Source organism: Lemur catta, chromosome 13 (assembly GCF_020740605.2).
Source record: "Lemur catta isolate mLemCat1 chromosome 13, mLemCat1.pri, whole genome shotgun sequence".
NCBI lineage: Eukaryota > Metazoa > Chordata > Mammalia > Primates > Lemuridae > Lemur > Lemur catta.
Window position 1 is genome coordinate 82015177 of NC_059140.1, and position 70215 is coordinate 82085391.

The window sequence follows — 70215 nt, forward strand, 5'->3', positions numbered from 1 at the left end:
GTGGGAAGATCCCTTGAGACCAGGAGTTTGAGACCAGCCTGGGCAACATAGTGAGACCCTGCCTCTACAAAAATTTTAAAAAATTAGCCAGGCGTGGTGGCTGCACCTGTAGTCCCAGCTACTCAGGAAAGCTGAGGCGGGAGGATCACTTGAGCCCAGGATTTGGAGGCTGCAGTGAGCTGTGATTGTGCTGCTACACTCCAGCCTGGGCAACAGAGTTAGACCCTGTCCCCCCAAAAAATAAATAAAAAGGGAAAAAGAAATGCACAGAGAAGTACCTGAAAGGAGGTGTGCCCTGCCCAGATCAGCAAGACCATGGGGAAAAAGAGGGAGGAAAGGAAAGAACGTCATTGTCCCTCAGGTGGCCACGCGGGGTGGCTGGCAGAAGCCCGGCGCTGACTCACTGCTGGTGGGCCGTGGGCCAGGCCCAGGTGGGGAGACCCCAGGCCCGGGACAGGCGAGGGTGGGGCGTGGAAGGGCTGCGCCACCGAGGAGCGTCCCAGACACACGTGCCCTCCCGCTCCCTGTTTGTCCTCTCGGATCTGGGGCCGCGCGGTCCTGTGAGTCGTGTTTGTGTGCCAGACCTTTGGCATGAGAGTAGCACGTGACGCAGTGCTGCAGTTGGCAAGCAGCGGGACAGGCCTCTACGGGTCCCTGCCCTGCTTGGGGCTGAGGCTTTGTCCCGATGCCACGGACCATGCAAACGCCGTTTCTGACGTGCAGGTGTCCGCCCGGCCTGTGACTCTGCCGCATCCTGTGACGCCCCAGGGAGGCCTCTGGGTTTTGTGCGCGGGCCCCACTCGGGCCCACAGATCGGCCGATGTCCGCCCCCCGCCCCTCCTGGGCAGCGCCCGTGCACTCCAAAGGCGTCTCCCGGGGAGTGACACGTCACCCTCTTCCTCCAGATTCACTGGCCCAGCAAGTGCCGAGGCTGCCACGCCCTGCCGCGGGCAGGCCCGGGGACAGCCGCCGCCTGTGGGCAGAGGGTCAGCGACCACCGTCGGCACCGCTGCCAGGGCGCGGAGTCCGCATCCGCCACGCTGCCCTGGGGAACCTGCCCGCCCGCCCCGCACGCGTGGTGGCGCCTGGGCACCTCCCCGTCGGCTGTGCGGGGTGGCGCCCTCAGCCCGCTGTGTTTACGCAGAAAGACACCTGCGGGATCCCAGGGCTGCGGTCCGGGGCGTCCTCATCTGTAACTCACAACTCACCGTGTCCCCCGGCCGCTCGTCAGGAGCCTCCCTACCGCCAGGGGCTTTTCCCCGACGCCCAGGAGCGGACGAGCGGCCCGGGGTCTGCGTGCGCGCGCGGGCCTCTCCGCGGAACCCCCGGCCGGCGGGGCGTGCGGGGTGCGGCCCACCTGGCGTGAAGCCCCGCCGGGACGCGGGCGGCACCTGGGCTGGGGACCCAGGGGTTCTCCGGCATCATCTGGATCCAGCACGGGAAGGCCCCCCAGCCGCGGCTTCCGGCGGGAGCAGCCGCGTGCGCAGGTCGCGGCTTTGCAACCGGGGCGGCGGCGCTGCGCGTGCCGTGCGGGGGAGCCTGTGTCGGGGGCTGCAGAGGGGCGGAGAGTGGCCCGGAGCCGCTTCCCGCACCAGCGCGCTCTGCCAGGATCCAGCCCCTGCCAGCTCTCGATGGGCGACTGGCCACGAACTCGGGTGGACCGTGGTGCCCGGTGCTGGGGGGGAGGGCCGCCCCCTCCCGATCCGCCGCAAACTCGGCTCTCTTTTTCCAGGCGCACTCTGGGACGCTGGGCTGTCACGTGACCGCAGCTGGGTGCAACTTGGACACATGAGCCGGGGACCACGAGGCTGCGGTCTTCCTGGGGTCCCAAGTGCTCAGACTGGTGTCTCTTACTGCACGGAATCCACCCATTTCGTATTACTACGCGTCTCGTTTCCTCCCCAGGATGCCCCAGCGGGCCACCCTTGCTCTCCTCACCCGTCAGTGCCTGGAGGTCCCTGTGTTTCTCATGACACAGACGGGTTACACACACACACGCTCGCGCGCGCACACACACACACACACACACACACGGCCGCCCGGGACTGCCCATCCTCGGGCCGTGCGTGCCCACGTCACTTCACCTTCTGCCGCTTTTGCACCCGCCACGGCCGTCAGCACCCTGCCCTAAGTTGTGAAATGTCCTCTCCTGAAATGCGCAGGAAGGTGCAGAGTCTACAACATTCTTCCAAGCAACTGTAGAAGGATAGAACAGATAGGACGGTGGGGAGGGAAAATCCGAAGATATCATGGCCAATAATTTTCTGTTAATGAAGAGAGGGTATAGGTCTTTGGCTTGGTAAGTCCCACTAAGACACAGATGCATATTTTTTAAAAGCTTACTTAGATACATCTTAGTAAAACTTAGAAACACCAAAAATAGAAAAACTTTAAATGCTCAAAATAGACAGGAAGGAGGAGATTCCAACTGAAATCAGACTTCTAAAAAGGAATATACTAGACACCAGAAGACTATAGAGTCATATCTTCAAAGACGAAGGGAAAATAATTTCGAACCTACGTTTTTAACCCAGTCAAACCAACATACCTGTGTAGGAAGGAGATGAAAATATATTTTCAGATACAAAAGGACTCAGAATATTGACCACACCGTGAACCCCACTGGAAGTTGCTATAGAATGTGCTGCAGTGAGAGGAAAAATGAGCTCTGAAGTATGTTCTCTGATGACGATGAAATTGACTGGAAATCAATAACAATAGGATATCTAGGAGACCCCCATGTGTTTCAAAATTAAGAAATGTACTTCTAAATAACCCGAGTCACAGAGGATATTTAAAAAAGTAGTTCAAACTAAATAAAAACAAAAATAAAAAGTATCAAAACCTGTCCTAAAAGAACTACCCTATAAGAAATGCTAAGGAGGCCGGGCGTGGTGGCTCTCGCCTGTGATCCTAGCACTCTGGGAGGCCGAGGCGGGAGGATAGCTCAAGGTCAGGAGTTCGAGACCAGCCTGAGCAAGAGCGAGATCCATCTCTACTAAAAATAGAAAGAAATTATATGGACAGCTAAAATATATATATAGAAAAAATTAGCCGGGCATGGTGGTACATGCCTGTAGTCCCAGCTACTCGGGAAGCTGAGGCAGTAGGATCGCTTAAGCCCAGGAGTTTGAGGTTGCTGTGAGCTAGGCTGATGCCACAGCCGGGCAACAGAGTGAGACTCTGTCTCCAAAGAAAATAAAAAATAATAATAATGCATAGCCATATGAAGAAATAAAGGATGCTGGCACAGGTACCTATATTGGTAGATATGAAGGCCAGTGGAATTATGTATTTTGGGCCAGTATGTATTTTTGTTTTATAACTCTTCTTTCCCTATATGATTTAAAAGACGAATACATAAGCCAATAATTATAAATATATGTTAACAGGAATACAATGTATAAAGATGTAATTTGTGACAATAACATAAAGAGGAATAGAACTGCATAGATTCAGGGTTTTTGTATACTATTGAAGTTGGTATTATTTAAAACTAGATCATTATAAGTTTAATGTGTTAATTGTAATCCTCAAGGAAACCACTAATAAAATAACTAAAAAATACACAAAAATGTAAATGAGAAGGAAACCAAAATGGCACTAAAAAATCTCAGACTAAACAAAAGGCAGTAGTGGAGGGATTGAGGGCCAAATAAAGATGTATAAAACATATTTAAAGATAGCAAAATGGAAGAAGTCTTTTCCTTTTTAGTAACTATTTTAAATGTAAAGTGCTTAAGCTGTCCAATTAAAAAGCAGAGATGGCAGAATGGATACAAACAACAACAAAACCCCCAAAACAAACAAAGAAACTTCCAATGATGCATCTATATGGTGTCTAGAAGAGGTTTTCTTCATATCCAAAGACACAAATAAATTGAAAGTAAAAGAAAGGAAAAAGATATTCCATGCAAATCATACCAAAAGAGAGCTAGAGTGCCTATGCAGACAAATTAGCCTTTTAAGTCAAAAATTGTTACAAGAGACAAGGACATTATATATCAAAGGAAGTTTCAATCCATCAAGAAGACATAATAATTATAAACATATATGCACCTAAAAACAAAGACCTAAAATATATGAAGCAAAAATTGATAGAATTGAAGGGAGAGATAGAGTTTTACAAAACTAGTTGAAGACTTTAATACTCCACTTTCTTTTTATTATTATTATTTTTTTATTTCAGCTTATTATGGGGGTACAAAAGTTCAGGTTATATATATTGGCCATGTCCTGCACATCCCCCAGAGTCAGAGCTTCAAGCGTGTCCATTGCCCAGACAGTGCGCAACTCACTCATCATGTAGGTATACACCCATGCCCTCCCCCCACCCCCTTCCACTTTCAATAAATAATAGAATAATCAGACAGACAATGAATATGGAAGTAGAGGATTTCAACCAGATACACTTAGGGTAGAATCAGACACGATGTGAGGCATCTGACATGTCCCAACAGGAAGTGGGCAGGGGGATACTCCCTTGTGCCACTGTTCCACATGCTGTTCCTGGCATGCCACCAGAGCCTGGTAGAAAAGGAGCATATAGCCAATTGGCCAAGTGACCTTGTGGCCAGAGCTGTCCATGGCGAGCTGGGTACTGTTGGACCCACTGAGTGGTAAAGTTGGGTGGGCCCAGCTGCTAACCCAGGGATTGCATCCAGACAGGTCAAGAGGTCCACAGCCAGTTGCACGAAGAGGTGGCCAAGTCCTCCATGCCACCTGCCACTCTTGCATGGATGCCTTTCCTCAATTCACCCCTGGCCCTATGGGGTCCCTCAGACCAGGTGACGGAGAAGGGGAAAGCCTAAGCGTGGTTCACACGTGGCTGCCTCAGGACACAGACTGCTGCTGCATCAGCCAGACTCAGGGGAAGCCCTGAAATCAGAGGTGCAGGAAGCCTCCCGATTGGTGGAGCTGCCAGCAGGGCATTGGGTCATCCACCTTGTCCAAGGGAGAGGTGGCCCAAGGTAAAGCTGCAGAGTATACGTCTAGCCTAGGAAGAGCATCAGATGGCTCAGCTGGTGGGTCAGGGGCCAGGAAGGGGCAACTTTGGAAGAGCAGGAACGAGAAGGTTGAGGGAAGAGGCATTTGGTAGTACTTACGGGAATGGACACAAGGTGTGAGACCTTTTCATTGCATGCCAGGGCTCACCTGAGAACATTCGCTGCAGAAGAGGCACCAGACCACTAAGTGGATGGGATGACAGCCTCTGTCCTCAGTCACCTCTGTGAGCCACCATTAGGTCATGGAACAGCCTCAAAGTTGGAGAGGGGGCCAAGCGTGAGCTCCCCAGGGTGGGCTCCCACCCTCTCCCCGAGGCTAATCTCACTGATGCTGCAGCCTGAGTCCCCACTTGCCAGCAAGAGAGACCAAAGCCAACAAGAGAGACCCTGTGCAGTACGATCCCTTGAGGAGACCAACCAACCAATCTGTGGACAAGTTGATCACTCTGGACAAAGTTTCATTCTGACCAAGACTGGGTTTACTTCTCCTACCTGCGGTGTTTCGGCAACACCGAGCTCTGAGAGGTCACGGAGGGCAGATTGACCTACACGGGATGCGGCAGAACCTCACCTTTGAAGCCAGTGGCAGAGCACACGTGACCATGGGCTCCACCGGCCCTTCTAGACGCTGCACCATTGGAAAGTGCCGGCCGATGAAGTGATGGATGGATGGACTGGCCTCTCACAGGCGCGGCTGAGGCTCCAGTGTGGCGGTGTGGCCTGATGAGGACAGGGTGCTGTCTTTCACGATGTCCTTCATAGACCGCCAACCCATGGCCCTGTTTGCGGTTCTCTCCCCAGAGGGCAGAACACCCAGCTCCGAGAACCAGTGGGTGGACACAGGAGCGGCCTCACTCACCATCTCTCCCACTTGGGAATGTGGGCTCCCCGTCCCTGCGACCCCAAGTTCTGTGCTGCCAGAGATCTTGTTCCTGATATGGTTTGGATGTTTGTCCCCTCCGAATCTCATGTTGACATCTGATCCCCAGTGTTGGAGCTGGGCCTGGTGGGAGGTGTTCGGGTGACGGGGGTGGATCCCTCACGAATGGCTTGGCGCCCTCCTGGCGGTGATGAGTTCTCACTCCACTGGGTCCTGGAAAGCTACTTGTTAAAAAGAGCCTCGCACCTTTCCCGCCTCCTGCTGCCTGTGTCACCGTGTGACCTCTGCGCATCGGGCTCCCGTCCACCTGGCACCACGAGTGGGAGCAGCCTGATGCTGGTGCCGGGAGTCTTGCCGAGCTTGAGGCAGATACGCCCCTTGTCCTTACACATTACGGGGCCTCGAGCATTTCCTCTATGGCAACACAGACAGGCTGAGACAGTTCCCGCGGGGAGGCAGGGAGACCCCAGCAGACCACAGCGGCCGCTTCCCCGTCACTGGACGAAGGTGTGGGGGTGATGGCAGGGCTCGTGGACCCTGGGCCACGTGAGGACCGGGGCTGTGCCGCGTCGCACAGGCAAGGGTGGGAGTGAACACACCTGGAGCCCAGGCAACATGCCCCGCCATGGCCCGCCACGGCCAAGCGGGGGCCCCCGACTCTGCAGAGGTGTGGGCCGGGGCTGTCCCGGCGAGCCGTCCCCGTCAGCGCAGGGGGGCAGGCGGGCTCGGGTGGTGGAGGGGAGAGACGAGAACCCCACTGCAGCAGCCGGCTGTCACTGATTATGGCGCTGCCTCTCTGCTTGAGCGTTTTCTCAGAAATTGTGACCAACCCGAATCCTGAGGAAGCTGGGCCAGATGGAGCGAATTCGGGAAGGGAAGCAAGGATGTGGTGGCTGCTGCTGGTTTCCCGCCCAGCTCCTCGCCAGCGACCGTGCCCGCTGTGCCAGCTGCGGTGAGGGCTGGCTGTGGCATGCTCTCAGCTGTCCTCAGGTGCCAGCGGTGTCCTGGCCCGGGTGGGGTGTCCGGCCTGGGGGGCTCCACGCCGTGGCCGCTGCAGGGCCAGACCCTGCTCATGCGTGGCCTGGCAGGAGGTGACGGGGCTGGCTGCCGGGCCTCCAGGTGTCGACAACTCTGCCAGCAGCTCTTGGGCAAGAGGTTTCCTGTGGGCTCCAGCCGAGACCACATCCTGGCTGAGCTTTCCTCTGCGTCCTGCTGACGCTCCCCTGCGCCCTCCCCCCGCAAACCTGCTTTACCGCACTCGATAAACCCAAGCTAGGATAGGTTGCCATTTACAATAAATTTTTTTTAAAAACCTATTATCTACTTAGGAATAAGTCAAGCAAAATATGTGTGCAAGATCTCTACTCTGAAAGGCTGCAAACAGTATGGACAGAAATCAAAGAATCCCTAAATAAACAGAGAGTGATGTCATGGTGCTGTGGTTTAAAAGTGTCCCCTCTGAAATTCATGTGTTGCATACTTTTTATCTACCATTTTATTTTTTTTATTTTTAATTTATTTTATTTATTTTTTTTGAGACAGAGTCTCGCTTTGTTGCCCGGGCTAGAGTGCTGTGGCATCAGCCTAGCTCACAGCAACCTCAGACTCCTGGGCTCAAGTGATCCTCCTGCCTCAGCCTCCTGAGTAGCTGGGACCATAGGCACTCGCCACAACACCCAGCTAATTTTCTTCTATTTTTAGTACAGACAGGGTCTAGCTCTTCCTCAGTCTGGTCTTGAACTCCTGACTTCAAGCAATCCTTCTGTCCCGGCCTCCCAGAGTGCTAGGATTACAGGTGTGAGCCACTGTGCCCAGCCCACGTGTTGGATACTTCATCCCAATGCAACAGTGCCGGGAGGTGCGGGGCTCTGCCCTCATGAGTGGATTGATGCTGCTGTTAAAAAGGGCTTTGGAGCATGAGTTTGCTCACCTGTGCGCTTCTGCCAGGTGAAAACAGCTTCTCTCTCGCCCTTCCACCTTCCGCCACATGAGGACGCAGCAAGAAGGCCCCCAGTGGATACCGGCACCTTGGTCTTGGACTTCCCACCTTTAAAATTGTGAGAGAATAAATTTCTGTTCTTTCCAAACTACCAGCGCTTAGTATTCTGCGCCAGCAGGACAAACGGACTGAGACAACCCACGCTCGTGGGTTGGAACACTCGGTATTGCAAGGCGCCAACTCTTCCCAAGCCAGTCTATAAATTCAGAATGATTGCAGTAAAGATTCCACTGTCTTTGTGTAAACTGACAGGCCAATTCTAAAACTTACACAGAAATACCAAGGTACGAGTAGTCAAGACACACTTGAGGAAGCAGGACCAGGTGGGGTGACCTCCTCTGCCGGATACTAGCAATGCCACGGTGGTAAGACAGAGGGTGCTGGTGTGCGGATAAACAAACAGGCCCGTGGGATGGGACGGAGGGCTGAAAAACAGTCACATCACCGTATGGACATTCGATGCAAGAGAAAAAATGATTCTGCAGGGTAATGGAGAAAGAGAGGCGTTTTAAATACCTATATGGAAAAATAACGAAACAACCTCTTATCTCCCACCTTGCCAGTTCCGGGTACAGAAGGTCCAACTGTGAAGACAAGACAAAGCTCGTAGAAGAGAATATAAAGTATCGTCACAACCTTGTCACGGGCAAGTATTTCTTTAGAAAGATGCACGTACACAGCAAGGATTAAGCATGAAGGAAAATATTAAAGGTTTTACTACATTATAATTAAATTGTTTTTGTTTATCAGAACACACTATTAAGAGAGCGAAAAGCCACAGAATCTAAGAAAATATCTGTAACTCATAAAACCGACAAATATAAAGAATTCAAAAACATCAAGAGAAAGAAAACCCAACCGAGAAATGGATAAGAGATTCAAATGGACACTTCACAAAAAAGGGTATTGAAGTGAGCAACACCATTACCCATCATGGAAATGCAAATTAAAACCATAATGAAATACAACTACACACCCACCAAAATACCTAATATTAAAAAAACAACAAAAAAGCAACCAGACAACACCAAGTATGGGCTAGGGTGTGTACAACTGAAAATCTCACGTGCTGCTGGTAAAAGTTTAAAAACTGGGTCCATTGGTGTGAAACACGGTTCAGCATTATCTAGTAAAGTTGAATATGGATCTATCCTTTAACATAGGAATTTCATTTTTTGCTATATACCCCCAAAAGTGTGCATTTGTACACCAAGAAATATGGAAAAGTTATATTCATAGCCTCATTATTCACAATTGTCCCCAAAAGGAAAATACCCAAGTATAGAGCAACAGAAGATGGTATTAAAAAATAGTGCTGCATTCAGAGAGTGGAGTATTACACAGTAGTGAAAACAGATGACAGCAAAAAGCAACAATATGCCTGACTCTCACAACTTTAATATTGAGCAAAAGAAGTTAGACACAACAGAATATATATTACATGATTTCATTTATATAAAGTTCAAAATACAAGCAAAACTAGACTGTGGTATTTATGAACACAGGTATAAAGAAAAGTAAGGAAACTATCACTGTCAAGTTCAGGGTAGTGGCCGCTGAGAGGAAGTTACAGGATGAGGGAAGGGGGCGTTCTTAGCAGGGCACAGGATGGGCAGGGCTCACAGACGGGCAGGCGCGGATCATGACTTGAGCCAGCCGCTGTCCCACTGTCAAGGTGTTTCCTTTATAATCACTCTTTCAGCGCCACACTCTGTGTTGTGAAATTTTCTGTACAGACATTATTTCTCAAAATGAAAACATCTTTTAAAATGAGAAATAAAGAATGAGATTATCAAAACAGCATATAAAAGCAAACCTTCAGGAATTAACAGAGTTGGTTTTTATAATGTAAGGTCTAAAAACGTAAAATATCAACACTTAAATTTAAAACACACACACAACAGTGGATGGGTTCGGCAGCTACACACAGTTGAGGAGAGAAATAGTGGAGCAGAAGAATATCCATGGAATTTAATCCATAATGCAGCAGCGAAGACGGTAGGTATGAAATAGAGATTGACAGACATGCAAGGAATCGATGAGGGTCTAATATGTGTCTGGAATCTCTGGAGAAGAAAATGGCAAGGATTTACTGAGGAATGGCTACATGAGAATAATGTATTAGATATTAAGAGAATTTTCTGGAACTGATGAAAAATATAAAGCCACAGATCAAGGAAACACATTATCCTACATCTAGACGTGGTACGGTGAAATTGAAGAATACTACCACCAAGGAAAATATCTTGCAGAGACCCAGAGAGAAGACATGTAGACTTCTGAACAATAGCAATATGGCCGCCCCCTCCAGGATGGCCTCCAATGACCCTCACATCCTGGCACCTGAGCCCTTGTGTAGTCCCTCCTGCACTGCACTGGATCAGCCCTGTGTGACCGAGAGTACTGGGAGAGTGACAATGTGTGACTTCCAAGGCTAGATCAGAAAAGGCATTGAAGCTTCCACCTTGGTCTCTTGGACTGCAAATTCTGGAGGAAGTCGGCCACCATGCCATGATAACACTCAAGCAGCCCTGCGGAGAAGTCCTTTCAGAGGGGGACGATGGCCTCCAGCCAACAGCCGTGTGAGGGAGCCATGCTGGAAGCAGCTCTTCCTCGCCAACCTCTAGACGGCTGCAGCCCCAGCCAACATCTGACTGCAACCTCATGATAGATCACAAGACGGAGCAGACCAGCCAAGCCACTCCTGAATTCCTGATCCACAGAAACCATGGAGAAAAACAAGTCATTATTGTTGTGTTAAGCCGTCAGTTTTGCCACAGTTTGTCATGCAGCAATAGATAATCAATTCATTAGGACAATAGCTACAAAGCATTGAGAGGAAATAAATGTCCACCTAGAATTGTGTGCTGAGCAAATCTACTTCTTCAGGACAAAGGCAAAATAAAATCATTTCAAGATAAACTTAAATGGAAGGGATTTAACAGCAGAAGTCTGCTCTCAAGGAATTCCTTAAGTATGTGCTTCAAAGGCCTGGCGCGGTGGCTCACGCCTGTAGTCCTAGCACTCTGGGAGGCCGAGGCGGGCGGATTGTTTGAGCTCAGGAGTTCGAGACCAGCCTAAGCAAGAGCAAGATCCCATCTCTACTAAAAAAATAGAAGTTAGCTGGACAACTAAAAATATATAGAAAAAAATTAGCTGGGCATGGTGGCACATGCCTGTAGTCCCAGCTACTTGGGAGGCTGAGGCAGGAGGATTGCTGGAGCCCAGGAGTTTGAGGTTGCTGTGAGCTAGGCTGACGCCAAGGCACTCTAGCCTGAGCAACAGAGTGAGACTCTGTCTCAAAAAAAATAAAAGTATGTGCTTCAAGAAGAAGTCAAATGATGCCAGAGGGACAGCCTAGTGTGTGAGAAGAAATGGTGAACAAATAGGACGGTAAATATGTGGACAAATCAAAACAAACATTGTCCATAAAATAATAAAATACCATCTCGTTTGTGAGGTTAAAGGGATCTAAAATAATAATATTAAGTTGGAAAGGGATGATTGGAATTAAAGTGCTCTAAAGTCTTTTTATGGCCTTGGAAATGGTCAGATACTGTTTAATTTTTTATTAAAGTGAATATGCAGCTAACAGCTCAAGGGGCAGTATTAGTAAAAGAACAGATTGGGCATATTTAGGCCAGGTGTGGTGGTGCATGCCTGTAGTCCCAGCACTCTGAGAGGCCGAGGCAGGAGGTTGGCTTGAGCCCAGGAGTTGGAGGTTGCTGTGAGCTATGATGACACCACAGCACTCTAGTCTGGGGGACGAGTGAGACTCTGTCTCTAAAAAAAAAAAAAAAAGTATGTTTTCTAATGGTTTGTTGTTTAAGTGTAAAATCCAAATGACTTTTTAGTATTGAATATCTTATATCCAGCCACCTTGCAAACTTTCTTAGCAACTCTCTTTCCAAAGATATGGGGATTTTTGAAAATTATCTTTTATATATTAATTTCCAATTGAATCGTTTTGTGGTCAGAGATGTTGGTCTATACGGTCTATACTGTTGGAATGTGTTGAATTTTGTTTTTCAGCTGTTGCAGGCACACCTGGGGCAGACTGTGTCCCCGTTCCTGCTGCGGCAGAATTCCGCCTGCACCCATTAGTGGGAGGCTCTGTGGGGACAGCCTTTCTCAGACGGTACTGACCTCGGCAGCGACTTCTCTCTCGCAGGCTGGCAGGTCAGGTTCATGTAGCTACACCAGTTTTCTTTTAGCTAATATTTGTCTGAAATATTTTCCCCAGATTTTTGCTTTAAACTTTTCGATTAATGCAATCTATTATATTGATGCATTTCCTGAAAACAAGATATAGCTGGGGGTTGTGAACTTAAAAAAAAAATCTACAGCTTGACATGCTCTTTGAGGGGTAAGAATAGCCCATTTGCGTTTACTGTGATGATGGATAACTTTGGACTTGTTTTTAACGTTGCTTTATTTCCATTTGTACCAAATTTTCTGTTTCTTTTTTCTACTTTCTAGCCTTATTTTTTAAATGGAGATTTTTGTTTTAATATCCTTTTTCTTCCTTACTGATTTTTCCATCCATACTGATTTGAAACTTATAAATGTCCATTCTTTTTCTTTTTTTTTCTTTTTTTGAGACAGAGTCTCACTCTGTCACCCGGCTGGAGTGCAGTGGTGTCATCATAGCTTACTGCAGCCTCAGACTCCTGGGCTCGAGTTGTCCTCCTGCCTCAGCTACAGGCAAGCGCCACAACACCCAGCTAATTTTTTAAATTATCTTTTAAAGATAGAGATGAGGTCTTCCTGTATTGCCCAGGCTGGTCTCGAACTCCTGTCCTCAAGCGATCCTCCCACCTCGGCCTCCCAAAGCACTGAGATTACAGGCGTGAGCCACCACACCTGGCCACGGAACATACATCTTTAAAAATACATCATTTACAATAGTAACAACTACCACCACAACCAAAAATAATGATAATAAAATAAAATACACCTGTGAATCAGTACAGAAAATGTGCAAAACCCACATCATGAAATTATAAATCATGAAACCATGCACGCAACCAAAGAGAGCCATGCCACGGCCCGCTGGCCACATCCCCGTGAGAACAGAAGCGGGAGGGCGAGGGGAGCGGCAGGGAGAGGGAAGAGGGCGGGGCACGCAGCCCTCTGAAGACTGGGGGTCCAGGGAGGAAATGAGGGGAGACTGAGATTTCAGATTTTTTCAGGTGGAACTTCATGAATGCTGCATGCTGATGAAGGACGTCCCCTGTGTTCCCCTGCCCCCAGCATGCAGACGTGCCCCACAGACACAAGGTTGTGGTGGCGGGAATGCACCACCAGGCAGGGGCTCTGGCCGCTCAGCCTGCAGCACCTGGGCCACCCCACCTGCCACCTGCAGGGCCGCCATCTGCAGCCAGCGCTGGGTGCTCCCCACAGCCCGCTGCTTCTCCAAGCCAGCAGGCAGGGCTGGGTAGGGGCGCACCCTCTAAGACACCCGTCACTCCTGATGGGGAAGTGAGGCCACCCCTTCCCCACAGACCCACCAACACCAAGAATTGGAGCCCTCATACGACACCTCAACTTTAGAAACAGAAGCTAGAAGAGCCAGGGACCAGACTAGACTAAAGCGGCTTGTCCCGCGCCACCTGACTCACTGAGGCTGGCACTCCAGGGACATTGCCTGGTGCCACCCCCGGTGGGGAGGAGGTCCGGCGCCTGGGAGAGCCTTGGGAGCCAGTGGTTGGGGAGCAGCGCCCCTACCCGCGCGACAGCCTGCGGACAGCAGAGAACGGGACATGGGGTGGGGGTGAGGCTGGCGGCGGGCAGAGGGAAGTGGCCCCAGGCTGTGCTCACAAGGAAGCCCAGGGACCGGGTGGGCCCCCGTGGCAGGGCTGGCAGGAGCCAGGCTGGGGCTCAAAGCCCCCACGCGCCACCCTGGGCCAGCGTTTCTGAGTTTCATAGCCTGGCAGCGGCCCTGTGGGTGCCACTCCGGGTCTGCACAGCTGTCCTCTCTGGCTCTCAGATGGCCCCCTGGCATCTCGAGGCCACCCTGCCCTGCTCGTCCTCCCGGCCCTCTGTCCGCCTCGGCTGGGCACATGGCCCCCGAGCCTCGGCTGAACACGCATGTGTGGGACCCACTTGGCGTCACCAGCGTCTCCATGGACTCGCACGGCAGCGTCTGGTGTCTGCCCTTCCTCCTGGGCGCGAGTCCAGTCCAGGCGCAGCATGGCGGGAGGTGGGCAGCCGAATCTGAGCACAGCTGTGCCCCTCGGCTGGGTGTCACCAAGCTGTTTTAACCTCTCTGAGGGTCATTTCCCCTCCTGTGAGATGGGACTGTAACATGCCGGCCTTGTGAGGTCATCCCCACTGGGATGGCACTCGGAGGCCGTGGTGACAGGCCCACTTCTGCTGGGCGAGGGCCGTGGCCAGGGGTTGGCAGGACCCCAACGGGCCAGGAGGGCGTGTGCACAGGGTCCACCCTGGCGTCCCGGTGGACAGGAGGGTGTGGGCACCCCCACACCAGCGCAGCACAGCTCCCTCCCACACACCAGCGAGGGGAGACCCCGTGAGAGGCCCAGGCGTTCATGCTCCAGGAGGGGGGAGAGGCGTGGTGGGGTGGAGGAACCAGGAGACCTGGGCTGGCAGAGCACGCCAGTCTGTCCCCTGGGCTGGGTCACTCCACTGGGGCCCCTGGCCAGTCACTCCCTCAGAGGGGAAGTCTCAGCCTCCCCTACCCACACCATGCTGGAATTCCCTTGGGGAGGGGCTGGCCGGAGCCCCCACCACACAGGGCAGTGGAGGTGCACACCCCCATTCTCCTGCATTAACCAGGACATTTGGGTGTTGGGGGTCACTAGGCCAGAGATCTGCCCCAGCACGCAGGATGGACCCCCTCTCTGGGAGCCCCCCTCCTTGCCCCGCCCCTCCCTGCCTCTCCCAGCCCAGGCTCCCCAGACAGGGCAGCAGAGTGCCGCGGGGTGGGGGCAGGGCAGAGGGTGCGGCCCCTGCAAGTGGGCAGGCCAGTGGCTGAGTCTGCATTGCCCATTGCGAACTGAAATACACGCCTGTGTGCAAACCACAGGCCGGCTGTCCCACTGGGTCTCCCTCTGAGACCCCCAAGCCAGGTGCCTGCTCCTCTTTGCAGGGGAGCGACCTGCGGCTGGGGGTGGGGGGGCAAGTCTGCATGCAGGTCAGGCCGAGGCTCCAACCCGCCCCCCACGGACCCTCCCCTCAGGACTCTGTTCCTCCTTCACCAGGGCTTTGCATACTGCCAGTGCTTAGCAAGTGCTGGGCACCTAGGATGGAGGATGTCCCATCCTGGCTGTCCCTGCCCCAGGGACATGGATAAAGAGAGTGTGACAGGGTCCCTTCACCACCCTGCTGTGGCCTGGACACCCCCTCATGCCCCTGTGGGGGCTGCAAAACAGAGGCTCAGTCCCTGTGCAAAACAGACCCTCACCCACCAGCCTCGCAGCCCGGCAGGTCTCAAATCCCCACCTCTCCCCAGTAGCTTAATGACCAAAACAGACCCTCCGGGTAAAAACTGTGGCCAAGAGTGGATCACACAGTGTTCCCGCCCATCTCAGAGGCAGATGAGTCAGCCGGGGTGGCCCGGGGCCGGGACAGCCAGATAAGGAGGGGGCCCATCCCGCACAGCAAGGTGGGAACGTGTCAGGGTGGCCACAGCAGCCACCTGAGTTCTGCAGGGGCGGGACTGGGTGGTCTCTGACGGAATGCAGGGCCCAGGTGGGGACAGGACCCCTGTCTGTGTACAGGGGAGAGAGGAAGGGGTGGTGCCCGTGCCCGGACCCAGGAGGTGAGCCCAGTGCTGAGGGGGGGCAAGGGGGCCCCTGTTCTCACGCCCCGCCCTCCCCCCAGCCTGGCCCAGAGTTGGCATAAGTGTGCATGTGCACCTGTAAACCAGCATGTCCGCTAGGGATTACAGCGCAGCTATCAGCCCACCCCAGGACAGCTGTGGGCCACAGCCCCACAGGGACCACTCCTTGCCCCCTCCCTTGTCCAACAGCCCTGCTGGGCTCCTGGACTGGCCCTGAGGCAGGCGTCGGAGGCCAGGGGCCTGTGGGGGCTGCAGGGTCCTGCAGAGAGAGGCCCCCTGGGCTCCAGGTCTGAGGGTCCCACCCACCCAGCTCAGTGGGGGAGGCAGGAGTTACCTGGGGATGCCAGCAGATGCCCAGGACTCCTCCCTCCCCCAGGGTTCTCCTCTCTAGGACTCTCTTCTCTCCAGACTCCTTTCTCCCCAGGACTCCTCCCCCCATCCTCCCCCACCTCCAGATTTCCCCCATCCCTCATCTCTTGGACTCCCCCTCTGCTAAACTCCTCCTCCCGAGGACTCCTCCCCCCACCCCTCCCCAGGACTCCCTCCTCCCTGGGCTCCTCCTCCTCCCCTGGACTCCTCCAGCCCAGGACTCCCTCCTCTCCTGGACTCCTCCACCCCTGAATTCCCTCCTCCCCTGGACTATTCCTCCCCAAGACTCCCTCCTCCCCTGGACTCCTCCCCCACTTCCCAGAACCCCTCCCTAGGACACCCTCCCCCAAGCCTCTCCCCCAGGCCTCCCCTCCCCCAGGCACAGGCCTCCTGCCCACCCCACTCCTAGCCTGAGCTGCCAGCCAAGCTTCTCAGCTCCTAAGTGGGGCTCTTGGTTCTTTACGAGTCTCCCACCCCATAAAAGAGAGAGATCACCGCTGAGCTGTCCAGAAGCTCTGCCCGGGTGGTGGGAGGGGGGCCTGATCCGAGCATGGGACAACCCCCACCCCACCCTCACTCCGGGCGCTCCAACCACCCTGGTCGGGACAGCAGGGGTGGGGGTGTCGCAGCCCTGCCCCCTCCCCCCTCCCCTCCCCCCCCACCTCCCGCTAGCCCCCTTCTGCGGTCGCAGGGGCGCGGCCCCCTCCCAGGACATCCAGAGGGCTCGGGCGGGGGTTGACAACAAATGCCTCCTGATTAATAAAAAGTTTGATGGAAATTTCATATGTTGACTCGGATCCTAAACATTTTCCAGGAACATCTGGCAGAGGCCGGAGCCGCCTGTTTATGTTCACAATGAGAACATTTTTTCCGAGGCCGTCCGTCCGCAGTCCGCAGCGATTGTCTCCTCGGGAAGCGCCGGGGACTCGCCGTCCCGGCCCGGGCTGGGCGGGGTGGGGAGGGGGCTCGGGGCCGCGCCCACCCGGCCGCAGGGCCGTCTCCGCGCTGCGGGGGGGAAGCCCGCCCCGCGGGGGGCAGCAGCCAGGCCCTCGCGGCGCCCGAGGGGGGGCCCTGGGCGAGCTCTGCACCCCGCCCCCCCAGCCCTTCTGCCGCTGGAGGGTTCCCAACCCGCCCCCCGCCCCCCGCCCCACCGAGGCCTCCCAGGCTTCTGACGCGCCGCGGGTGGGTGGGCGCGCAGCCCTGGGGCGGGGGCCGGGGGACGCCCAGCGGAGGCTCTCAGCCTCGTCACCACGGGGGCGGGGACACCTTGGCCCTCCCCGCTGTGGCGGGGTCCAGCCTCCCCCTCCCGCGCCCTGAGCCTGGGGCCTCCAGCGCTCCCTTTGGGCGCGCCCGGGTGGCGACGCGGGCACAGCGCGGGGACGCGGGCCCTGCAGCCAGGGACAGTGTAAATAACCCCAAGTCGAGCTCCTGGGCAGAGGCCAGCGGACCCACGTGAGCCAGGTGAGCCACCCCCGGCCGCCCGCGGGGGTCAGGGTTTCCAGGCAGCGGGTGCCAGCTGGGGCCGGCCCTGCCCCGAGGCTGCACCGTGCCACTGTGTGTGGTCCTTGTGGGAGCTGCTCAGTTATTTTTCTTTCTTTTTCCCTCCTCTTCCTTTTTAATAAAATGCATCGGAGCGGAAGGCAGACACCACCTCCGATGTCCTTATAAAAATGTGTGCGCGCACACGTGCGCATGCGTGCGCAGCTGCGGGCGGCGGGCCGAGGCTCTGCGCCCCCATCCCCCTGCAAGCGGAGGGGGCGCCCAGCCCGATGCATCTCAGGCTGGGCCTTGGAGACCCTTGCCAGACACTTTTCTCTTGGAAAGGGAAGCCATGGGGGGCGGTGGCCCCCATGGCGGTGGGAGCTAGCCTCGGAGGGACAGGTGGTGGGCTTCCCCAGGCCTCCCTCCGCAGCCTCCGCAGAAGCAGGGTGGGGTGCACCATCCTGGGACCCTGGGCCAGGGGTCTTGGCTGTAGCTCTTGCCCTCGGGGCCACGCTGGGCTCAGGGATGAATCCTGTGTCCTGCTGGACAGTGGCTCTGTAGGAGAAGGGCCTGTGCTCCCGCGGGCAGGGGCCCCACTGCTAGGCTTAGGCCAGTGGGAGGGATAGGACCCCCACTCCACAGGGGCTCACTGTCACCACCGGGGTGTGTGTGCCGGAGGGACACGAACTGGAAGCACCTGGACACTTGCTCTGAAATACAGCCTTGTGTTTATGGTATTCATGCTTTTCCTGCAGAGTTGAGCCCCACTGCCCAACCACCACCACAGGGCAGCTTCAGCCAATCCCTGTGGGCAGGCCCGAGCCCCGGAGACCCTCCACCCTCACCCACCCGAGGCAGCGCCTGGACTAGCCAGACACCCAGGCAGTTGTCCCAGGCTTCAGGTGCCCGTGGCCCAGCTATCCAAGGCCCCAGTGTCCACAGCCCAGGTATCCAAGGCCCAGGTGTCCAAGGCCCAGGTGTCCACAGCCCAGGTGTGCATGGCCCAGAGAGCGGGGCTCCAGCAGGGGAGGGTCCTGGGCTGGCGGTACAGTGGGGCCTGTTATCAGGTGTCGCTGCCAGCCACCGGCCGTTATCTCCCCAAGGAGCCCTGTCCTTCCGCCAGCACCGATAGGGCCTCTTCTTCTCACCCAGCCACAGATAGTGTTATCCACTGGCCCCGTGCCCTCGCCCGACCGCATGACCCCACATGCCCAGGGGCCTGGGAAGGCTCACACGGGAGGGCCCTGGGCCTGAGATGTCCCCACACCACTCTCCTCCTTCCCTCAGGTCCCTGCTGCACATGGGAGGGAGCTCAGGGACTTAGGTCTGGGAGGGGGCGGGGGTGGAGCAGGGAGAGCCGGGTGCCAGGTCCTGACCAGAGCTGCCATGCAGCCTGTCTCCGTCCGGCTGAGCCAGGGGCCGGCTTCTCTCTTAGGGGTCACTTTCCTCCCAGCCACAGACCCTCAATCACTCAGGGCCAGCCACGTGCTGGAGAGGCCCCTCCCCAGGACCCCCACTCAGAAACAGCCCCTGCCAGCCAGAACCTCCAGCCCCTCTTCCCGATCACGGCCCCTGCAGTCCCGCCAGGCTAGACTCCACTGGAGGGGCTGGTGGGCCAGGAGGAAGGCTCACAGGATGTCCCCGGGACCCAGCCCCTTCCCAATTCCCAGGCCGTATCCCCCAGGGGCCAGGACTCTCTCCAAATACTCGAGAATCCCTCCCTCAGCCCCTGGCCTCGCAGCACCCACACATGTGTCCAGAGCTCCCCAGCCGCCCCGGCAGGACTTGAAGACATGAGGCTTTCTCTAGGAGACTTCAACTTGCTGGGGGGTCAGGGGTGGCCTGTGGGACCCACAGAGGGAGACAGAAGGGAAGCATGAGGCCTCTGAGGCTGGCTCACAGAGGCGTCACGGCTCTGGCCGTCATCCGTGGACCACCAGCCGCCATGCTGTTAGGACACTCAAGCAGCCTTGTGGAGAGACCCACATGTGGAGAAACTGAGGCCCCAGCCCACAACTGGCCCCAACCCACAGTCACATGCACGAGAGCCCCGAGCCAGACCTCGTGCCGTCCCCAAATCCTGACCCACAGTGACCACAGAGGCAGCAAATGATTATTCATCATTGGTGAGCGACTGTTGATGACCGTGTTCAGTCGCTTGGCTTCCGGGTGGCTCGTTATGCAGCCAGAACTCATACCCACAAAGCCCTGCAACCGGTGATTTTCCGGGTGCCAGTGGGTGTGACCTGCCACCCTGGCAGGGGGTTGTCCCAGGCCCACTGAGGCACACAGGCACAACTCAGAAAACATTTCAGAGTTCAGGGCCACATGTCATGCCATGTGCCTTCTGGGGCAGCCATAGGGACTGGCCATCCACTCACATGCCCGTGGGGGTGGGGGGCCCCCTGCTTCCATGGCAGACAGAAGATGGTGGGGCGCAGACCCATCCCTACGGCGGGGGCAAGGAGGGACCCACGGAGGCAGGAGGCTGGGCTCTGTGCCCCATGGTACACAGGCTGCCCTGACTGGGGGTCCTTGGGCCAAAGAAGTAGGGTCCAGGGCCCACCTGCAAAGTCTTTCTGCAGGCGGGGGAAGGTCCGGAAAACTGGAGTCCTGGGCCCACCATGTCCCTCCATCCCTGTCCAGAGTGAGGCCACCCAAGGGAGAAAATTGCTCTCTCCTCGGCCCCCTCAGCCTTATGGCTTAGCGTCGGAGGGTGTGCAGATGGGGAAACTGAGGCTCAGAAATTGCTGGTGAGAGCTGTCTCCATACAGCGCCCTCAGCCACCGGATTGAGCCAGAGGTGCTCCTGGAGTTCTGGAAACGTGACATCCTGTCTGTCCAGGGTACAGCCTGTGGCCCTGACTCCAGCCTCCCGGGAGACTGAGAAGCCAGGCCCAGCTGGGCCAGGTGGGGACACTCCTCCCGCCCAGCCAGGCAGAGGCTTCTGCCTGAGTGACGTTCACACACGCACACACTCGCCACATCGGCAGGGGCTTTGACCCTGAAGTCTCTGGCCGGGGGCTCCGGCCCAGCCTCCCTGCTTTTCCCAGGGGGGCGCTGTGTGGGAGGTGAGGAGACACAGCCGGCAGCTGCACCCACACCAGCCCCGAGGGCACGAGCACATGTGCAAGAGGCCGGGAGACCCCCTGCGTGGGCGCGCGGGCGGACCCCGGGCCTGATTTACGACGGGGCTCCCGCACATGTGTCAAAGACGCCGTGTTAAGCACCAGCATAAAAATAATATATAGGTTACCGCAACGTTTTTACAACCTTCCTCGGCCCTGCCCTGGAATGCCAGGAGCCAGCAGGTGAAATAACACAGGTTTCGGTGGCGGCCCAGAGCAGCAGAGAGCCAGGCCGGGGCGGCTGCATCTGGGCCCGAGCCCCGGGGGACCCTGCATCGGGCGTGCAGGGTCAGACCAGGGAGGCAGAGCCCCACCTACCTGGTGTCAGGAGAGCTCCTGACCCCGGAGGACCCACAGCTTTGCAGGGGATGGCCTGGGGGTGTCCTGTGGGAGGGACACCCGACAAGGTCTCCGTGCAGGATCCCTCAGGCTGCAGCCGCTCTGGGGGGCCCCGGGCCAGGTGCTTCGTCGCAGGGGAGCACCGCCCTTGAATTGGGAATGACCTTGGGCTACAGCAGGGCAGGTGGGCGGCCGGGGACGTCCCATGCGAGCAGTGCTGGGGGTGCAGCAGACAGCGATTGCTGTGTGACAAAAATCCCCGTCACACCATCTCCTCTGGGGGGTGCAGCATGCCCTTGATTCTGCCTTCAAGTTGGAAAAACTTCAATTAGGGTTGGAGGATCGAGCCCCTTTTCCTCTTTACAGACGGGGCTACTGAGGCTGGGAACAGAGGCCACACCTTCTGCAAAACGGAGGCGCCTGCCGGGTGGGCGTGTCCTGGCCCAAAGCAGCTGGACACCAGCCCTGCCCCGCTGTGTGCTGGGTGACAGTCCCGGCCGGAGCGCCACGGGCCCACCAACAATCCACGGGACAATCCACCGGAACACCGAGGTGGCCCCCGGCCGTGCGGTGACCTGCTGGGATCACCACTCTCTGAGGGTCTGCAGGGGCTGGAGCCTTGGTCCCATGGGGGAAGGGCGTCCCCAACCCCAGCACCTGGGCCGCTGACTTCCGTGGAACACTGCCCCGTGCGGCCAGCTGCAAAGGAGAACCCAGGTGAGGATTCTCGGCCACGAGCGACCGGCCAGGGACGAGACTCTGCAGGCCCCCCAGCGAAACCGAGGCCTCGCTGGGCCCCGCCACCTGGACCTGCCGGGGTGTGGCCACATCACATGGAGGGGTGAGGCCATCCCCACAGTCAGGAGCTGTTTCCATGGTGACAGGCTGCCAGCCTATGCCCTGGGGTGAAGGGCCCTGTCAGCAGTGTAGGTGAGCGAGGACGGGCTTTTGGCATAGAGAGATTCTGAGGGGCACAGGGCTGCCCCACGACAGGGTGGCCCTCGACGGGGTGATCCTCGGTGTGCATGGAAGGGCAGGCTGGAGGCGTGCGTCACGGGTCCCTCCTGGGTTGGGTTGGGGCGTCCGTGGGTGGAGGCCCCACCCCGGCAGTGCACGGGCAGGACCCAGACCCCCTAACCCGGGAGCCCTCTCTTCTGCGCTTCCAGCTGCAGCTGGCTGCACTGCCCTTGCCCCGGGGAAGTGGCCTGGAGCCCACTGCCCGCTGCGCTCCTCTGCAGCCTGGAGGACCCTCCTCTGAAGCCCTCCTGGACCATCCCGAGAAAAGCCAGGCACCAACTTCCGCAAAGCCTCAGCCCCGGCCGGCCCCGCTGCCCCGGCTCCCGCAGGCTGCCGCCGGCCAGTGGAGCTGGAGGTGCTGCCCGTGGGGTCCTCGCGGGCACGGGTGCCCACACATCAGAGGGTCTCCTGCCAGGCCTCAGCGTGGGCAGGCGCCCTGGACAGGAGGAGGCTGCCCGGCTGCCCCACTCCGGGCCACACCCAGGATGACGCCAGGTGCAAATGGCCTGCAGGGCCTCCGGCCACACTCCGTGTCACAGCACCACCTTGACACCCACAGCCGGAATGTTCCACCCTCCCAGGGCCATGTTTATGCCTTTCAGCGTCCCCCTGGATATAAGGTGACCTGGGCCCACACGTCCTCCACCATCCTATTTCTGTCCCTCTCGCATCTCTCCGACCGGCTCCTTCTGCCTGGGCCTCAGGTCCCCCGCAGTGTGTCCCCACCATCCCCCCCCCCACCCTGTCCTCGGTGCCTTCCCTGCTTTTGTGTCTGCAACTTTCCATTTCTCGGCCCCGCCCCAGCCAGAGGGCTGCCTGGAGCAGCCAGGGAGCCACCGTGTCCTGCGCAGTTATGTTGTGCCAACAGTGTCCTTCTTTTTTTAGGTCAGTCTTGTGGAAAAGAGTCCTGATAGTACGAGAATCCGCTCATCTTTCTGGGGCGGGCAGGGCCCCAACCCTTTTTTCTGCAGGCCCCGGGGTCTGTTAAGGTCGGAGTCCACAGGGAGAGGGGGTGCACTTGGGCACACAGAGGCCAGTGAGCCCGATCTCCCAGCTGCTCCTCCCGCCACCCCCGCAGCCACGCAGATGGGCACGTGGTCTGTAGGCTGCTGGGCCCCTGCACCCCGTCTAGTTTCCTCCTGAGCTCCAGGCAGCCGGGCCAGCCCCTGGTCCTCTCAGGCTGCAAATGGAGGGAATCGGGCCTCCCCTCCACCTGTGAGCCCCAGCTGGGCAGGTGCACTGGGCTCTTCACAGGCAGCCGCCCAGACCCCAGAAAGGCCCAGACAAGGGCATTGTCCCCGAGGGCACGCTGTCCTGGGCGGAAATGTTCCCACTGGCAGTGGGCACCTTGGGAGGGCAGGCAATCCTGGCAGGCTGCCTGCAGGAGGAGGCAGCACACTCGAGTTATTTGTGATGGGATTTTGACAGATGGATAAGGCCAGGGTGGTCCACACAGACTTTCAGGGTATTGCTAGGGTGTGGGTGAGGATGCTGGCCACAGGGGCCAGAGCTCAGGAGGCACAGATGGTTGGGCAGGGTGATTGGCCTGGGAAGCCGCACCCCAGCTTTCTGGGACCCCCCATCAGGGAGAAAGCTGGTGGGGGCAAGACCAAGCACATGTGGCCCTGCCCTGGGCTGTGGGGGCGTTGCTGTGGTCACAGGCCCTGCTGAGCCCGTGCCTGCTCTGCCCTGGGCCTGCCGGCCGTGACCGTGGCGTGTCAGCAGGGCTCCGACGGGGTTGGGGAGGGCGGCCGCAGGCGCACAGCTGGCCGGGCGGCCTTGCATTCCCGGCGCCCGCTGGAGCATGTCCTCGTGGCTGCGGCCCAGACCCAGCTGCTCAGGAACTGTCCTCCTGAGGCCGGGGCAGCCCCGTGACTTCCCGGCCCCTGAGCTCAGGCCTGGCCTAGCTGGCCGCCCCCAGCTGTCCCTCCCTGCCCGGGGTGGGTCTCGTGGGCCCCTGGCCCTCCCCATCTGTGGGTGTACTGTGTGTTCTGGGGGCAGACAGGGCCCGGTGAGCGTCCCACCCTGCAGGCCCTGGGGGCAGCAGCAGGGCAGCTCTGGGAGCCAGGGGTCGGCTGGAGGTCAGCCGGGGCAGCACCCAGGGACAGCCCTTCTGCTGGGGGCTGAGGATGGCAGTCTCTACCAGCTCCTGCCCACGCTGCCAAGCCTGGGCACCCTCGCCCCCCAGGCTGCAGGGACCAGTGGGGCACCTGTGCACACACGGCTCTGGGGTCGGTCCCTGGACGTCTCTGGGCCTCAGGGGAGCCAGGACCCTCCTCCCCTCTTGTACTCATCCTGGGCTCCGCTCGCTCTCTGGGGTGGGCAGAGATGGGGACCTGCCCAGTCAGCACCTTCCCCAGACCCAAGCACGTCAGGCCCCTCCTCCTGGGTCCCTTCAGGGACTTCCTTGGGAGCGGGTTGCCCAGCCGCCCCCCTTCTCTGATTCCATGTGACACACGAGCATGCATTGAGCACCACTGTGCACCAGTGCCAGAATGCCACGAAGACGCCAAGTCAGGACGGGGTCTCTGCGCCCTGCCCGCCACGCTGGGCCCTGCAGGTCGTTGGCGGGGCAGGCTCGGGAAATCCAGCCGGCCGTTCCCCGGCACGGGGAGTCACAGACTTGGCAGAGGGCAGACGCAGGCCTCCACTGGGGGAGCCGGCGGGGGCTGACGGGGCTGCTGAGGAAGCCTGCGAAGAGCCGGGCCCCCACCCCCACCCCATGGACCATGTGGGCCCAGACGCCCCATCATAAAACCTTTACAGTCCCCCATGTCGTCCTCGATTTCATGTGTTCATCCTCCACATGTGGGCCCTGGTGAGCTATTTGGCACGGAAAATGCCCCCGGGGCGCCGTAAACGTCACTGGCCACGGACGCTATCCGTGATGGTTACCAACGTCTAGAGCTGGCCACCCTGCCTGGGCCCCGTGCCGTGGGCCGGGCCGGGGTGGGATGGCTGGTTGCTCCTTCCTGCTTGCCGTGTGGCCTTCCAGAAGCTCAGGGGGGCCCCATGGGATGAGCTCTGCTGAGAACCTGACCCGCTCTCCAGGGAGCTCCATGGAGCCAGGGGCCCCGGAGCATCGCAGGGCAGGATCCCATTGCCTGGGGCGGCTCCACGCTGCACATAGAAATGAGTCGCAGTGACACCTTCTGGGCTCCACGCCTGCTGGCCTGGGCCCTAGGACCAGCATGGCAGGGGCTTCCCCTGGGTCAAGCCCCCTTGGGTACCCACGACCAGAAGCAGCCAGCCGCCAGGAGAGCAGCCGTGGACAGGGGGCATCCCCCACCCTCCACCTCCCCGGAGGCTCTCGCCAGGGCCCCTGAGCTGCAGGGGGCGGGGTCCCCGTTGCTTGCCACAGAGGGGTCCTCTCTGTTCAGCCCCAGATGAACTAGAGGGCGGGGCAGACAGGAGGGAAGGGGAGTTACCCACTCCAGGTACTAGAAGCTTCCAGGTCCTGCTCCAGGTGCCTGGGATGCTAGCATTCCCAATTTCAGTGGATCCTTTGGGAAGCACAGGGCTTAGCAGCACCCTCAGCCTCGTGGCCCTGTGGTCCGTGGCTCTGTCCCTATTCTTCAGCTCCTCTTAGCAATCCCAGCTCCCTCACCTGGCTCCACACTCCTCCCTGTCTCCTGGAGGCTGCTGTCCCCGTCTGTCCAGCTTGACCTGTGCCCCGCCGGCTCCTTTCGGACCACCCCGCCGCCCGCCATGCCTGCCAGGCCCATCCCGAGGGCTCCAGCCCCAGGACTCCCAGCTGCGCAGAGAGAAGCCAGTCCCTCCTGGCCTGTCACCCGGCAGGGTGGGCGCCCACAGCTGCCTTGTGAGGGCAGCACCCTGCAGGTCCCCAGGCCTGTTCCCAGCACAGCTGACACCTGCCCCGTCTCGGGTTAGCTGTCCTGACACCCCATCACCCCACGTGGTCCTTCCGTTTCCTTTGCCAGTTTCTCCCTGAGGGTGGCCATGTTCTCCCTGGGTGTCGGCAGGGGCTCCTTTGTGGTCGGATGCCGGAAACCTCTCCTCTCCTCGACTGCTGCCGCGGCTCAGACGGAAGGACAGCGCCTCCAGGTGATCTAAGTTTGTTTTTCCCGCATGGTTTGAGCCAGGAGAGCTGTGTGGACAGAGTTAAAGTTGTCCACAGATATATTCTCCTCCATTAAGCATATAGTTTTACATCTAACATTTACATCTTTAACTTAATTTTATTTACTTTTATTTATTTAGTTTAGTGACAGGGTCTTGTTCTGTCCCCCAGGCTGGAGTGCAGTGGCAGGACCACAGCTCACCGCAGCCTCCGACTGCTGGGCTCCATCGATCCTCCTGTCTCGGCCTCCCAGAGCACTGGGAATGCAGGTGCGAGTCCCTGCGCCCCACCTTGTTTTAGCATCTGCATTACCTGGCAGACATCAGGTGCTGGATGCGTATTTACTGAATGAATGAATGAATGAATGAATGAATAAATGAAGGACTCTATACAGAAGCAGCCCCGCACTGCACAGCCCCCTCTACTCTCTGCCCTCCTCCCAGAGCTCCTGCCCCAAGGTCCGGGGCGGACCCTCCACGTGGCCAGGAGCTGTTCTGGCCACATCCAGCCGACGTGTCCTCTCTGTCACACTCACCAGAGAGCATCGGGTGGACTGTCCAATCCTCTGCTGTGAGAATGACTTCCAAAAACCCAAACCAAACCAAAATTGATGCGTGTCATTTATTTTTAACAATCAAGCAAAATAAAACATAATGTACCGTGAGAATAAAACATGACCCCAAATTCCTTCCCTCAGAAGGAGCCCGTGATAGTCATGAGTGAATTGTGATCCAGGCACTTCCCGAGCATTCCAGGGGGTCACGGGGCCAACATGGAGGCAAAGATATTTATGGCTTAATCACAGGGATGGCGTAAACTAATCGTGTTCACTGTAAATACGATGTTCTTTGAATTGTAGGAAGGAAGGGAGGGAGGGAGGAAGGAAGGAGAAAGAAAATGAGACAGAAAAAAGAAGAAAGGAAGAAAGAAAGGAAAAAGGGAAGGAAGGAGAAAGAAAACAAAAGAGAAAAAGCAAAGAAGGAAGGAGGGAGATGAAATGAGAAAAAGGGGAAAAAGTAAAGAAGGAAAAAAAGGAGAAGGGGAAGGAAGAAGAAAGAAAAGAAAGAAAGGGGCAGCCCTGGGGGCTCACGCCTGTAATCCCAGCACTCTGGGAGGCTGAGGATCACTTGAGGCCAGGAGTTCAAGACCAGCCTGGGCAACATAGCAAGACTCCGTCTCTACAAAAAATAGAAAAATTAGCTGGACATGGTGGCTGCGTCTGTAGTCCCAGTGACTCAGGAGGCTGAGGCAGGAGGACCGCTTGACCATCTCTCCATAGGAATTTATTTCAACACCTCTGCAGCCCAAACTGGTGTGATGTGGCCACCATAGCTGGAAGGCAGCAAAGGAAAAGCTGACCTATTTTTGTCTCACTAAATATCTTGAGCTGTATCTTTCTAATTTTTTTTGAAAGAAAAATTTTATTTCACTAACCCTATTTTCATTGCGAGCGCTTTACTTTTCTGTGTGTACCGTCCACTCCTTTTGCACAGACAGCCCTTCCCCAGAGCGCACTTAGGATACTACTTAGAGTTTATTTAAAATTCTCTTTGGTGCCCTGAATTATTTCTGTTTCTTCCAGTGTCATTTTTTTTAATCTCCCTAAAGTACCCAGAGCAACTCTGTGACCACATAAATCAGACCACATTTCTCGCCTGCCTAAAATCCTTGCTCTCCAGAAAGCAAGGACGTTCTCAAGGAGTAAACGCCGCACTCGAAGAATAACCGTGGTGTTGCATTATGTCACGCTTGATTTTAAAAAAGAATCTGCGTGTCTTTAGCAATACTAGAAAACAAAAAGTTGGGGGGGGAGAGTTTTCTCTGTAGAACGATGGCATCTAACCTGGGCAGAAGGGGTGACAGGATGAGAAAGCCACCGTGCTGGTGTCGTAACGGAAGAACGAGCGGCTGTGGCTCTCGGGACCGTTGCACGCGGGCTGTGGGAGTTGGCGACTCGCCACCTTGCAGTGGAATGTGAGCCTCTGGGGTGCAGAGAAGGAGGGGGAGCAGACGGCCCCCGAGGGGCAAGACACGTCCGTGACGGGGCAAAGCCCCGGAAGGAGCATCACCGGATGTCCTGGGGAGGCCTGGTGGGGATGGAAGGTGCCAACCCACCCACGCTGCCTCTACAAAAAATATAAAAATTAGCAGCGGGCCCCAGGGCTGGCTGCGCCACAGATCGTGAGGCCCCTCTCTTTGGCCCACTCCCTCCAGGACCCCTCCCTCAGCAGCACTGGAGATGCCACCCCCACCTAGAGACCCTCACAGCAAGGAGCCAATTATGAAGTCTGGGACGGCCCCTGGGGACCAAGGCCAAGTGTGACAGGACACTGAGCCTAGAGGCGGAAGGAGAGGAGACCCCAGCCTCGTCCAACACCACAGCCGCGAGAGACCCCGGGTCAGAGGCCCCGAGCCACAGCAACGCTGCAATGATTAGCCCATGTGGTCACTTGTCACCTGGCCACCCAGGAGGACCCCGTGTGTGCACAGGAGGGCGGCCGCTCCTTTTCTGTAGGTCACCAATTGGTTTAGAAAGTTGTGGGGACAGCCATGCGGACAGCGAAGGTCACTGCCAGGACAGAAGGCACCCTGCAGCCCCCCGCCCCCCCCCCCCCCCGTGCCCTGCCCCCAGCCCAGCCTCCCCCCAACCCCCGCTTTGGGAGGGGCCCTGGCCTCTGGCTCACGCGGCAGCAGGAGCCGACTCTGCCCCCCAGCTGTCTCCATGGACGCGGGCCCAACACAAACACTGCTCCCCCCACAGCCAGCCGGGACCCCCGCCCCCAACCTGGCCTTAGGAGCAGGGTTGAGTGGGCAGATGAGGTCATCGCCACGGGGACCCCCCTGTAGGCTTGCAGGGGGCAGTATTTGTTTGCTCTCGTCTCCCCGGCAACCTGCTAGACCCTCCTCCTCTCCCGCCACAGCCGTTCCCGCACAGCTGCCCAGCCAGGCCCCCGGGCGGCCCCTCCGCCTGCCTGGCCAGCCGCGGTGGGAGACCCCGGCCCTGAGCCCTGGGCTGTCAAGACGGGGCCACCTCCCCCAAGGAGGGCAGGGAAACCGAGGCCCTGGAGCGCAGAGGCAGCCCCAGCCCAGGGCTCTCCTGCAGCCTCCCCAAGTGGCTGGGACCCCAGGCCACCCGCTCCTTCCTGGCCTGGCTGACCCGGTGCCTCTCGGGAGGTGGCAGCACCCCCAGGCCTGTCCCTGTGGGCTCAGAGCACAGAGGCCAGCGCTGGGCAGCCGGGGCCAGGGGTGCAGAGGGGAGAGTGAGGGTGAGGGGCCCCCACCCGCCCACGGCCTCCAGCTGCCCCCCCGGGCCCTCCTGCACACTGCCTTCTCCCTGCGCCTGCTGGGGCAGTCGGGCTGACCCCGTGGGCAGCCAGGGAGCCCTCCCGGGTCCCCACTGGTCGCCAGGGCCTGGGACACAGCAGGAGCACCCCCGGGCTGCAGGGCCAGCTGGACTCTTCCCTACCTCCGTCCTCCTCCTCCTCCTCCCTGTCTTCCTCCTTTTCCTCCCCCCTCCTCCTCCCTGTCCTCTTCCTCCTCCTCCTCCTCCTCTCCTGTTCCTCCCTCTCCTCCTTCTCCTGTCCTCCTCCCGATCCTCCCTGTCCTCCTCATCCTCCCCATCCTTCTGCTCCTCCTCCTCCCCTCTCCTCTTCCCTGTCCTCCTCCTCCTCCTCCTCCTCCTCCTCCTCCTCCTCGCTCTCTTCCTCCTCCCCCTCCTGTCCTCTCCTCCCCTCCCCCTCCCCCTCTCCCCTCCATCCTCTGTCTCTGGAGTCAGCGTGGAAGGGCAGGCGGACCCAGCCCCGCACCTTCCCACTGCACAGGCCGGGCCCTTCTGAGACATTACCTAACTGTGCCTCTTACCTAATCCCCCAGCCATCTCCTGCCGCCGGCCTGGAGGGCGGCCAGATGCCTGCCAACACCCAGCAGGGCCCAGGAGCTGCCTGGCCCCGCCAGCCTGGCTGGGCCACCTGTGTGTCCCGGGCCTGTCTCCCCTCCCACCTGCGTGTGGCACCTGAGACTGCTCAGCTGGAAGCGGCCGGGCGGCTGCACTGCTCAGCCAGCCAGCCAGCCGAGACCCGTGCCCTGCCCCTGGGGCCTGCCCACGGGTGGGGAGCACCTCGCAGCTCCAGGGTGCCCCTGCCCACCTGTGGGCGTGGTCAGGCAGGGCAGCCCCTCAGCCGGGGAGGCCGCGGGAGGGGCGGGGCCAGGCAGTGGCTGGAAAGGACGAGCTGCCGCCCAGCACCACGTCCCCACGGTGCTCCGCATGCACATGCACAGACACACGCACTGCACGGACACACAGCGTGGCCACACACGCATGCATGCACATGCTGGAGTGCACACAGACATGGACACACGTGGACACAGACATGCGGCACACATTCGTGCACACACTGCACATACATGGACACCCCTGTGTGGCCCCAGCTGCACACGCGTGTGCAGAGATACATGCACAACACAGACACAACCACACACACGTCAGTGCACACACGGGCAAAAACATACATGCCTGCACACACATGCAGACAAATGCATGGACACAGCCCCTGTGCACACACACACACGTACACATATGCAGACCCAAGACACACAGACCCAACCTCCCACGCACATGCACACACCCGAGCGCACGGACGCAGTTCACACCAGACGGCCAGGTGCGCGGACTCAGGACCCCGGGGAGAAGACCCAGTGTCCCGGGAGCATCCGGGTGGGGAGGGCTCTGCGGGCCCTGGTGGGAGGGGCTGGCTGTCCGCAGGTCCCGCCCAGCCTGGCCCCCGCCTGCCGCCCGCACCTGGACTGAATTCAGCTACAGTTTCGGCCGCCGTCACCCAGGAAGAATGGCTCCATTCAGGCCACCCGCTCCCCAGCCCAGGCAGCACGCAGCACCCTCCCGCCTGTGCGCGGAGGCCTGGGCCCCCCGCTGGCCCTGAGGAGCAGCCTGTGCCCACCAAGGGGCCTGGCAAAACTGGCCCACTGGCCTCACCCAGCACAGGCCAGAGGCTGCGGGTGAGGGGCCGACACCAGGAGCCCCCCGCCCCCAGCCTCTCCTAGCAGCCCTGTCCCCAGGTCGAGAACGGAAGCTGTGTTCCCATCAGGCGGGTGACCCCACGCTCCTCTGCACACAGCGCCTTCCCCAGTGCAGTGGCAGGGGTGGCCCTGGGGGTCCGAGGAACAGCCTGGACACAAGGTGGCAGGAGAGGCACAGCAGGCGTCTGGAAGGAGCCAGCGAGGGGTGGGGGCCCCCAAGGAGGACTCAGATGGAGATGAGCAGGAGGGGAAGGCTGAGGGTGGGGCCAGCCCAGAACCAGGCAGGGGAGAGGCAGGCCGTGCCCAGAGCACCCCAGACTCAGGGAGGACAGCAGACCCATGTGGGGACCGTGGGTTGTGGGAAGGCTGCAGGTGCCCAGCGAGGGGCGGAGGACTGGACAGGGGCTCCCTGTAGACCCCAAAGTCGCCCTGCCCGAACGCGGGAGACAGGGAGGGACCAGGGTGTGCTGGGGTCACCACCAAGTCTAGGGACACCTGCCTGCCCAGGGCTCCCAACACAGCTGGGAGGGGGATTCCTCCCCCAATCCTCCTCCTCCCAGGCCCTCCTCCCTTTCCTCCTCCTCCTTGACCCTCCTCCTTGTCCCTCCTCCTCCCAAGCCCTCCTCCCCTGTTCTTCTTCCCCAGGCTCTCCTCGCCCCCCTCCTCCCAGGCCTCACCACCCCGCCCTCCTCTCCATCCTCCTCCTCCCTGGCCCACAGGCCCCCTGCGAAGGCAGCACACTGAGATGGGGCTATAATTTAAAATACATTTATTTAGTGCTTCATTTGTTTCGGTTCTGTTATACAAAGCTGTTAAATAAATACATTCTCCACAGTCACTCGGGTATACACCTAGCACTACACAGATGAGGTAGAGAAGTCAGTCGGCTCGCACCGTGGCCAAACACAAGGACGGCCCCTCTCCCGCCGCCCCGCCTGCCCGCACCGGCCACCGCGGGCCGGGGCCACACGCCTGCCCACACCGGCCACTGCAGGCCCGGGCCACATGCCTGCCCGCACCGGCCACCGCAGGCCCGGGCCACGCGTGCCGAGGAGGGGCAGCCCCGCGCGTCCCCGCGCTCCCTTCCACTCTGCCCCGAGCACGTTCGCGGGAGGCTCCGGCAGTCGGAGTCGCCGCCCCACTCAGCAAGACATCCTCACGCGGTCGGCACAGACAGCCGGCAGACATTTTCGGTCTGCCTTGTTTAAAAAAATATTTTCTGAATATTTAGGACATGGAGCTAAATGTGGTATTCGATAAAAAAATATCCTTCCTCGGACTGGACACCCTTCCACAGGCCCCATAGCGACCGAGCAACAGTCTTGTCGTGAGCGTGTGGCCGGCCCGGCGGGGGGAGCGTGGGGAGGGCGGGGGCAGCACCTCCTGTCCCGACGGGCCTCAGACTGCGGGACGAGCCCACCGTGCCCTCCTGTCAACCGCCACCGACTACAACCACCTGCTTTCCTTGCTGGGGCCGCGACAGCCCCGCCCTGGGACTGCCCTCCCCGCACGCAGCCTGCTGGGAACACAGGAGAGAAAGCCCGGCTGTGCTCCCTGCAGGACGGGCCAGCGGAGACTCGCAGCCACATCAACAGTCCCAGCTCCTGGAGGAACCTGCTCACTCAGTAGTTCCTGCATCTGCACCTGCCATCCACCCAGACCCCACCCAGACCCCACCGATGGAGTCAGGCCGGGGGCCCCAGGGGCCAGAGGCTGCCGCTCATGCCACCCATGGCAGGGCGCGGCCCCACTGACCACGCCAGCACAGCATGCACGCCCATGCTCACAGGACACACACACACACACACACACACACCAGGCCAGCGAAGGCCACCCTCTCCCATGCAAAGACAACAGCATGGCCAAAAAGAACGGCATTCCGCTGCCAAAGCCTAGCCCAAGACTCTCCACCTGCATCTGTCCCCACCTTGCCTCTCCCCAGTGACTCAGAGAAAGTGTGGCTTCCTCGTGACATGAACCCGTCCTGCATCCTCACCGGAGCAGCCCCCTTGGCCGCCCCCAGTCGGAGAACCCACACCGGGACACCCTGGCCTGAGTGCCCACGGGCACAGAGCGGGGACCGCTGCGTGGCACCCCTTGGCTGGCACACGGGCACGGGCAGCTGCTTTCCAGAGGCCCCGAGGGCTGCAGCCAGACACAGCGCTTTATTTCTCTAACAACAACAACACGTCTATCTTGATTTAGTGGTTTCAATCGACAAAGCAGATCAGAGGCAAACAGAGTTGGGAGGGAACGTGTAGGGACGGAAGGAGGGGCCCTCCCAGACCAGGGCTCGGGCTGAGAGTGGTGGGGGGGGAAGAAGCCGCAGCCTGGGGGCGGCAGGGACAGAGGAAATAATAATTATTATATTAGTTAAATAATAATAAGAATAATTTAAAAGTCACTGATATTCACTCCAAAGAGAAGTGCTCGATGTCAGAGAAGGCAGGGCACTGTCCCCCGAGGCCGGGCAGGGGGGCAGCTGGGCCCCCAGGGACCAGGCGGGCTCCGTCCTCTCCTAGTGGTTTCACTCTCTGAAGACAGTGCCGGTGCCGGGACAGCCCTGGCCAGGCCCGGACCCCAGGGGTGGCTGCGCAGGCACGGAGGCTGCGTGGTCACGAGGGTGCACCCAAGGGCTGCTCCTCACCCGGGGCCTGGCGTGCTCGGGACAGGGACAGCTCAGAAAGCATCGGCGCAATGCTCTCGGGTCGGAAGAGGCGGCCAGGGCCGGGGCGCAGGCACGGCAGCTGTGCAGCCAGCGCGGACGCCGGCCCCCGCCCCAGCCAGGCACCTGTGTGCTGGCGGAGCCCTCAGCCCTTGCAGGTGTAGACCTCCTCGCGCTGTGTGCACTGCCTGCACTCCACGTAGCAGCACCAGCGCACCTGGCACTGGCAGGGCCTCGTCACCACCCGGCTCTGCGTGTTGTGGCCGCGGCCGCAGCAGATGCTTTCACAGTTCTTCTCGCGGTGGCACCTGCGGCCGGCGGTGCCCGGGGAGAAGCGGCCAGCCAGGCAGAAGCTGGGCGAGTCGTCCAGGTGCACGAGCTCAGGGGTGCGGGGCAGCGGGTCACTGCTGCCCGTCCCCGAGGCCCGTCCCCGCGGCGGGGAGATGGCGCCCGCCTCGCCGGTGGCCTCGTTGGTGGTGCTGCCCACTTTGAGCGCCGTCTCGTACTTGTGCTTCAGGTGTTTGCCCACCTCGTGGAAGGGCGCCAGCTGCCGCCAGCAGGTCCGCACCGTGCACGAGCCGGACACGCCGTGGCACTTGCAGGTGGTCTCGACGCCGGCCTTGATCACCTGGCGGGCGGGAAGTCGGCAGGGGCGTGAGGCCCAGGCCAGGCAGGCCCCGCAACTGCCCCGCAGTTGGAGGTGGCTGGAACAGTCACGCGTCTAGTCCGGGCTCCCAGCTCACAGGCCTGTCCCTCCTCCTCTAAGCCACGGACTGCCCGGGACACAGGCCCTGTGGCCAGCACCTCGGTCCCCACCAAGGCCACCCCTGCATCTTGAGGGGTGGCTGGTCCTCACCCCTTTAAGACAGTCCCTTCCCACCCAAAGTCCGTCCCTGCGGGGGCTGCTCTTTGCAAGGACTGGGCCCTCTGCTCCGGCAGGTGCCCCCGTGTCTGGTCTCAGCGAGTCGTTCGCTACACGGCATAGGACACGTATGACCTCACCCCGTGGTCTATATCTGAACTGATCACACACCCACCCACCGGAGCATCGGGCCAGGTGCTGTCGCACGTGCAGGTGCTGCCCGAGCCCCCCAGGCCGGTGCGAGTCAGCTTGCCGGCGGGGGCAGGTGCAGACACCACGGAAGTGCAGAGGCTGCATCCCCTGGTGAGAGCAACTTCGAGGGACAAAGGGAGATCTGCACTCTAGGAGGGCTTCCGGGCAGCTGCGGAGAGAGGCCTGCACCTCTCACCCACGACAGGCAGAGGCAGACACGGCCCAGCACGTTCCGGATCTGGGGAGCTGCCAGGAACCCTGGCTGGGTCCTCCCCCACCCAGGACTTAGGGCCCCACCTGCAAAGACAGCCAGGGGGAAGGCCCCTTCCCAGGTGGGACCCGAGCCAGGCAGCTGAGCTCCCACGCCTGCCACCCCCGGGAGGGTCGGCTCAAGGAGGATTAAGAAACATAGCCACCCTCTGGCCAGGCAACCGAAGAGTCACATTTAATGACGCTCTGCTGAGAAACCCGGAGCAATTTAATTAAAACATGGCTGACCCAGGCGCAGCAGAGCTAATGGAGCACTTTTCACGTTCTGACTTTTCATTAATCGCTTACAAAAGGGCCAAGTGGGCAGGGAGGAGCCGGGTGCAAGGAGAAGAAAGGACGTTGCCTCCAGGATTTAATCCACCCGCAGTGGCTCCCCCCAGAAGAGCTCTACTCCAAAAGGGGGGAAATTGATTCTTGAATAAGTGGGTGATTCAGGACTCTGACTTCTCAATAAAGAGGGGCTCAGAGCAGGGCCGGCTCTAATTACCTCGCCCCGTCCCCAGGCTGGGGCTCCACGTCCCGACATGAAGGGGGCGGCGGAGTGGGAGGAAGAAATGCCCCTCAGCTCCCAACAAAGACGCTGGCCCTACCCGTCCCACGGCCCTGGCTGAACCCAGCGGGAGCTCTGGGGTCCAGCTTGTTCAGGCACAGCAGGGGAGCCAGGGGCTGTTGAGAGCAAAGGTTACGGGACCGGATGTCTCCTCCCAGCAGTGTGGACGTGGGTGCCAAGAGGCTGCGGGGAGCCCACGGGATGGCCAGAGAGCCAGGTGTACCCGGCCTGGCCACGCCGGCAGCCGGCAGCCCCCAGGAGGGCTCGCCAGAGAGCCGGGGGACAGAAGCCTTTCTCCCTCGAGTCTTCTGAGTTGGTTTCTGACCCTCAGAACAGAGCCCTGGCCACAGACAGGGCTGCTGACACAGAACTGGACTCCTCTGACTTGAGCGAGTGGGTTCCACACCCACAGCCCTTCCCTGGGACCCCGTGGCCACCACGCTGCCCACTGTGGCTGCTGTTGACCTAGGTCCTTAGTGACAAGACCGCACGCTGCGCTGGCAGGGGAGGCCCAGCCTGCCAGCCCCCTGGTGAGATGGCCTGGCCAGGCGACGCTCCTGGTGGCCTGCACAGGCGGGAACCGAGGCAAGTGGGCCCAGACACACCCGGCTCCTCTCAGCCAGGAGCAGGTTGGTCTCTGCTCTCCACGGGGTTCGTGGGGGCCCCCTCCATGGGAGGACACTGGGGACCCTCCATGGGGGACCACAGGCACTCCCCCAAGCCTGGTACCCTGCCTGGCTGGCGGGCAGGGAATCTGATGGGTGGGAGGACTCCAGGGCCCCGGCCCACACAGCACCGCCAGGACAGAGGTGGCTGCCACCCTGCCGAGGGCCTGCGGGGGCTCTGCCCCCTCAGCTCCCCCCAGAGCCCCTTCCACCTCCCGCACCCGCCCCGCCCGCCCGCCTGTTCCCGGGGCCACTTGCCTTTACACCCACGAGGTTGTTGTGGAAGTCCACGCGGGCCCGCAGGTCCTTGCTCGACCGCCGGCCCAGGAACTCCTTGACGAACTTGCTGCTGTACTTGAGGTTGTCCCCGCAGCCGCCCCACTGCCAGGCCTCGCGGTTCTCCAGGTCGGGCGCCTCGTCGCACGTGCAGCGCTCCATGCGCCCCGCGCTGCACGCCTTGGCCAGCGCGTGCGTCAGGCCGGCCGAGGAGATGGCGTAGAGGAAGGCGGTCTCCTTGAAGCCTGAGGTCGCGGATCAGGTGGTGAGGCCCGCGGCCCCCGTTTATTCCGCACGCGCGCGGCCGAACCACCCCGCGGCGCGCGTTTCCTGCGGGGCCTGAGGCTCCTCGCGGCCGTCCGACCGGGGAGGGCCCGGGTGCTGCACCTGTCGCGGGGGCCGCGGGCGCCCGGCGAGCAGCACTCGCAGTGACCAGGCGGGGAGCGGGAAAGACTCAGAGCCCACCGTGGCTGCGGCTCTGGCCTGGTGATCAGAGACCCCCATTCCGGCCTCCAACCTACGAGCCCCGCCATGCGGCCCTTGGCAGGCCCTGCCCCGCCCTGCCCCGCCCTGCCCCGGGCCTCAGGTCCCCAATTCTTAAACAAGGCTGTGGAAGGCCTCCCGCAAGTGCCCGCGCCCTCACGCGGAAGGGCAGAGGAGAGAAGAGGGTTTTTGCTTGGAGCAGAGGCCACTAGGCCCTCGGCCACCTGGCATGAGTCAAGAGCCATCAGGGCGGCCTGGGGCCCGGCCAAAGGCTGCGCAAATGCGCCCAGTGCCACCAGCAAGAAGAAGGCAGGGCGCGGTCCTGGGAAGGCTGGGCCTGGGGGCTCCGGGCGGGTCCCCTGGGGTGCAGCCCGGGGACTGTCCCTGAGGGTGGGCGAGGGGGCGCACTCACCTCGCTTGAGCAGGCTGGCCCGGTAGCGGCCCTCCAGGGTGCAGTTCCAGCGCTCGAAGCGGAACTGGAACTGGCACTCCAGCGCGCTCATGCTCACGGCCTCCACCAGCGTCTCGGCCACGCCGGGGTCCCGGCGGCACATGCGCCGCTGCTTGCGCTCCAGCTTCAGCCGGTCGCAGGCCTTGTAGTGTGCCTGGGCTGCTGCCTCGGGCTCCAGGGTGAGCGGGAGGATGGTCAGGGGCTCGCTGCCCGTCAGCCTGGGCACCAGAGAGGCGACAGTGAGCCCCGGCCCACTGGGGACAGCAGAGCCGGACGCGCACAGCCCCACCGGAGCGCACCGTGGCCACGGAGGGAAGAGACAGATGGAGACCCCAGGAAGGACCCCCACGCACCCACCCCCTCCAGGGAGGTCACCATGGGGGTCTCTGCCAGGGGAAGCTATTCTCTGGATTTGCGACACACACTCTTGCGCCAGGCCACTGAGGCAGGACGGCAGGGGGGTACTCTGCAACAGGACCCAGGGGACCTTCCAGCAAGTACCCAACGTGCCCGAGTCACAGACCCCCCCAGAGCACAAGAGGCCCACGGGAAGGACAGGAGGACTCGGCAAGGCCTCCCAGCAGGGATTCTGTCCTGGGAGGAGGGTGGTGAGAGGCTGTGGAGTAAAGGAAGGACGGTTCACACCAGGGGCCCGGGGGTCACTCCAGGAGTCAGGACGGGGCTGGCGGGGCAGAGGGACCCTGAGCCCCACCGAGAGCTAGGACTTCATCTCAAGGGCTCTGGGGCCCCCGGGTGGGGCCAAGCAGAGGGAACGGGCTCCCCGGGAGCATCGAGGGTGCTGTTATGGACGGCCAGGCACAGACGGCTCCAAGCCCGAGGCCAGAGACCAGAGGCCCCAGGACAGCTGCTCACTCGGACCCCAGCCAGGCGGGGCTGGGGCCAGAGCCCAGAAGAGCTACACCCCACACGCAAAGGCAGACCACATGGCAGAGACCGGAGACCTCCGTCCCCAGACAGGAATGTCACAGCTGTGCCCAGAACACGTGCCCCCTGGAAAAACCACAGCCTCCCACCTGCACCTTCTTCGGGCCTGGATTCTCCAAGACAGAGCAGCTCCACCCCAGGGCCAGTACATCCCAGCACCCAGAAGAGCCCCTATGGCGGGTGGCACGGGGGGCCTAGGGTGGCTGCAAAGCACAGCTGTGGGTGTGGGCGGGGTAGGGGAAAGGAGGTCCAGACACCAGGCAGCCTGTGTCCAAGCTTTGCACATGGGGGGCTGAAGCCAGGGGTCCCCATACCTGGTCTAGCCCACTCCCACCCTATACATGGGGACAGAGGAGGTCAGGGGTCCTCCACCTGGGCCCATAGCCTCTCCTGCCCAGCACAATCTGTCACTGGCCAGAGTTAGGCCAGAGCCTGTGGGGCCAAGACAGCTGCGTTAATGGCGAACTCCACCCCCAGCCTCTCTCAGGACACTCCCTGGAGCAGGCAGACAGCAGAGCAGCCAGGTTGGGTGGGGCTTGCTCCAAGGCTGCCCTGCCCCCCAGCCGCAGGACGCCCACCATGGGCCCCAGAGAGCCCCAGGCCCAGAGGCAGCTCCATAAACACAGCCACAGGCAGCTGACCCTGTGTGAGCCCAGGTGGGATCAGCGGGTGGTACCATCTACACTGGCAGAGGGTGTGGAAGGAGGGTAGTCCCCAGCCCTGGAGTGGCCAAGGGCTGAGGCCCGAGGGCAGTCACTAAATTCTGCGCTGTTCTGGCCCCGGCCTCCCCACCCCCCTGCTCCCTCCACGGTCAGGGTGGGCTCAGCACGCGCCCAGCCCAGGGGGCCTCTCAGCAAATAATCTCACAACACGGAAGGCTTCTCTCAGAACCCAAAAGACGTTGAAAAGCTAATAAATTTGAGAATTTCAAAATATAAAGATCTCTGCGTGGCAGATAAAACAGCACAGAGCCAGAAGACCAACAAATGACACACTGGGGAAGTGTCTGCAATTCATATCGCAGAGCAAGAGCCAGCTCTGTGTGTGCAGACACACACCTTTCACACCTTTCCCATAAATCGATAACTAAAGGAATGACAGAAAACAAAGGGTATGAACCTACAGGTCAAGGGGAGGAAATATAGCTGGTTCTTAAAACCTGTGACACGATGCTCAAGCTCACACAAATAAATACCCGTTGAAACTACATTGATTAGCTGGGTGCCGTGGTGCCAGCCTGTAATCCCACACTTTGGGAGGATCACGTAAGGGCAGGAGATAGAGGCCAGGCTGGACAATGTAGCAAGACCCCCCTCTTTATTTAAAAAAATAAAAAGCTATATTGATACATTACGTTTCATTCATCAGATAAGCACGGATTGAAATGTTTGATGACATTATTGTCAAAAGATATGCCCCTCCATGACTGGAATTCCAGATTCATATATCTATACAATTTTAAAATTAACCCACTGCTATGGTCTGAAGGTTTGCGTCCCCCACTAAAATTTCGATGTTCAAACCAAACCCTTAAGGTGACAGTATTAGCAGGTGGGGCCTTTTGGAGGTGATTAGGTCATGAATGGGATTAGTGTCCTTATAAAAGGGGCCCAGAGAGCTCCCTCGCCCCTTTTGCCACATGAGGACACAGCAAGAAGGCGCCTTCTATGGACCAGGAAGTGAGGCCTCACCAGACACGGATCCGCCACGCCTGGATCTCAGACCTCCAGCCTCTGGAGCTGTGAGGAATGAACATTCGTTGTTTATAAGCCACCTGTCTACAGTATTGTCTTACAGCAGCCTGCACGGACTAAGACACCCACCAACCCTCTTTTTAGAAACACAGGCTGCAGATGTGTTGTACGAGGAGGATACGTCACACGGTCCGTAAGAAAGCGGCAGCCCTCTGTGTGCTGGCGACGGACTGCCCCCTCAACGTGCTCAAGCAGAGGCCAGTGGCGTGCAGGTACGCTCTGCGAAGACCGTCTTGCGTGTTTGCAGAGCCCAGGACAGAGAAAACACCCACAGGGAGGAAGCTCATTCTTCCCCGCATAGCTGGGAGTTGTCTGCGTGCATGGACGAGCTGTCCAAACACGACAGCATTCTTTTAAAACACAGCACGTGGCACGGGCCAGCCCCCAGGCTCTGGCGTGCCCCAGGCTGCCTGGCATGGGCTGGCACAGGCCCGACCTGCCCCATGTGGTGCATCTGGCACTGGGCTCAGGGCAGCTGCCGTGGCAGTGTGTGCCGCAAGCTGGCCACAAAGGTAGGGGTGGGCGTTCCCCTGGAGGAATCAAAGCTCATAAATGTATTGAACTTCCATGTTCGACCTTACCTCTTCCTGTTTCTGTCTCGCTTTAGAAATCCACCCCTATTCCTGTATCCTAAATGATCACCCAAAAGCACCTCCGTCTCGAAGCTCTCCGTCTAGTTGGTGCCAGCTTGCACAGGGGTCCAATGCCCCTCCCACAGGGGCACCTGAGCATCCCAGCATGACCCATCAGAGAGACCCCTACTCGCTGCCCTGCGAAGCCCCCAACAGCTCTGCCGCTGTCACTCGTGGCTCATTCCCGAGTTCTGTCCTGGGCCGACAGCACCCTGATGCTTTGCTGGGACTGTATCAAGAGCTCCTTCCTGCAGGTTCCCCCGGACGTGCTGGCTCTGCTTGCGCGGGACTTTTAGAGCCGGCACGCTGACCTCAGCACCCAGTGGGGGTGTTCCTGGGTCAGACGGCGAGAAATTGGAGCGTCTGCGGCATCGCGCCCTCGGTCAGTGAGCGTGGACTTGGGGATTCCTCCACTTCTCTCGGATGCCTTCCAGGTTCCCCCACAAAGGGGTCTTCCCTGGGGTAGACTCAGTCCCAGATTCCAGGTCGGATAACATCCCCAAATAAAACGTCTTTATAAAGCTCATTTTCTGTTTTGCCAACATACAAAAACACGATTGTGTCTGGTGCTGACTTCATATTTGCTGCCCTTGCTATGCGTCATCATTCATCTCTAAATGGCCTTCAGATGTTCTGTGTACACCATCACACAGTTTACAGAACGATGAGTTTGGTTTGATGTTTTAAGTTTTTAATTGACAATAATTGTATATATTGGTGGGGTGCAAGAATGTTTGGATACATGTGTACACAGTGGAATGGCCACACCAAGCCAATTAACATTCATGACCTCATCCGTTTTCCCTTTTCTGTAGCAAATCTCAAACTCTTATTCTTCCTGTCTACCTGAAACTTGGTCCTCTGGGCAGCACGTCTCCAACCTCCCCGACCCACTGCCAGCCTCCAACGCTGCTGTCCCGCTCTGCCTCTGCGAGTTTGACTTTTAGATTCTGCACGTGAGTGAGATCATGCAGTGTTCGTCTTTCTGTGCCTGGCTTATTTCATTTGACATAGTCCTCCAGGTTCATCCATGTTGTTGCAAATAACAGGATTTCCTTCTTTTTTATGGCTGAATTCGATTCAATTTGTGTATACAGGGTAAGCATCCCAAAATCAAAAACCAAAAATACTATAAAATCTGAAATGTTTTGAGCACCAATGTGATGCTTAAAGGAAGTGCTCATTGGAGCATTTCAGATTTAGGATTTTCAGATAAGGGATGTTCCATTGCTAAGTATCTGCAAATATCCAAAATGTGAAAAAATCCAAAATCCAAAACATTTCTGGTGCCAAGACTTTGGATAAGGGACACTTATCCTGTATACACCACACTCCCCCCAATTCCCTCCCAGGTTGATCCCGTATCGTGGCTGTTGTGAGCAGCTGCAGTGGACGTGGGCGTGCAGACAGCTCTTTGACCCACTGATTTCACTTCCTCTGGACGTATACCCCGCAGCGAGGTTGCTGGAGCATATGCTGGTTCTATTTTAAATAGATTTTAAAGGATGGCAGCGACTCAGACGCAAGAGCCGGAAAACAGGCCAACAGAGCCAGATCTCGGATTGCTGCGTGAGGGAAGCAGACTCGATCTTGCTGGAGCTGTCAGGTTTGTGGTCTGTTAAAACAGTCAGCATCACCCCAGTTTATACCCGGGAGAGAGCAGCCGTCCTGGTCTCGCTGTCTATCTTCAGAGGAGCCCTTTCGACATTCCACCATGGAGCACGACACCCAGACAGCCCGTCCCAGGTCAAGCGAGTTCTCTTTGGTTCTTAGTTTGCTAAGAACGTTTAACAATATAAATAGATGTTGACTGTTATCAAATGTGATCCCTGCATCCTTTGAAGGTATGATTTTCCCCCTTCTATCTGCTAAGGTAAGGAATTATAGGAATTGATTTAACTGGAACTTTGCCTTCCTGGAGTCAACGTGGAAAAAAAGTCCGACCTGGTCAGGATGGGCCCTGCCCTTTTCTGCATGAGTTGGATGTAATCTGGTGATACCCTGCCCGGGGTTTTTCATCTGTGTTTGTAATTTTCTTCTCTCATGCTCTTCCTGTGGAGTTTCGGTGTCCTTGTGAGATTTTCTGTTTAAATTTTCTGTAAGAGTTGGAGTCTGATGAAAATCATACCTTCTTAAATGTTTGGAAGAACTGGCCATGAAGCTATCTAGGACTGAGCTTTTCTCGGCGGAAGGATTTCCTTTCTGACCCAGGTTCTGTTTTCGTATCTTTCTGGACACTTTTACTGAGATCCACAGGCACACCTTGGAGATACTGTGAGTTTAGTTCCAGACCATTGCGATAAAGTGAGCCACACAAATTTTTTGGTTTCCCAGTGCATATCAAGTGATGTCTGCACTATAATGTAGTCTACTAAGCGTGCAATAGCATTATGTCTAAAAACACAATGTATAAACCTTAATTGAAAATCCTTTATTGATGAAAATGTTAACAATCATCCAAGCCTTCCGTGAGTCATAATCTTGCTGGCAGAAGGTCTGCCCTGATGCTGATGGTGCTGACTGGCCAGGGTGGTGGTTGCTGGGCGGGGGGGTCCGTGGCAATTTCTTAAAATAAGGCAACAGTGAAGCTTCCTGCATTGACTGACTCTTCCTTTCATGGAAGATTTCTCTGTAGCATGCAGTGCTGTTTGACAGCATTCTACCCACAAGAGACCATCTTCCAGAATTAGGTCCAGGCCTCTCAAACCCTGCTGCTGTTTTATCAACTAAGTTTATGGAATATTCTAAATCCTTTGCTGTCATTTCAACAGTGTTCACAGCAGCTTCACCAGGAGTAGGTTCCATCTCAAGAAACCGCTGTCTTTGCTCATCCGTAAGAAGTAACTCCTCATCCATTCAAGTGTTATCCTGAGATTGCAGCACTTCAGTCACGTCTTCGGGCTCCACTTCAGATCCTGGCTCTCTTGCTGCTTCCACCACATCTGCAGTGACGTCCCCCACTGAAGCCGTGAAGCCCTCAAAGTCACCCACGAGGTTTGGAATCAGCTTCTTCCAAACTCCTGTTAAGGTTGCTATTTTGGCCTCTTCCCATGAATCACAAGTGTTCTTAATGGCATCTAGAATGGTGAATTCTTTCCAGAAGGTTTGCAGTTTACTTTACCCAGACCCCTCAGAAGAATCACTGTCTATGGCAGCTCTAGCCTTACAAAATGTATTTCTTAAATAATAAGACTTGCAAGTTGACATTACTCCTTGACCCACAGGCTGCGGAATGGATGTTGTGTTAGCAGACACGAAAACAACATTCATCTCCTTGTACGTCTCCATCCGAGCTGTACTTAGGTGACCAGGTGCATTGTCAATGAGCACGAATATTCTGAAAGCAATTTTTCTTTTCTTGAGCAGTAGGTCTCCACAGTGGGTTTAAAATATTCAGTAAACCATGCCGTAAACAGAGGTGCTGTCATCCGGGCTTTGTTGTTCCATTTCTAGAGCACAGGCAGAGTAGATTTAGCCTCATTCTTAAGGGATTCTCAGAATGGTAAATGATAAATGAGTGCTGGCTTCAACTTAAAGTCACCAGCTGGATTAGCTCCTAACAAGACGGTCAGCCTGTCCTCTGAAGCTGTGAAGCCAGGTATAACTTCTGTCTAGCTACGAAAGTCCTAGATGGCATCTTCTTCCAACAGAAGGCTGTTCTGTCTGCACTGAAAATCTACACTGCGTTGTTAGCGCAGCCACCTTCATCAGTGACCTCAGCTCGACCTTCCGGATACCTGCTGCAGCTGCTCCGCCGGCACTTGCCGCTTCCCCGTGGACTCCTATACTAAGGAGACGGCTTCTATCTTTCCTTAAACCTCATGCAGCAACCTCTGTGAGCTTCAGGCTTTTCTCCTGCAGCTTCCTCACCTCTCTCGGCCTTCAGAGAACTGAAGAGAGTCAGGGCCTTGCTGTGGCTCGGGCCGTGGCTTGAGGGACTGCCGAGGCTGGTGTATCTTCCTTCCTGACCACTCAAACTTTCTCCCTATCAGCAACAAGCCTGACTCGCTTTCTCACCACTCGTGTGTTCCCTGGGGCAACGCTTCTGATCTCCCTCAAGGACTCTTCCGCGGCATTCACAGCGTGGCTAACTCTGTGACAAGGGGCCCAGCTTTCGACACGCCTTCTCACGGAACTGAGTCACTTCTAGCCTTTGATTTAAAGTGAGAGAGTGGGACTCTCCCTTTCACGTGAACCCTTAGAGGCCACTGTGGGGTTATCAGTTGGCCCAATTTCAATACTGCGGTGGCTCAGGGCACGGGCAGCTGGGGAGAGTGGGGGAGACGGGGGACAGGCCTGCCAGTGGGGCTGTCAGAACATATGTGTTTATGGCAAAGCTCATTGTCTCACATGGGCACAGTTCTTGGTATCCCAAAACAATGACAATAGTGACATCAAAGATCCCTGCTCACAGATCACCGCAACAGATACAACAATAATGACAAAGTTTGAAATACTGTGCGAATTGCCACAATGTGACACAGAGACACGAAGCGAGCACAAGGTATGGGACAATGGTGCTGACAGACTTGCTCCATGCCACAAACCTTCAATTTGTAAAAAGTGCCGTATCTGCAAAGCGCAGTGAGGCCGAACACGGTCAGATGAGGCTTGCACGTGACTCGCACGCCATCCTCCACTTCCCAGCTGCCACGCCTAGTGCCACTGCGAGCATCCGCATACGCGTCTTTGTACAGATGCGTTTGTTCACTTTTCTTGGGTGCACACCTGCAAGTAGAATTGCTGGCTCACAGGAAACTAAGTTTGATCCTTGGGGATCAGAATATTCCCACTGGGCTGCACCACCTTACACTGTCAAAATGCCCCACTCCCTAAAATTACGATGGAGTTAGTCAGCATTTCTGTATCTTGAGTCCGTTTCTGTTATGTCATCTCTGGCTTTGTCCACTTCATCCAAATTTTCAGATTTCTTGTCCTGAAACTGCTCATTCCTCCCGCCCTCGTGTGAGGAATCTGCAGTGTCTGAGGAACCCAGGACGCCCCCCAGCAGGGACTAGTCCACTGAGCCTCCCAACCAGGTCAGTTTCAGACAGCCCCTAGACCGACTTCTGAGCGACCTGCCATCCCCACTGCGTGCTTACGTCCAGCTGAGTAATGTCTGCACCGTCCCAGCATCTTCCTTCTACTTCCTCTGAGCTTGGCTTCTGGTTCTTTCTCTCGCTTTTGAAGAGTAGTTTGCTCAGTGCTTCCCAATTTCTTTCCTCTTCTAGCATAAGCACTTAAGAGCTATCACAGTCATCATTTCCACTGCTCCTGAACTGCAGCCTTGGTCACAGCCCTAGGTCACCGTGCAGAGCCTCAGTTGCAGCCCCAACGGCCTCAGGTCACCATACAGAGCCTGAGTCACACCCTCAGGTCACTATACTCAGCCTGAGTCCCAGCCCCAGTTCACCATATAGAGCCTGAGTCATACCCTCAGGTCACTATACTGAGCCTGAGTCCCAGCCCCAGTTCACCATACAGAGCCTGAGTCATACCCTCAGGTCACTATACTGAGCCTGAGTCACCATCCATCCCTCTTCTCTTTCTTGTTTCCAGATTCCCTCTGTGCCCTGAGCTCTCTGTGTTGGTGAGTTCCCTCCCCATCCTCTTCTATGCCACATCCTATGTCCTCGGCGTGTGGTGTCTCTCCCAGGGAGCCCTGATGAGACCAAGCACCTAACCAATACCCTCATCAACTCAGCCTCACGCCGAGAGGGTCTGGAGTCTTGGTTTACCTCTCATTTCATACTTTCTGTCGACCATGCCTGTTCTGGCTGGGCTTCCCCCTCCCTTTTTGCCTATTTTGAGGCTTTTTTTGTTTTTCTACATTCTCCCTCCACTCATCTGAAGCTTTGTCATCTTTTACACTCGATACTACACCACACGTCTGTAACTTAACCCGAGATACCACGGCCTGAGAACACGACCCACAGGTGCCCCGTCCCAAGTCACACACCCGGGGCTTTCTGTGGGGGCCTCACGGATGCTGCGTCACCGGTCAGCGCTCCCTCACCTGTGCTGGGGGGGGCCACCCTCTCTGCGCTCGTGTCTTCCTGCACTGGGGTGCTCGGCCCAGCCTGCGGAGGTCGGCGTCAACCCCACAGCTCTCACGCGTCCCCGTAGCTGTTTTCCCTGACACTGTGCAATTCTGCATCTTCAACGTCCTGCGGTTCTAACGTGCCACATTCCGGTGTGCGTGTATTTGTGTGTTCCGCCTGGGAAGACACTGGGCTTCCTGAATCTTCCTCCCGGCTTTATTCAGCTCCAGAAAAGGCCCCCTGCTCCCAGCACATCCCGTGCCCGCTCCTCCCCCACCTCCGGGCGCCTCCCGGGACGGCACAGCAGCACAGCAGTGTCTCACCCTCTCTGTTTCCATCCGTCTGCCTCTCGCTCTGGCTAATTTCTTCTGACCCATCTTCCAGTTTGCTAATTCCCTTCAGCTGTTTCTAATCTGCTGTTTAAATCAGTCTGCGACTCACATTTCCCCCCCTCTTCTGTTTGGTTTTTCCCAACTTGCTGGGTCAGTTTCTGTGGTTTCTCGTTCCTGGCAGATATTCCAAGCTTATCTCCCTCCGGTGAGGCGGGGGAAGAACCCCCATGGCACGCGATGCTCCGCTCACCCAGCCACGGCCGCCGTTCCGGGAACCTCAGCAGCGTCTCCACATGCCCGGTATCTGCCCCCTGCGCTGGGCACGGCATTTGCAAAACTGTTGGCAGGAATAATTTGAGGCAGAGGCTAAAGATACTATGGTGGGTTGAATGTTGCCCCCACAAAATATGGAACCTCAGAAAGGGGACTTATTTGGAACAAGGGTCTCTGCAGATGCAGTTAAGGTAAGAATCTCAGTACGAGATCATCCTGGATAGGGTGGCCCAAAGTGAGAGGTGTCCCTGCAAGAAACAAAGAGAAGACACAGAGAGACAGAGGAGAAGGTGCCATGCAGACAGGGGCAGCGTGTGGAGCGATGTGCCACGAGCCACGGACCGCCACGGTTTCCGGCCCGCAGCAGGGCAGGAAGGATGCTCTCCTGGAGCCGCCCGAGGGAGCGCAGGCTCCGCATGTCAGACTTCTGGCCCCGGACCTGGGCGGGAATGAATTCCCACCGTTTCAAGCCTCCCAATATGCGGTAGTGGTAGTCCCAGGATGCTGACACAGATGTCAGAAGGGCTCTCCGTATGTGCCCGCTGGCGGGATCCTAGAGCCACTTCCAGTCCCAGACCCAGCCCGCCCGAGACCAAGGCTGAGGCCGGGGCCCTAGACTACGCCGGGACTCAGGCCATCGCCTGCACAAGGCTGTGCTCGTGGGGTCCCCGCTGGCTGTGGGAAGGGTCTCCTCTGAGTGTTCCCGCCGGCAGCACGCCTGGCCTCTGCTGGGTCCCCTCACCCTGCGAGACCACCCAAAGCAAACTCACTGTTTTTTCAGCATCTATTCTTGCTATTTCTATGGGTGCCTGTCATCCATCAATTTCATCATCTCCTTGGTATTTTTGAAAGTTAAACACATATATACATATGCACACACAGACATGCCCACACAGACACACATGCATAACACACGCACACTCATGCAGACACACCCATACAAACCTCTACACGGATACACGCACATACGCGGATACATCCACACAATCCATACAGAGACACACGCACAGATGCATTCACACATGCACACACACTTGTGCACACGGACATACACATGTGCACACTCAGACCTACACAAACTCATACAGAGCCCTATGCACACACGTATTCTCATACACACAAACATGCACCCAGGCACGCTCACACAGACCCACATGCATACACGCACACACGCAGACCTGAAAATCCAGCCTTATCGTTTTCCAGCAAGAAGACCCTGAGTCTCCTGGGCCCGTGACCAGACAAGGCGTCTATACTCGCTGCTGTCCTCCCATCTCCACGTCACCCTGAGAAACCTGGTGGGGATGCTTTTAGCTCCACTACACAGGCAGGGACCTGAGGCTTGGGGACTTAACTGACACAGCCAGGCCTGCACGGCCCATGGGAGAGACAGGCAGGACCGGCCCAGCTCCTCAAACGCTAACACAGCCTCTAACCCGGCAGCAGCCCGGCCACGGCCCACAGCCTGCACCGGCTCCCGGCTTCTCCACGGGATGCCCGCACGCCCCAGTCATAGCCACGTGGAAGATGCCCGCTGGAGAGAAGGAAGAACGTCCAAGCAGGGCGGCCGGACAGCGACACGTGGCTGGGGCTGCCGTGCTGGATGGCACAGAGGACAGATACGCGCTGCAGACGGACCACAGACGGCACTGGCCCCGGGGTGACCGGGCTGCCCCACTGAGCCCCGCAGGCGGCCGGGGCACAGCACCAGCCCTGTGGCAGCTCAGCAGGGAGCCAGGCAGAGGGAGCCGAATTCAGGGACAGCTCCCCCCTCCTTGGGCCAGGCCTGAGGTGTCATGCCCCAGCTGCTTGGGGACCAGGCTGTCCCCTCTGAAGATCCAGCCAATCACACAGCACAGCCCCGAGGGCAGCCAGGTGGTCCCTGCCCTCAGATGGAAGCCCGAGAGATACAGGCAGACCCCCCACGGGAGGACGGGTCCCCAAGGCTGGCCTCCGACCACCCCAACGGCCACCTGGCCCGGGAACCTGGCTCTCCCCAGGGCTGAAGCACAGGGAGAAAAGGCTGCAGCTCCAGGAGCCTCAGCGCCCGCCGGTGAAACCTCAGCCCCGCCAGACAGCGTTGCATTTCTCTGTGAAACAAAATCAAAACAAATTCCAGTGCTGGGAAACTGGTGCTGGGCTTAAGCCTCCATCCTGCCCATGGTCTGCGACTCAACCTGGCCTGTGTGCAGCCTCCAACCGGAGCCTGTCTGCTGCATCCCTCAGGGCTGCAGTGTCACCTGGGGCCCACGTGTGCCCAGGGGCTTGGCAGAGGCAGCCCTGCATGGACCAGGAGCACTCCCGCCACACCACCCTGGGAGGAAGCCAGGTTCCTGGGGGACAGAGAACCGATGCATCCAGCAAACTGCCTGCCGAACCTGGCATCCTTGACCCTCACAGAAACGTCCCCATCCACCCCCGCTGTGAGCTCCCCGTGTCTCACGGCAGCCCCCAGAGTGAGCCCCGCCCTGCCCCTGTCTGTAGCACCAGGGAGCCCCCCAGACCAGACCATGGAGGCCGGCCCAGCCCCACCCAGACCCTGAGGGCTGCCTGACCGACTGCCTCCTTTCCAGGCCAGGACCCCCAGGGGTGAGGTGTGGGGGTGGCGGATTCCGGGAGGAGCCTGCGTTGCCAGGCACCTCTATGCCCAGTGACCACAGCCCCCTGTGGCCCTCCTGGATGGCTGCAGACACGCACAGCTGCCCAGCTGGCAGGAGAGGCAGAGCCAGGGGACCCTCCGGTGGCCACCAGCATCCTCTCGTGGGTCGTCTTCCTCCCTGAGGCCCGCTCTCCCCAGGGCGGCACAGATGGGAAACCCCAGACCCCGCCCAGGCCCCCCCACAGCCTGCAGCAACCTCAGGGCTGAGGCCTCTGTCCTCGTCTGTCCGGGAGAGACGCTGGCCCGGCCGTGCTCCGGCTCTGGGAGCCTCCGGCAGCGTCCCCTGCTGGGCCAGACCTCCAGCCCACTTCCCCTGGCTGCGTCGACCTCAGGTATCGCTAAGAAAAACAAACGCAGCTCGCGGCTTGCCTTTTTCCAACGCCTCGTCCGGCTGCCGGGGCTGAGGTGCGGCGGCTGCCAGCCGGGCGGCCAGGTTTCCTCCTGCGGGCAGCGGCGCCAGGCCAGCGGGGACCACGCCGGGAGGGGCCGGACTCCAGGGAAGGCTGGGCCACGGGTCACGGAGCCAGGGGCGGCCTGGTGCCACCCAGGTCGGCGGGCACAGCGAGACCATCCCCAGCCACCTGCTGCCCAGCCGGGCCTGGCCAACACATGTGCTTGCATATTAACCCCTGAAGGCAAACCAGGGGATGGCTGCTTTGGCGTGGCCGTCAGACACCTGGTCCACCATCCACACACCAGAAGATGAGGTGGCCTGGCAGCCGGACTGAGCCACATCCGGCCACAGGCGTGGACACAGCCCAGCCTAAGTCAGGGACCTGTAGGGCCTGGGGCTCGGCTGTCGAGTGAATAAACACCGTGGACCCCCACGGCGGGGCAGAGGCATCCCCTACAGCATGCAGACTCAAGGGAGCCTTTGGGAAGGGGACATCGTGTGTAAGCTCAGAGGAGACCCCATGGGGGACCCTCCTAGCCTGCCCCAGAGCTGAGCTACCAGGGACAAAATGACACATCTAGGTGGTCATGGGGCTTCCCAGAAGAAGTGACAACCCAGGTAGACGCTGGTAAAGAGGAGAGATGGCACCCCTGGCTCCCAGCCCCATCAGGGGTTGACTTCCAGCCACAAAGCCTGGGGCCTGGAGACACCCTCGAGCAGCCCACCTGCTGGGTTCCAGGGGCCTGGCTTGTCCTCCACAGCCACACGGAGGCTTGTGCCAGGAGCCTCCCACTCCCCTGACAACTGTGTCTCTCCTAGCCCTGGCCGGGGTGGGCACAGCAGGGCCACTCCCGCGCCTGCCCAGCACAATGCACAAAGGGCGCCGGGTGCCTGGCAGGCCGGGATTAAGAGGGCCAAGCGCCGGAGGCCTGTCAACAGGTGTCGTTTCCCTGCAGCCAGCACAGAGGAGCCAGGCGGCCCGGCCCTTATCACCTCAGCCCCCTCCCTGGGGTCCAGGCCTCCCGGGAGGAATCTGTGCCCGTGCATTCCTTCCTGGGGGCAGAGTCACCCACACGCTTCTCCTCTGATGGCCCAGCCCCGGGAGTGGGGAGCAGGGGACAGCACAGGGAGGCATCCCGGGCCCAGGGCCACCTGGGGAGCTGGTGGAGGGTCTGGGCGCCTGCTAGTGCCCGGTGGGTCCTGGCCCCGGGTGGGCACCCGAGCCACAGTGGCGGGAGGCAGGGCGGGCGTGAGGCAGGGACAGCGGCAAGATTAGGCCAGCTGTCTCCCCGTCCAGACGGCCGCCGGCTGCGGGCAAGACATCTGCTCACACAGCTGAGGGAGGCCAGGTGGCGGCTGCTTCCTGCTCACCTCAAATCCCACCACGCGGCCGCAGCCACAGCTCCCCAGTCCCTTGAGGGAGCTGAGGACCCTGGGGCCAGGGCCCTTCCTGCTTGGCCTCCACAGGCTGGGAAGCCAGGCACCTGGGTTCCTCTGCTGGCCAGGGGGGCTTCCGGGCCAGGAGCCCTGGAGAAATGCCCCCTCCTTTCCAGGCAGGAAGCCTGGGCCGCCCCCTGCCCCCCCCCTCCATGCTGAGGTCCCTGGGGACTCTCTCCCCTCAGCCTCCTGCCAAGGATCCCTGGCAGGACCACTTTCAAGGGGCCCCCACAATCTCCCAGAATTAGGCCCACCACCTCCTGGGCCCTTCTCTCCCCACACCCCACCCCGATGCCCTGGGAAGCTCCGTATGGACTGTCCTCCAAACTCAAGGCCCCATGGGCTTCCTGGGGTGTCCTGAGGCAGAGGAAGAGATCTCCAGGGACAACACCTGCCCAAACCCAAGCCTGAGCTTCTTGGCCGTTCCAAACCCCTTGATGTCCCGAACCCCAGCCTGTTCCACCCAGGGCACCCCCCCAGGCCCCGCCAAGGGATCACCCCAGATATCCCCTTCCTACCAGCCCCTCTCCAGCCCCAGACACCTCCCAGTCTCTCTTGCCTACCTCTCCAACCCACCATGCAGCCTGGTGATGCTATACCTGCTTGTCCTTCTCTGACCCCTCTAGGGACCAGCGGGACACACCTTGTCCAAGCATCCTGTAGGCCTGGGCAGGGGCCATTCTGTTTGCTTGTCTGAGCCCCAGGCTTGGTACACTCAGCCAGGCTGGGGAGCCCAGGATAAGGAAGGTGTCTTCCAGGGTGCTGCCGCCTACGTGTGCAGGGTGAGAGAGTGCCCACCAGTCCACAGGTCGAGAGACAGGGTTCTCCTCAGTCCAAGGAGAGATCCAGAATATACAAAGAGCATTTACAACTCAACAACAAAAGACACACAACCCTATGAAAAAAATGGGCAAAGGAACTAAACAGATGTTTCTCCAAAGAAGATATACAGGTAGCCAAAGAGCACATGAAAAGAAACTCCATGTTACTGGCCGTCAGACAAGTGCAAATGAAAACCACAAACCACACCATTCACACCCACTGCAATGGCCAGAACCAAGAAGCAAAAGAGAAAACGGGCGTCAGCGAGGATGTGGAGAAACTGGCACCCCTGCACGCTGCTGGTGGGGACGCACAATGGCACAGCCACTTCAGAAAACAGTCTGGCGGTTCCTCACACGATTAAACACAGAGGCCCTCCGTGACCTAGCAATTCTATTTCTAGGTAGCGACCTCAAAGAATTGAAAACACACGTGCCCACACACACACAAAATCTAAAGTGGATCCACCAATGTTCATGGCAACATTATTCGTAACAGCCAAAAGGTGGAAACCACCCAAACGTACATCAGCTGACGAACGGGTTAAAGAAACCGTCGTGGATCCACCCAGTGGAGTGTAATTCAGTCCTGAGAAGGAACGAAGCGCCAATTCATGCTTACGACGGGGATGAGCCTCAAAAGCATCATGCCACGTGAAAGCAGCCGGACAGAGGCCACATACGGTATGATTCCATTTCTGTGAAATGTCCAGAATCGGCAAATCCGTGGAGACAGAAAGCAGATTAGTGGTTGCCAGGGGCTGGGAGAGGGGACCGGGAGTGACTGCTTAATGGGTATGAGGTTTCTGGGGTGAGGAAAACATTCTGGAATGAGATAGCGGTGAGGGCTGTACCGCCTCGTGAATATACTAAAACCACTGAGCTGTACACTCCAAGAGGGTGGATTTTACAGGATGTGAATTATGTCCAATAACAAAAAGGGAGCCTCAGCTGGCCCCAACATCCACCAGGCCCCCAATTCCAAGGGGTCCCCTTCCTGCAGCCTGGGTTTTCAGGCTGGCTCCATGCACCCTTCCTGCACTGACGTCTGGCTTTGGGGACATGGCTGGGGACACCTGGCCTGGGCTGTGAGTGCATTCCCCCGGGTGCCGGGCTGGGTCTGCCGCCCACCATCCCACTGCCCAAAGCTGCCTGGTGCGAGGGGCCACTGCCAAGAAACAGCCTCAGGGCCCTCAGAGAAGAGACCAACCCCCCGAGGGCCTGTGCTGGGGGCTGGCTCGCTGCACGGGACCCCCGAGGAAGGGCTGCCAGGTGCCGGGCAGCGGGCGACTTGGGAGCCGGGAGCAGGGAGCCCAGGCCCCGCCAGGCCAGGAAGGGCCTCAAACCCAGCCCCAGACTCCACAACCAGGGTCTGGGGCTTCCCTTCTAAATTCCAGAACAGCCCAGTTGGGGGAACAACCCCTGATGTTTTTGTCATTATCTCACCTAAGAACACCACCCGGAGAGGGCAGGGTGCCAGGGAGCCCTCCCCCAACAGGGGATAAGCCCACAGCCCTAAACCCGCCCAGGCCCACCCTCCCTGTGCAGCCTCCAGGGACAGGGTCTGAATCTGCACCCTGATCTGACCACATGACCCTGTGCCAGCCCTTCCCACTCACCCCTCTGTCAAGAAGGGTACAGGGCCCCAGGAGAACCAGATGGAACGGCCACCTGCTAATCCGGCTGGGACGCAGGGCCTGGCCAAGGGGAGGCCGGGAGGAGTCCGGCGCAGTGGCCAGAGGCCTCCAGGAGGGCAGCCCCAGCCTGCAGGGTTGGGTTGCAGCTCGGGGAGGGGGAGGGGGCGGGGAGGGCGCCCGCAGGCCCACGTGACCCTCCCCCGGGCCAGCCTCTCCGCCCCAGGTTCCTGGGCTGTAACTGGAGCCTCATTCCTGCCTGGGAGCCTCCGTGCCAGGCAGAGCTTTCGAGAGGGGGAAGGGTAGAGCACAGCCCTGGAGCCCAGTGGCTTCTCCCCGCTCCCTGGACAGGGGCCGGGGAGGGACACTCAGCACTGCCTGCAGTGAGACCCTCCCGCAAGCCCCAGATCCCAGCCAGAGAGGCATCCAGATGAGAGCTCACCTCATCCCCACTTCAATTCCCCGGGCCCCTGTCGCGAACCCACTTAAGGGGGTCCCAAGGTCTCTTGCAGCCCAGCTGCCCGGATGGTGTCCAGCCTGCCTGCCCCCACCCAGGAAGCTTCCCTGGTTCAGGGAGGTGCCCACCCTTGGTCCATCAGAGTCCTAGCTGCCCCCCAGGGCAGCACACCTGCCCTCGGGACTCCCCACGAGGAAGCTGCACGGAGAACTGCAGTCGCAGTTAGGACTCAGAAAACCACCCTTCGTGGGTCCTTTGGTGCCCAACAGCAGGGCCCAGCAGCAGTGTCGAAGCCCCTACTCTGTGCCCAGAACAGCCAGGATTCACTCCCTGCAAGGGAGCTAAAACACACACACACACACACACACACACACACACACACACACACACACACACACACACACACACACACACACACACCAGACACGCACCAATCTACCACAGCGGAGCTCACTGACTCCCCTGAGGTGCAAAGCTCAGGGTCAGGTGGCAGAAGGGAAGGCCGGGACCTGGACCCCAAGCCCATCTCCCACGCATCGGGTCGGCAGCCGGGAGATCCAGGCAGAGCAAAGCCACTGAGCACAGACGAGGCCAGGGTGTGTCCCCAGCCTGGGGAGCGGAGCTTCCGCTGGGCCCGGAGAGACGGAAGGCACAGCTGGCTGACAAGGCCGCCGTGACTCACCGTGGACCTGTGGCCAGACGGCCATCCTCGGGCCCTCCCTCCTGCCCTGGCGGGGGTGAGGCTACGGGCTGCACAGATGGTGTGCAGGGCTGTGCCAGCCTGGGCCCAGGGCCGGACCCACGGCTGGAGCCAGGAGAGGGCTGCGGGCGGGGCCGGGGAACAGAGACACGGGCTGACCCTGGAAGATGACCCAGGAGAAAGGAACAGAGAGAGAAGAAAGGGGGAGAAAGAAAAACACAAAAGGAAAGTTTCCCATGAAAATATTTTATTTTCTTTGAGAACAGGATACACCTGCAGGGCTCCTCGGCCCAGCCGGCCTCTCCCCGCCCTGGCGTGTGCCAGATTCCTGAACCAACGGGGCCCTCTGCCGGCCAGGCCGCTGCGCGCCAGCGCCCGGGCCAGGGGCGAGGGAACAGGTGACCGGCGGAGGGCGGCGGCCCAGCGCGCCCAGGACTGGGTCTGGGACCGCGGGGCCGGCCGGGACTCCGAGGGGCGGTGTCCGGGGGGGGAGGCAGGGAGGGCGGGGAGACCTGGGGCGCTGCCTTGCACGGTGCCACCCTGGAGCTCAGCAAGCCCAAAGCGCAACGAGGATCCCTCTAAAGGTCGCTGGGCTGGACCTCTAGGACCTGGGAAAGGCGCAGGAGGAGGAGGAGGAGGAGGGAGGGAAGAAAGGAAAGGCGGAGACGGACGCGCAGACACCACCGCAAACCGCTGCTGCAGAGACCCGCGAGTGCGGGTGGCAACCCCGCGGGACGCCCCGGCCGGGCCCTGCGCACCGGGCCAGGTCCCCCAGACGCGCTCCCGCGGGCCGGGGCCGCGGCCGAGTCCCGGGCAAGCGTCAGAAGCAAAGCGCAAGAAAAATAAATTCCTCCAGCTTGGAGGTTTTTTTTTTTTCCCTCCCTTTGGGGCTTAGTGCAAGGAACATCTGGATTTTGTACGTATTTTTTTGTTATTGTTAAATTAACTTCTCGAGGAGAGAAAGGGGGAAAGCTGCAAAGGGGGTGGGCGGGCAGGGGCTGGAGAGGCTCCAGCCTTTTGGCAAGAACACGGCGGCCCAAGGGAGCCAGGTCCTGATCCTGGTCCCCTAAGCGCCAGGCAACCTAGCTCACGACTACGACGACGACGACGACTCCGGGGTCACGGAGGACCGCGGCCCCGCTCAAGTCCGTCGGGTCCGCCTGCCTCTGTACCCCCGCCGCGCCGCAGGGGACACCAACCCGCGGACAGAGCGACGCGCGCGCCGCCAACAAACAGCTCCAGGCAACCCGGCCCGAGCACCTGGCCCGCACCGCCCCGGGGGGCTCCTGGCAGCCCCGCCTCGGCCGCGCCGCCCCCGCCCGCTCGTGCGCACGGGCCTCCGAGGACACCTACCCGAAGTAGGCGGCCGAAGGGCGCAGCGCGGCGAGCAGCAGCGTCAGCCCGAAGGCCGCGGCCAGCCAGCGCGCCAGCAGGGGCCCATCCAGCATCTTGCCGCGCCGCGGCGGCTCACCATCGCGCTCCCGGCTCCGCGCAGGGCGCGCCGCGGTCGCCGCCCTCTTATAGCGCCCGCAGCCGCGGCCGCGGGGGCGGGGCGCCGGCCAGCTGGGCCCGGCCCCACCCCGCGGGGAGGGGCGGGGCCGGAGGGCGGGGCGCGCGCCGGCGCTGGGGGCGGGCCGAAACCCGAGCCCCGCCCCGCCGCGCCGCGCCGCCTCCCGGGCTCGGGCGCGCTGGGGCTGCCGCGGCCCGAGGGGCCGGGCCGGGGCGGAGGGCTGGCTGCCCGGCCGGGGCGGGGACCGGGAAGAGGCAGGAGCGTTGCGGAGGGGCAGGGGGAACTCGGGGCGGCCGTGGGGGCGCCGGCGAGGCGTGGCGGCCCGGCTTGCAGCCGGCGGGGCTCCAGGCCGGGACGCACGAGGGTGGTGCCGCGGGGGACCGATGTCTGTCCCCCCCCGCTGGGGCGCGGGACGGCTGGGGAGGGGACGCGGGCGGCAGGTGATGCCCACGCCCCTTGGCGCGTTCTGACCCCTTCGGTGAGCGGGGCCGAGGTGGCGCTCCTCCCCGGTGGGCGCTTTAGCCCCTTGGGCCTGGGCGTGAGGCCACCTGGCCCGCTGGGGGTGCGGGGTGAGGCGCCCGACCTTTGGGGGCCTCGGTGGTCTCTCCGTTCTTAAATCACAGGAGGGAAGCTAGTGGCTGAAGTCACTGCCAGACCAGGTGGCAGGGAACCTCCTCAGAGCCCAGGTTCTCTCTGCGGATGACAGACAGGACCAAGGGGACTTCGGGAGGAAGGTGCAGGCCCAGCGTGGCTGGAAGCACAGAGAACCTGCCCAGTGACTCACCCCCGCTGCCGCTGAGCACCCAGGGCCGCCTGGGAGGCAAGAGGGTGTCAGAGAATCCAAAGACCGAGTTAAAACACAAAGATGCACAGATTCCCAGACAGCCCTGGGTGTGGCACTTACAAGTCCCCTGGACAGGGCGCCACCGGTGTAGGCAGCCACACAGCAAGGGTGAGGCGAACAGGGCTCCCCGGCCCAGGCTGGGGACCACACTGGAGACTCTGGTCAGTGCAGGACAGCCACCCCCAGCACCGGAGAAGGGCTGCCAGCACCGATGACACTATAAGGGTCTCGTGGTCAGGCCAGGCCGGGTGCTGCGGTGTCCCCGAGACCTGGGCCTGCAGGGGAGAGCTCAGCTCCTGGGAGGGAAGGTCTTTCTGTCGGCCAGTGCCCTCTGAACTCGGAGGGGCTACTTCTGGCACAGCGACCCGGGGCTGAGGGTCTGAGAGAGCACCTCTGGAAGGCTGGGCTGTCGTGACAGCCGTGAGCATCATCATTCAGCGACCTGGTGCAGGACAGAGGCAAATGAAGGGCCCTCAGAGGGAAAACAGAACAGAAAACCCACCCCCACGATGGTCTGGTCACTCCATGGGCCAGCTGGCCCTGCCTCTCTGTGAAGGCCTGGCCAGGTGGGCCACCCACCGTGAGCACACCCTGTCCTGCCGGGTGAGCACGGGCTGGGTGTGGGGTGGGCAGGAGAACGGGCCTGGGCAGATCACTTCCTCTCTGGGCCTCGGTTTCCCCATCTGAGACCCACCCAACTGCAGTGTGTGGTGGCTTCTTTCTAAGCTATAATGTCACACTAGGGGTCCCCCAGCCTGTGATTCTGCTTTACCGTCGGGTGTGACCACTCCTGGGACACGCTCCTGTGGAGAGGGGGTCTCCTTTGTCCTCTTCTGCTCATATCCTGCTGGGCCACCGCCCCCCCCAACCCCACACAGAAGGCTGGCGCGGAAGACAGCCCAGCCCACCCACGCTGTGGGGGCTTCCAGGGAGGCCGCCCACCCCACTACTGTGGGCTTCAGTGCAGCCCCCACGGCCTGGGTCCCGCACCCGGGAAATGAGAGGCGGCGGACGTCGGGGGAGGCAGGGGACAGGAGCCCCAGAGCGATGACATGTTTAAAGGCATGGAGATTGCCTGCAAGAAAAATGATGTGTGAGATTGTAAATGTGTGTCGGAAGGCGCAGCAGGCTTCACCAAGCTCCTTCCGCTGGGAGCGCAGCGCGTCGCTGCTCGGCTCAGCGTGTCCCTGAGGAAGGAGGCAGCCGGCTGGCCGCCGAGAAGCAGAGGGCTCTGGTCCCAGCACTGGACTCCTGGGGCCAATTTGGTGAGGAGGGGCCGGATGAGGATGAGCCACCGTTCGTGGACTCAGGAAGGGTCCTGCTTTTTCCTCGGAAGAGGGGGGCTGTGGGCTCACCGAGTGGCCCCTCCAAACCCCGACTTGAAGCCCTGGACCAGATCCAGTCAGGAACTATCAGAAAGCCTGGTGGCCCTGGGCATGTGGGTGGCGGGACCCAGTGCCCGGTACAGGGTAACACCAGAGATACTCTTGACGGTCTGGGAGGACCACCCATCCCAAATAGCAGGATTCACCCACCCAAGGGCACGTGGCAAGCTAGGGGGGCAAACACCTGTCCCCACCTCCTGATGTTTCCCTCGGAGCCTCATCTGGACAACCTTGGGCACAGTGTGAGGAGGGAAGCATTTTCCAGCAGGGGAGACTTTTCGTGCTCTGGCTGGTGGCACAGTGGCCCCCGTGTTTTGGGCTTCAGGCTTCCCTGGTGGAAGGTACGTTGTCCCCAAGCATGGCCACCTAGGCCTGAGAAGCCATCCAGGGAGGGGGAGGCCGGTGGGTGGGCAGGACAAGCTGTCACGGACTCCACGATCATGTTAACAAGACTCTGTCGAGAGTAACAGAGTCACGGCCCCTCAGTCAGTTCCCAGGCTTGAGCCATTTTGCAGAACCCCTTAAATGAAGGGGAGGCCAGGTCCCCTTGAGGAAGGACCCTGCTACACAGCCAAAACCTTACCTCGTTAATCTTTCTCCCGGCCTTCCACCGGGGTAACTGTGCACTAGGGGAAAGGAATTAATCAAAACCTTTCAGGGACTACAGGACACTTGCTCTGAACTGACCCTGATTCTGGGAAAGTCGCTGCAGTTGGGCGGAGCACGGTCTCGTGGGGGTCAGGTGATCCGTGGAGTTTCGGCTCTGGCAGCCCCCAGAGCCCGTCCAGTGGCTGCTCCCCCAGCTCCAGATGCGGAACTGGAATAGACACGCTCAACAGCTGGCAGGATCCCCGAGGGCGCGAGGGAGAGTGGAAGTGGTTAAGGCCAGGCCCTACACACCCAGGGCTCGCGATGCTTTCCAAGGGGCGTGGGCTCTGGAAGGAGTCCCACCACTGGAAGGGAACCCCTGCCCCGCAGACCACCAGGATCAGCCGATGTGAGGAAGGCCGGGGGGCGATGGCCTGGGCTTCAGCAGATCAGCAAATTGCACGAGCTCCTGCAGCATCGCCGGGCTTCCCACTTCCCCAGGCCAGGCCCACCTGACGTCTCTTTCAGAATTGGGCCCGTGGGGGCCGTGTGGGACTTGGAGGGCTCTGGGCTCTGGCACTCCCAGTGGTGGGGCCCCTCTGCAGAGCCAGGGTGCCCCTGCCAGACGGAACCAGCCTTCGTGTCCTTGATGTCACTCCACTGTCCCTGCGGCTAGGCCGGAACAAGAGCTTGAGGCCTCGAGGGAAAATCAGAAAGCTCTGGGTGCAGGACCCTCAGGGAACTGAGCAAAGCCCCCTCCCTGGGGCTCCTGCTGCAGCCCCACCGTGCACGGCAGCAGGGTCAGGCACCAGGATCAGAGGGGACTCCCACCCACTCCTCACTCCTGGTACAACTGTCCGGTCCAGCATTGGACCTCAGTCCCCTGTGCCATGGGACAGAGCCAGAGACAGGGAGAGATGGAGAGAACGAGAGAGGTGATGAATGAGAGAGGTGGAGAGAGGCAGAGAGAGAGAATAAAAGCATGTCTGAAAGAGACAGGGACAGAGAATGAATGAGAGAGACTGAGAGACAGAGAGAGAGAGAGGCGGAGGTATGGAGAGGCAGAGACAGAACGAGCAGACAGAGTGCCAGGGATGGGGCTGCGGGGCTCCCTGCTCCCGCTCTGGGAGGCTGCCGGCTGCTGCCAGGGCGGGGGAGCTGCTCTCTCGGGTGGTCTGGGAGGAGAGGGGCGAGAGCCCGCTTATTAGGAAACGCTGCCTCCTTGGGAAGGTGTACGAGGCCAGGAACGGGGTCTCCCTGGGGGAGAAGGCAAGAGCCACTCATGAGTCATTTGAAACAGCCGGACAAAGAGCTCAAGCAGAAGTGATCCCACCCAGACTGCCAGCCGTGGGCAGAATGAGCTCATGGGCTGCGGGGCGAGTGTGTGTGTGTGTGTGTGTGTGTGTGTGTGTGTGTGTATGTGAGAGAGAGAGAGAGAGAGAGAGAGAACACGAACCCCAGGGCTCCCACCGCCAGGCCTGGGGAGGCTGAGCCCAGCCAAGTAGCCTGTGCAGAGCCCCAGTCACCGCGTGGCCAGGCTGCCCCCTGCAGGCCAGTCAGAGGAGAGGCCGGCAGCCCAGCCGGCGTCCCCCAGAGCGCCCACTCCGTCCCCGCCAGCACACACACCCCTCCTGGCAGCATCCGGCATGGGGCCTGTCCCGGGACATTTGCCAAATGCTCGTGGAGCTTTTTATTCAGGGTGGGACAGCACGTGTCCTCTGTGTGCTGCATGCGGCAGGCCCGTGTGGAAGTAGTGCAGAAGACCCCTGGAGTCCCGCACTGGGTTTCCCCCAGTGGTAACGTCCTGCCAAACTGTAGGGCAATACGACCGCCGGGAAGCGGACATGGATAGGCTCGATCAACCTTGTTACACGCGTGTGTGTGTGTGTTCTGTGCAATTTCTTCATCCGTGGAGCTTCATGTGGTGTCCAGCACCAAGGCTGAGATACTGTACATGTCCATCAGCACAGGGTCCCTTGTGCTGCCATTTCATAGCCACAGTCCAGCCCCAGCAACCTGCTAATCTGCATTCTCTCTCTTTCTCTCATTTTGTCACTTCAAGGATGCTGTCTATCTACATGGAATTCTACAGTAGGTAACCTTTCGGGATTTGCTTTTTCACTCAGCAATATTCCCACAAAATCCAGTCAAATTGTTGCATGTACGAATAGTTCGTGACTTTTCATTGCCGCGTAGTATTCCACTCTGTGGATGTACCACAGCCTGCTTAACCATCCACCTGCAGGTGCAGTTTCTGGGTATTACAAATAAAACTGTTGTAAGCATTGATGCTCAGGCTTTGTGTGAACATACATTTCATTTCTCTGGGATAAATGCCCCAGAAAGCAAAGGCTGGGTCATATGGTAATTGCATGTTTAGTTTTGTAAGAACTTTGCTAAGTCTTCCAGAGGGTTTGTGCCACCAGGCACATTTTAATTCCCACCAGCAATGAATGAGAGATCCAGTTTCTCTGCATCCTCACCAGCATGTGTGGTTGTCACTGTTTTGTTTTTTAACTTTAGCCATTCTGGTAGGTGTACAGTGATGTGTCATTGTGGCTTTAATTTGCCTTTCCCTAATGGCTAATGATGTTGAACATTAATGATTTTGGGTTGCCATCTATGTATCCTCTTTGGGGAAATGTCTGTGTGTCTTTTGCCCATTTTCTAACTGGATTTTTTTAATGCCAAGTTTTGAAAGCTCTTTATGTGTTTTAGGTATAATTCCTTTGCAGATATGCCCTCCAGTCTGTAGCTCGTCTTTTATTCCTCTTAACACGGTCTTTTGCAGAGAAGAACTTTTTCACTTGATGAAGTTCTGTTTTCCCATATTGCCTTTTATGGAACGTGTTTTTGGTATCAAGTTTAAGAACTCTTGACCTAGCCATAGATTCTGAAGTTTTTCTTCTATTTTTTTATAGAAGGTTTGTAGTTTTACAGTTTACATTTAAGTCTGTGATCCATTTTAATTTATTTTTTGTATAAGGAATGAAATTGTCCAGTTGTTCTGGCACCATTTTTTTTTTTTTTTTTGAGACAGAGTCTCAACAGTGCAACAGCACAGCCTCTCCCTGGTGCACCTTCCTGGGCTGCGCTTGGCCTCATGGGAGCCTCACACCCATCTTCCATTCCCACCATCCCGCGCCACAGGCTTCCAAGCCACCAGCTTCCTAGGGACAGCGTAACCACTTCCAAAATGGCATGAGGTCAAATCTCAGTCATTAACACATACCTACTTATCTCCAAGGAGTTTACTTCTCCCATCAAACCCTGACTGATACCTCCCATCATACCCCTGGGGTGTGATGAATACGATGCCCTCAGGTGTGACTTAGCTTTGCAGCAGGCAAAGGTGCTATTCTAGGGTTAGTTCATTCGAGAGTGGTGCTGGTGTCAGTAGCAATATCACTGTAGCAAGGTGGTCAGGATAAAACTGTGGTCAATTCCAGGGCTCTGATACAACAGTCCATCCAAGGGAGTCTCTCTCCCCAGCCAGGTGGGACCCCAGGCCCAGAAGCCAGGGGGGTTACACTTGTCATGTGTCTCCCTCCTGAGGACCTGGGTCCAGCCCCCAGCCCCACGTGAAGATGGCAAACGTTCAACAGAGATGTGCTGATGGAAAACCATTTTGAAGAGACCAAATTATCTGTTTCCAAGAGAAAAACAAAGCCATGCCCTAGCTTATGCCATAAAGAATTTTCAGATGGATTAAAGAGACTTTAAAATCATTGAAATATAGGAGAACTTTTCATTTATTGCAGGGCAAGAAAGCCCTTTGTAAGCATAAGAAAACTTTGGTAGCTGGGTAGAATGATACAGTTTTTTGGTTGTTTTTTTTTTTTTTTTGGTGGCCATCTGGCTATATACTACAGACATTTTAATTTTGTCACAGCTTTGACCCAGTCTCCAAACATTTATGCTAGAAAAGTAACAGAGATGCACAAAACATTCTGGATACAGACAGTGATCAAAGCATTATTTATAATAGTAAAAAGTTACAAGCATTATAAATGTCCTCCATGAGAACATCTGCTTTCAAATAATGCTTCCAAGAAAATTTAACTGTTCAAAGACACAAGGGAATATATCTGGTCAAAGAGGGTAGTTTAACCCACACTCAGATTTCTTCTTCCTCCCGAGATCTCACTAAAATAATCATAAATGAATAAAAAAAGATGTAGGGCCCATGGGGACAAATTGATCAGCAGAGGCTCACAAGAGATTACAACAAATTTTTGAAAGCAGGAAAGCAAATAGATAAGGTGATTTGGCAGGGCAGAGAAAGCTCCAGCCAGAAGGCTGGCAGGTTCTCTGGGCAGCACCCTGGGAAAATGCCAAGTGTGCCCAAGGCTGGAATGGGGATGGAGTGGAAAACCAGAAGATGGTTAAACGCCTATATCGGGAGATGTCTACTTCCAGATAAAATAAAGTAACAGGGACCAGATCTAGCCTCCCTCTCAAAATGACTTAAAAAAAAAAAAAAACTAGACAAAATTTATGGAACAACAATTTCCAACACTGGAAAACAGGCAGCACAGGACAGCAATCCCTGAGAGGGGAAAAAGTGAGGTGAATCCTGGGAGAGTCCAGCAGGCTGTTCTGGGCTGGGTTGCGACCCTTCGCCACACCACAAAGTTCATATGTGGAGGCCCTAACCCTCAGGACCTCAGAATGTGACTGCATTTGGAGATGGGGGGGGGCGGTTAAAGAGGTGATTAAGTTAAAATGGGGCCGTTAAGGTGGGCCCCAATCCAATCTGACGGCTGTACTTAGAGAAAGAGGAAAGTTGGACACACAGAGGGACACAGAGGATGCGTGAGCACAGAAAGGCCAAGTGGGGACACAGCGAGAAAGTGGCCATCTACAAGCCCAGAAGGGAGGCCTCACAAGAAGCCAACCCTTGCAACACCTTGATCTCAAAATTCTGGCCTCCAGAGCTACGAGAAAATAAATGTCTGTTGTTTAACACCCCCCCTACACCCCCGCCTGTGGTATTTTGTTATGACAGCCTGAGCAAACCAATACAGGGGCCAAGCTGGCTGGAGTTCACAGGGAAGAGGGGTCAGAGAGAAGGGAGAAGCTCCAGAGATCTGCAGAGCATCCTCCTCGAGTCTTTAGCTCGGCACTGATCAGTGTGCACATGTGAGAAAACTACCTAGGACTGGGAAAGAACCACCAGAAATGAACACAGGAGCTTACACGGGACTGGGAATAGGGCACTAACATCCATGTCAGAAAACCTCATGACATATTGGGCATTGGGAAGGACACAGAGGTGGCCACGTGGGCCCTTGACTATAGGTCACTGTGTTCTTGCAGAACAACACTTAAAAGTTGAAAGGGTCAAACTGCATCTCAAAACAAAGCTCAAAAAACATTTAAAGAAATAACAACAACAAAACCCAGCACTCAACAAAGTGAAATTCACAGCACTGGACATCCAATCAAACATAACCAGCCATGCAAGGCCCAAGAAAGCTGTGACATCCACATCTCCCATGGTCTCAGAGATCAAGCTAGGTCACGCAGACCCCTGTACGTATGTATCAAGCAGGGCTTGTGGTCACCACCATTCCCATGACATGTGTCATCCCCATGATGTAAAATTCCACTCAGGCCGCAGGGATGCCCAGGGCTGGGGAGGAGACGTCACTAACTTTCTCCACCCACAACCTTGCCCAGAAGGGGCAGGGTCTCCAGGTGAATGGGGACCCCATGTGTCCCCCCAACGCCACTTTGCTCCAGCATTTCCACATGGTGGCAGTATTGGCCCAGAAGCGGAACTCTGGCAGGTGGCCACTTGAACGCAAATGGCCCCTATCAGCCGCTGTTGCAACAACATTTAACCCTTTTGATGGAAAACCCTAGGGGTCTATCACCCTCACTTCACAGGGCAGCCAGGATTCCGGACAACTAGTCTCCAGATCCTAATGGTCTATGAGTGGAGTCTAGGATTCTAGAATTCCATCAAGCTGTGATTTTTTTTTTTTTTTTATCCTCAAATTCTATTTTCTTACAGTTCCAAGACTCTCCATCTATGGCTCTCCTACCTGGAGAATCAAAAGATTCCAAGCTCAGAGGGTTCTGCTTATTCATTTGATCTGGGTCCTGTGATTTCTATGATTAGGTGATTCCAGCGTTTCATGAACATTTCACGTGATTGACCATGATTTACCACGTAGGGAGTGAGTCAGAAGCCAATGGCTCTGCTTCTGTGACTCTTGAATTCTATTTTTTTTTTTTCATGCAGAGATCCAAAATTCTCCCACACATCACCAGGTCACCTCCAAGGAGAGCAGGTTCAGGAATAAAGCAACTGAAGATGAGAATGAGATTGTACATGCCTCCCGTGTGGCTGTGCCCAAAGGAAGAGATGAGGGCTTGGAGCTGGGGGGTTGGAAGGTGGGAGTGGTCGTCTGAGAAAGACACACCTCTTGGACTCCAGACTGGTCTTCCAGAGCAACCAAGAGTCGCCACGTGAGCTCAAGAGTTGCCCACCTGAGAACACATCCATGGTTTCGGTTTATGAATGGGTGTTCACTCAATAAGTCTTTGCTGGCAACCTCTCAGCTGACACCAGAGGCACAGACTGGGCATAGGACAACTCTTCGAGTTGACAGATATTCTTGAAAGGCAGACAGTGTCAGGGGCAGGGAAGGTTCCAGAGACTGGGGTCTACCTCACCGGCCCCTCAGTCTTTCCACTTTGCCCTCAGTCTAGTTTCTCCATACAGGAGGGAGCTAACCTAAGTTTCTGAATGCTTCCATCGGATCAAATCTGATAAAAGGTCAAATGGAATTCTAAGGGGTAGGTGGTTTGAAGAGGTGACCACTGGAGGAAACAGCCCACCCACAGGGAGGGGAGAATATCCTAAGACAGACAATTCATTCACAAGCCCCCAACCTCTGCAAATACTCTGTCCAGGTCTGGGTCTGGGTGGCTTGAAGGCCACATCCTTCCCATCACCCCTCATGGCCCAGGCTCATGGGTCCTGGACTCGCTCATCACCAGGGACTCCCTTCCACTCTGGTTCACTCCTGGCCTCACCTTTGAAGATCCTGAGCTCCGGGGACATGGTGGGGTCCTCAGAGACTGAGGAACCCAGCTGGCTGGACCTCTCACACCTCCCTGGGCATCCCACAGGCAACAGCTCAGAAAGCCAAGCACATACCAAGGGCAGGCACATGTCAGCTCACCCACCCTCCTCTGCCCTCAAAGACTCCCGCACACACCGTCTCCATCCTGGCACGGTCTCCCACCCAGGGCCTGCAGAAGGACTGGCCTTCTGAATTTGAAATCCTACAACAGGTCTTTGGGTCCTGGAGGGACTTGCTCTTGTGGGAAACACATAGTCCACAAAGAGCATGAGTCTCAGAGAGACAAGAACCTGATCCTGTTCTGCCGCTGGGAAGCTGGGGATGGTGGCATCGCCTCACTTGGCCTCACTCTGGCATTTCGCCAGAACGTGGTGAAGTCTGCTGCCCTCTGGCACACAGCGGCCACCCAAAGCTCCAATGGTGGTTGCTGCTGTCACTCCACTCCAAGGGCCTTGAAGAAGCCATCTCATCCAACAACCCACCTTTACCATAAGAACCTTCCAGAGAACCAAAAGAAGGTAGAAATTTGACAAGGGATTTAGATGGGAGAGGTGGAGAGACTTTTAAAGTATTAATATAACTATAAACTGAGAAAGAAAGATATGGACCGACAGCAAGAAGCAGATGAACACGTAACCAGATCAGAGGATGGGGAGAAACACTGAGACCCACCAGTGGGGTGATGTGCGGCCACGAGGGGAGTGACCGGGAAGGCAGAGGGGCCCAGATGGCTGGCGTGTATGGCAGGGCGGGCAGAGCAGCAGCCCTCGCTGGTACCTGCCCTGAACAGGGGCCAGACTGCAAGTGAAGGAGCCTGGTCTGAACAAACGCGTGGTAGGAACTAGGAACAGCCGCGCAGCCCGCTGGAAACAGAGCCGCAGACACACAAACCACAGAGCAGCCTCCCACGGGAAGACAGCAGCCCTGGGCTGGAGGCTGTGCTTGCAAAGGCCCTGCCAGGACACACCCATGTCACCGATGCCCATGGAGATGGATGTGCTGATGGCACCACGGAAGTAATATTTCACACAGTCCCTGAGCTGACTGACACCAACAAAGGTGGCCACATCATTTTCCTTGAGTCAGTTCTGCTGCCCAGCCCTGGCTGGTCGGTTTGGAGCTGAAGTTCCCAAACTGTGTTCCAAAGCACCCTGGGGTCCCCAAGGAATTTGCAGGCCAGATACATAACTGGCTAAAGGTAGCTGAGTTTCAGCTTGGATGGTGCTATATTCTTTCAAAGGTACCATACCTTTATGAAGCTGGGTTTGGGGGCCGTTGCTCGTAGGATCAAAAGCAAGTACAGGTGACACTTGAACAACTCAGGGATTTTGACTGCCAACCTCCCACAGTCAAAAATCCAAGCATAACTTTTGACTCCCCCAAAACTTAACTACTAATAGCCTACTGTTGACCGGAAGCCTTGCTGATAACATACACAGTTGATTAACACATTTTTGTATGTTATATGTGTTATATATTATCTTCTTATAATAAAGTAAGCTAGAGAAAAGAAAATGTTATTAAGAAAATCATTAGGAAGAGAAAATATATTTCCTATTCTTTAAGCAGAAGTGGATCATCATAAAGGTCTTCATCCTCCCTATCCTCACATTGAGCAGTCAGAGGAGGAGGAGGAAGAGGAGGGCTTGGTCCTGTGGTCTCAGGTGTGGCAGAGGCGGAAGAAAATCCCCATGTAAGCGGACCCACGGAGTTCAAACCCATGTTATTTGAAGGTCTGCTGCACTGCGTGAACATCAACATGGAACAAGAAGTGGGGGTGTCCCGAGAGCACGTAACTGCAGTCATTTGAGAATGAAATAAAAATTACTTATTTCTTTGAACTGATGTGAATTTTTTTCCCAAATAGCTACTAATTATTAAGTTCTTTGGACCTAATTACTTAATAAACAAAGCCCTTAGGTATTCCTTTTAGCATGAGGAGCTGGGGAGAAAAATTACAGAAAGTTTTGAGTTTAAAGGATCCCATCTGGTGTGGAGACAGCATCCGTCCGCAGAGTGACCTCCCACATGGAGGGTCAGGCAAGCTTCTAGAAGGGACTAAGCACTCAATGGGTCCAGGGTGTGAGGGTGGAGGGAGCTCTTCCTCCTCTGACCCGAGACCCCCACCCTGTCCTGCGGCTCTCCCCTCTGGTGTCCCTCAGCCACGAAGATCCCGGGGCCCCAAACTCTCACCTGCCCAACTCCCTTCCCTGAATTCCTCCAACTTCTTTTTTGCTCAAAGGAGGGAAGAGAAAGAAACACAAGATAAATCTGTTAGTGTCTGAAATCCTGGCTCACCCCACCCATAATAGGGACTTGGACCCGCCATAGACGGGGAGCTCACTACCTCACAAGGCAAACTGCCCATCAGAGATGCACCCTCCCATCCTGCCGCCCTCCTGCCCTCACCTCAAGTAGGGGTCAGGCCCCCACCTGAAGTAGGGGTCTCCCAAAGGTCCCGGGGAGGGAGGTGCCTTCTCTGCCCCGGGTGCCTATTCTGGAGGGGCCAAAAATGATCCTTCGCCAGGACCATCCCCAAGTGGGGAGTTTTGTTCCGTCAAACCGGAGGCTGATCCCTCAAGGCTCAGCTCCCAAGCCACCCCTGTGTCAACTTCTCATATGCCCCCTCCCAGATCACCACAGCCCCTTCCCTGATGCTGGCTTCTGAGGTCTCACCCGCCTGCCTGTCCCGCTGGGTCGGAACGTGGGTCTGTGTCCCTGCCAATGGGAAGATCCCTGGGGACACAGCCAGGGCTCAGTCACCTTGCAGCGTCCACCCCGTGCACACCAAGCACGTGCCCCGTGCTTGTCCCTGTGCCGAGGGCCCAACTCCCCGCCCCCAACTGCTGTGGTCTGTTGGGGACACTGACCACAGCAGGTCGGTCTGGGACAGCCCCTCCGTGTAACGGCAGAGGGCGCTCCCGGGGAGGCCCCTCACCGTGGGCAGCTGCGCGGGACAGCGAGGGACCCGCAGCACGGCAGGTGAAGACTCGCTCGGGTCGGTCGCGCTCCCTCCTGCAGGCGGGTCGCGGAACTCCCAGCGTCAAGCTAAGGAGCAGGAAGGAGCCCCGGGCGCTCGGGTGCGATGGAAACGTCCCTCTCCTGCTGGGGGTGGCTCCAGCCCCCAGCTCCAGGGCTGGCGGGGAATGCCAGCTCGGCC

The 70215-nt window shown here is 58.1% G+C and overlaps 1 protein-coding gene across 1 annotated transcript; it reads right to left on the bottom strand.

Moving 5' to 3' along the window:
* Positions 1–33548: 33548 nt before the first annotated feature.
* Positions 33549–57159, bottom strand: WNT9A (Wnt family member 9A). The gene is made up of 4 exons (XM_045566727.1): positions 56985–57159; positions 37514–37770; positions 36601–36863; positions 33549–34431 (listed from the first exon to the last, which is right to left on the bottom strand). The coding sequence occupies exons 1-4, from the start codon at positions 57077–57079 to the stop codon at positions 33949–33951; spliced, it is 1098 nt and encodes a 365-aa protein (XP_045422683.1). The 5' UTR covers positions 57080–57159; the 3' UTR covers positions 33549–33948.
* Positions 57160–70215: the final 13056 nt, after the last annotated feature.

Excerpts from the sequence above, each read along its gene's own strand:
- WNT9A (XM_045566727.1), bottom strand. The coding sequence starts at position 57,079 with ATGCTGGATGGGCCCCTGCTGGCGCGCTGGCTGGCCGCGGCCTTCGGG. Across the intron at positions 37,771-56,984 it reads CCTTCGGCCGCCTACTTCGG|GCTGACGGGCAGCGAGCCCC; the intron begins GTAGGTGTCCTC and ends TCTGGTGCCCAG. Across the intron at positions 36,864-37,513 it reads GGCCAGCCTGCTCAAGCGAG|GCTTCAAGGAGACCGCCTTC; the intron begins GTGAGTGCGCCC and ends CCGCGACCTCAG.